This window comes from Nicotiana sylvestris, chromosome 11, assembly GCF_000393655.2.
Source record: "Nicotiana sylvestris chromosome 11, ASM39365v2, whole genome shotgun sequence".
Lineage (NCBI taxonomy): Eukaryota > Viridiplantae > Streptophyta > Magnoliopsida > Solanales > Solanaceae > Nicotiana > Nicotiana sylvestris.
The window spans coordinates 78803820-78875908 of record NC_091067.1 but is presented as its reverse complement, the minus strand read 5'-3'; the positions used below and the strand labels follow the sequence as shown (position 1 = coordinate 78875908).

The 72089-nt window shown below is 39.7% G+C and overlaps 4 protein-coding genes across 5 annotated transcripts; 2 read left to right on the top strand and 2 right to left on the bottom strand.

The window, feature by feature from the left end:
- The first annotated feature begins 27847 nt into the window (after positions 1 to 27847).
- Positions 27848 to 35583, top strand: LOC104241015 (transcription factor PIF3-like). 2 transcript variants are annotated; one of them, XR_714606.2, is made up of 9 exons: positions 27848 to 28403; positions 28761 to 28918; positions 30044 to 31217; positions 31568 to 31672; positions 31798 to 31863; positions 31995 to 32060; positions 32618 to 33117; positions 34888 to 35046; positions 35198 to 35583. XR_714606.2 is itself a non-coding variant. In XM_009795915.2 (8 exons), exons 2-7 carry the CDS (start codon positions 28830 to 28832, stop codon positions 33068 to 33070), a joined length of 1953 nt encoding a protein of 650 aa, XP_009794217.1. In that variant the 5' UTR covers positions 27848 to 28403; positions 28761 to 28829; the 3' UTR covers positions 33071 to 33117; positions 34888 to 35583. The 2 variants fall into 2 exon arrangements, 1 of the variants encoding a protein (XP_009794217.1); XM_009795915.2 differs by having other exon boundaries at positions 34888 to 35583.
- A 1366-nt stretch (positions 35584 to 36949) lies between these two features.
- On the bottom strand, positions 36950 to 40214 carry LOC104241014 (uncharacterized). The gene is made up of 2 exons (XM_009795913.2): positions 39788 to 40214; positions 36950 to 38593 (listed from the first exon to the last, which is right to left on the bottom strand). Exons 1-2 carry the CDS (start codon positions 39830 to 39832, stop codon positions 37283 to 37285), a joined length of 1356 nt encoding a protein of 451 aa, XP_009794215.1. The 5' UTR covers positions 39833 to 40214; the 3' UTR covers positions 36950 to 37282.
- A 9452-nt stretch (positions 40215 to 49666) lies between these two features.
- Positions 49667 to 50477, top strand: LOC138881211 (uncharacterized). Its single transcript, XM_070161420.1, has 3 exons — positions 49667 to 49966; positions 50063 to 50291; positions 50437 to 50477. Exons 1-3 carry the CDS (start codon positions 49667 to 49669, stop codon positions 50475 to 50477), a joined length of 570 nt encoding a protein of 189 aa, XP_070017521.1.
- A 14662-nt stretch (positions 50478 to 65139) lies between these two features.
- LOC138881210 (uncharacterized) lies at positions 65140 to 66435 on the bottom strand. Its single transcript, XM_070161419.1, has one exon. The coding sequence runs from the start codon at positions 66433 to 66435 to the stop codon at positions 65140 to 65142; it is 1296 nt and encodes a 431-aa protein (XP_070017520.1).
- Positions 66436 to 72089: the final 5654 nt, after the last annotated feature.

Genomic DNA, 72089 nt, shown 5'->3' with positions numbered 1-72089 from the left:
TATTACTTGGCTTACCTAGCGGGTTGGATTAGATGTCATTAGGACTAGATAAATTTTGGATCGTGACACAAACATTAGGTTATGTGAATGTCATTGAGCTTTGTGACGCCTGCGACAGAACTAATCTAAAAGAGGAAGCTAAAGAAGAGAGAGTAAATGAAAGAGAAGATCAATCATAGAGATAGAATGGGTTGCCTCGCACTGCTATATGGGAGGAGTAGTATAGGACATTGCAGGCATGCGCCATACTGGTCAAATCGGACCGAACGTCAATTAAGCTGGGACGCTAGGCCAGGCTCCTATAGTGCATGCCTACAATACGTGGAGTAGTTACTTTGGTTCCTTAAAAGGATTTTAAGCATTACTTTGGTTCCGAACTTTTTGCTTAGATCATCTCAAATCCTAACACTAAATTTCACACTAAAATGGTATAACATTAAATATACTCCAACCATTATATCATTTTTTACACTAAAAAATAATATTTCTTCTCTCTCTTCTATATTATATTATTATCTTCTATTTAAATTTTATTTTTTATTTCCTTCAAACAAATACTATCTTTTTTCTTTTTTCCATATTCATTATATATAATTCACATTCACCACTTATATAATCATTTATTACAAAATTACTTTAAAGGATAAATCAACTAAAAGTGAAATTATTGATAAAAGATAATTAAATAAATATTACATCATAGTCAAATTTAATTTAAGTACCACATAAATATTTAACTTTCGCCTCTATTCTCCCATAAATGCTCGATTAATGCATTACAAAGTGCGAAATGCGCATTTTTATCCTTAATGTTTTTGTGTCGAGCTAAAAATTGTTCAAATCGGTGACGAACATGAATTCCATTGACGATCCAAATCTTCGTGAATTTTTGCGATAAGAACAAAAACGAATAATCGATAAAAGAAGCCAACAATTTCAACAACCACAAGTACAACAATCTTCTACCCCGTTTTCTCAGTATTTTGGTATTTTTGGTGCTCCTGAAAATGACATAGAAGATTACTAAACTTATGTTTTATGTTTTTAATGTAATTTCAATTTTAATGTATCCTCCTTTGATGTACTTTAGTTATAATGTATTTTTATTTTATGCATTGTTAATTTTCTTTTTTAAATTTTAGTTTTCACTTTTCAATTTTAGCAACATTAGATATCTTACATTTGCATTTTTTGCTTTTAAATAATGGTTATATTTCTTTTTATACAATAATAATAATAATAATAATAATAATAATAATAATAATAATAATAATAATAAAATTAACTTATACTTTTATATAAATATAATATATACAAAAATTAATATATCAAAAAAATAGGATATAGAATTAAAATTATAAAGATCTTAATACAAAAATTAATTATATACACAATATATGATAAATTAAAAGTTCAAAAAATAAAAAGATGAATAAAATAATAATAAATCAAATTTGATGTGATGAATAGCGTGCAATACTATTCATGCTTTATAATTGTGCAAGATTTAGTGTTCCATTGGAGCAAAAAAACACCAAAGTTTGCACCAAAATTGAATTTGGTGCAAAATTTGGTGCAGCCTTGGAGATGGCCTTAGAGGCAATAGTTTTCGCTACATTTTGCGGGTCCTAGTAAAAATAAATATAAATGAAAACTATACTTTTTTTAGCAAACAGGAAATATATAAATATATATATATATTAATAACTAAGGAATGTTGGTACATGTTTATCATAAGATGTGTCATAAAGGACACACTGGTTACCTAGGCTTGCTAACAGTTTGCAAGCATCAAAAGATAGTAGTTTTTCATGCGTAGTAATTTCAAGTCTTTCACTATCTACAAAATCTATTATATCACTTGTAGGTCTAACAAAAACTTTTTTGCTGATCTTCTGGGCATTCTTCTTCCAGCTATTCCCAAAACTTGATTATCCATATCCAGGCATTTCTTTGCTAGTTGATGAGCAGTTCTATTCCCCTGTCGGAAGGTGTGCTGAAGGGTTACCTTCTGCTGGTGCATTAATCACCTGCAATCATTAACAACCTTGTTAAATAAATTGTTGCCTTCATGTATTGTTTGGATTACCTCTGAGCAGTCTGTCAAATGAAAACTATATGTATCTCGTTTTATGAGATGATTTAATAAAATTGAAACTTGTTAAAGAAATTTGCAACTAATATAAAGTAGACATTTAATATTAAAATAATATTAAATGAAAAATATATCAAATTTTATTGAAGAAAACAAAAGGAAGGGACATCATCTAAAATAGAGGTTGGCGTTATGCATTAAAGACATTCAAAAATATTTACAAGTAACTATTTTTTTAAATTCATAATTTATAATCCTAAAAGTAAATTAAATTACATGTCATAATAGATAAAAATATCCTGAAAAAACAAAATTTACATTGTATGTAATATGTATTAAACTATATAAGATAAGTCATTCAAGTTATATACGATGATACATGTTAGTTTGGTGCACTACTTGGATATATATATAAGAACTTGATTCTTATATATGCTCCTTTGTTAAATAACTGAAATAGTAAAGTGCAAAATTAAATACAAAGAAGATTTTACGTGGAAAACCTACTTGTTCAAGGGAGTAAAAACCACGACCCGCCTCTTAATTTCTCACAAAACTTCACTAAAACAATGAGCAGCTTCAAGTAACAAAACTCTTATAATCTAAGAGACTAAATACTAGCCACTTGACTACCTACAACCACTCTGAATATAGCAAAATGCCCAAGCTAACTCGAGCCTAAGACTTGAATTCACGTACAGAGAAAAAACATTTCGAAATGCGTCTTGCATAATCAAATAAAATTACAACTCAATAAGCGTAATACATTAAACTAGACTAGACACAATGAATTTGACATTGTATCAAGGAACATGTTGTCTAGTATGGTTCTTCTGCACGTTCCAACTAGAGCCGTCAAAATTGGCTTGACTCAGGAGGCTGTCACGACCTTAAAATCCAACCCGTCGTGATGGCGCCTATCATGGTACAAGGCAAGCCGATATTTTAAAAACAACTTCCAATATTTATTGGAAAAGAGTTAAGACATTTAAATTAACCAAAGTTTGCCATAAAACGGGATAAATCCAAAATATAAGTGCGAAAAAATAGCCCGACATCCGGGTGTCACTAAGTCATGAGGATCTAAATAACCAGTCTAAGAACAGAGTCTACAACAGTTTACGTCAAATGCTAATACTGAAAAGAAAAGATAACAAGAAAGGAGAGACAAGGACTGCGGACGCCGGCAACTACCTCGTAAGTCTCCGGAACTCAACCACGCACGAGATCAACGTCCATCGTGCCCAGAAACACCTGGATCTGCACACAAGATACATGGAGTAACGTGAGTACTTCCAACTCAGTAAGTAATAATAATAAATAAGGAACTAAAGAAAATGACGAGCTACACAATAATAATTTATCTTCATAAATTTCAGTAAAGAATAGACATACTTTCAATTCCAGAAATTTAAGTCAAATCAGTTTTATACAGTTTCACGTTCAAGTAACCAAATATAACATCTTCCAGAAATTTTACAACAATGACAGATAGCAACTAAATGAAAAGACAAATAAAAGCATATACAACCTCTCCGGGCTACTGTCACTCAACTCATCTCAATAGCTCAATCACTTGGCTCTCAACCCTCAGTACTCACACTCAATTGGTACCTGCGCTTACAGGGGTGTACAGACTCGGAAGGGCCTCTTTCATCCAAAGCACTATATCGCTGTGGCGTTCAGCCCGATCCATAATATATAATAGCCATAAGGCTCATTGCGGCACCCAACCCGATCCATATACATATACAGCTCTAGGGCTCGTTGCGACGTGCAACCCGATCCATATTCATACATCCCTCAGGCTTGTTGCAGCGTGCAACCCGATCTATATATACTCATAAAGCTCACAGCGGGGCACTCAGGCCCTATCTCAGTCACAAACCTTTCCAGTCTCTCGGGCTCTCAAGAAATCATATAAATCAGCCCAAACATAGATAATAACACATATCAACAAGGAACAAGAAGAGGTGGATGTATGATAAGCAAGTAAAGCCATGATTGAGCACAAGACAGCAAATAGTATCTATTTCAACAAGTACACGACCTCTGTGGATCCCAACAATGACATCATATAGCCCAAGCATGGTTTCTAACATGGATTTCAGTCCAATTTCTATAACACTGAGAGCAACATATAGCTAATAACAAGTTATTCCAATTTATGATTCCACGGGTAGGCCCAAGTCACAATTCCCACGATGTATGCCCACACGCCCGTCACTTAGCATGTGTGTCACCTCCAAAGTAATCACATAGCACAATGTCCGGGGTTTCATACCCTCATAACCACAAGCAGTACAATACAATCAATATAAGCTAAAGGAATCAATTCCATAGGAAAACTACTAAATTAGACCCGAAAATCCAAAATTGGCTCGAAATCCAACAAAAGTCACAAAACCCAAAAGTCCATTCACTCACGAGTCTAACCATACTAAATTTATTAAAATTTGACACCATTTGGTCATCCAAATCCGCAAAATTCACTCCCTAATTCTCAAGCCCTAAACTCTCAAATTTCACTTCAAAATCTCACTATTTAGGTGTAAAATCAATGGGAAAACACTATTATTGAAGATAAATAGGTACAAGGAACTTACCTCAGTAATAACTTCGAAATCCCTCTCAAAATCCCCAAAATTTGAGCTCAAAAATGATGAAAATTTTTGAAGTCTTCTATTTATAGGTTCTACCCAGGATTTTCGCACCTGCAACTCAATATACGCACCTGCGGAGCCGCTTTGGCATTAAAGTATCTGCATCTGCGAAAAATCACTTAAGCCACTGCCTTTGCTTCTGCGATCAAAATGCCGCATTTGCGCACATCTCAGGTGCGGAAATCACATCGCACCTGCAGACCACACTCGCACCTGCGCCTCACTACCCTCTTCGGCGACCATTGCATGTGCAGGAAAGTTTTCACACTTGCGACCTCTGCCCATATCATCCTTGGTCGCATTTGCAATCCTTGCCATGCTTCAGCGGGCTCGCATCTGCGGGGCCCACTCTACAGCTGCGGTTACACCAGTAGCAGCAGCACTTCAGCTGCTTTCCTCAACTCAAAATCAAGCCGTTAACCACCCAAAATCACCCTGAGGCCCTCGAAACCTCAACCAAACATACCAACTAGTATTATAACCTAATACGAACTTAGTCAAACCTTCAAATCACCTCAAATAACATCAAAAACATGAATTACACACGGATTCAAGCCTAATGAACTTTGAAATTTTCAAATTCTACAAACAATGTCAAAACATATCAAATCACGCTAATTGGCCTCAAATTTTGCACATAAGTCATATATGACACCACAAACCTAGTCCATCTTCCAGAAATCCAATCCGACTCCAATATCAAAATTTCCACAGCCGGTCAAATTCACCAAAATTTCAAATTTTGCCAATACAAGTCTAATTCTACTACGAACCACAAATCACATTCTGGATGCGCTCCTAAGTCCAAAATCACCTAACGAAACCCTCAAAATTCAAATCCGAGGTCGTTCACACATAAATCGACATCTAGTCGACTTTTCTAACTTCAGCTTCCAATTAAAAGACTAAGTGTCTCAATTCACTTCGGAATCAGTCTAGACTCGAGCAAACTAACCCGATAAGTCATAATACAGCTGTAGAACACAACAGAAGGAGAAAATGGGGAAACAGGGCTATAACTCTTGAAACGATCGATCGGGTCGTTATATCCTGCCCCTCTTAACGTTCGTCCTTGAACGTGTCAAGAAACATACTTGGAGCCTCAAATAGGTGTGGATATCTGCTCTGCATCTCCCACTCAATCTCCCAAATAGCCTCCTCCACGGGCTGACCTCTCCACTACACTTTTACTAAAACTATATCCTTTGACCTCAACTTTCGGACATGCCGCTCCAAAATAGCCACCGGCTCTACATCATAAGTCAAATTACCATCCAACTGAACTGTGCTGAAATCCAAAACATGAGACAAATCTCTGATATATTTCCGGAGTATAGAAATGAAATACTGGATGCACACTCTACAAGCTAGGTGGCAAGGCAAGCTTGTAAGATACCTCATCGATCCTCTGAAGTACCTCAAAAGGTCCAACGAACCGAGGGCTCAACTTGCCATTCTTTCCAAGCCTCATAACACCCTTCATGGGTGAAACCTTTAGCAGAACCTTCTCCCCAACCATGTAAGACATATCACGAACCTTCCTGTCGGCATAACTCTTTTGTCTTGACTGCGTCGTGCGAAGCAACTCCTGAATTAATTTAAACTTGTCCAAAGCATCCTGAACCAAGTTAGTACCCAATATCCTAGCATCTCCCGGCTAAAACCAACCCACTGGAGATCTACATCGTCTCCCATATAAAGACTCATATGGAGCCATCTGAATACCCAACTGATAATTGTTGTTGTAAGCAAACTCCGCAAGCGGCAGAAATCGATCTCATGAACCCCCAAAATCAATGACACAAGCGCGTAGCATGTCCTCCAATATTTAAATAGTAGGCTCGGACTGTCCGTCCTTCTAAGGATTAAATGTTATACTTAACTACACTTAAGTGTCCAACTCTCACTGAACGACTCTCCAAAAATGCAATGTAAATTGCGTGTCTCTCTCTGAAATGATGGAAACTGGCACACCATATGTTACATCTCGCTTTTTCGTACGTTAAAGTTTCGTCTTCCGTTAATTGACGTAGACTTGAGGATGAGATCATCTTGAAGTTAACGCATTTATGTTATTTATAACAAGCAATAAATAAGTGTCATGAAGGATATAGGGTACACGAATTAAAAAAAAAACGAGTTTCATTGAAAATGGCCAATTTGGGATAAAGTGAGGGTCGAGCGATACTACCCGATAATTATGGACTAGTACCATATGGTCGTAATAATATGATATATATATATATATATAAAGTATATTAAAAATAAGTAGCATTTTAAGTAATTTGAGATAATTTTTAAATTATGCGGGTAATTGGTTAATTACCGGGTAACGGGACATTACCCAGTTAACTATTAAGTGGGTAAAGATTAATAATCTTCACCCACCCTTCCACGTGGCATAAAGCCACAATGGCGAAACATAACTCATAAGTCATTAAATCCATGTGGCCATCTAAGGTAAAATGTAATTGTGATGACCCAAAAGGTCATCACTTGTTTTAAAAGTGAATTTTGCATTTCAAAGGCTTAAAAACCTCTTTTGGCATCACCTCGATTGGTGTGCACAGTCCGGACGCGCCGGAAAGCCATTTTGTGAAAATCTGTGAAAAATGATGAATTTTGCATTTAAAATGTGTTTAAGTTGACTTCGATCAATATTTTGGGTAAACAGACCCGGGCCCATAATAGGACAGTCCCGGAGGGTCCGTAGAAAAATATGGGACTTGGGCGTATGCTCAGAATCGAATTCCGAGGTCCCAAGCCCGAGAAATGAATTTTTAAAGAATATTATTTTCTGAAATTGTTTGTGAGTTTTGGAATGAATTGCGATTAAAACTTGATGGTATCGGGCCCGTATTTTGGTCCCGATACCCCGTACAGTTCTTATATATGATTTAAGATAATTCTGTGAAATTTTGTAAGAAAAGTTTTTGACATGATATGAATCGGACCTTATTTGAGAAATTTGACAAGTTTGAAGTTCTTAAGAAATTTCATGATTTTGATGCTAAATTCATAGTTGTTGATGTTATTTTAGTGATTTGAATGCACAAGCGAGTCCGTATGATGTTTTTAGTTTGGTGTGCATATTTGGTTTGGATCCCCGAGGGCTCGGGTGAGTTTTGGATAGGCCACAGAGTGGAATTTTGACTTAGGATGTTGCAGATTTTGAACTGATGTATTGCATGCCTGCAGGTTTCTCATTTGCGAAGCCTGGCTCGCAAATGTGAGATCGCATTTGCAAAGGCTATGTCGCAAATGCGAACTAACCCAGGCCAGCACAATCTTGCAAATGCGAGGTTCCCATCGCAAATGCGATTCCCCCCAGCTACTGCCTTAGTCGCAAATGCGACTCTTGTATCGCAAATGCGATTTCGCATTTGCGAGAGGTCTATCGCAAATGCGAAGAAGACCGAAAAATCTACTTGGTCGCACATGCGACATTTTGTTCGCAAATACGAACATAGGAGGTCGGGGTTCGCAATTGCGAACCCTGGTCGCAATTCCCATATCTGCAACCTGCAATTTTTATACTTAGCCAAAAAACTCCCATTTTTCACACTCTTGGGAAATTTTTCAAAGACAACTCTTCTTCCAAATCGATTGTAAGTCAATTTTAACCCGTTTTCTTCAATCATTAACATCTTTTAACATGATTTCAACTCAAAATCAATGATTTTCATGGGGGAAATTGGGTGTTTTGGATAGAACCTAGGTTTTTCAAAAAATGGGGATTTGGACTTTGATTTGAGGTTCGATTTCAAAACAAATTATATATTTGGGTTCATGAGGGAATGGGTAATCGGGTTTTGGTTCGAACCTCGGGTTTTGACCATGTGGGCCCGGGGGTAATTTTTGACTTTTTGGGTAAAACTTTAGAAAACTCATTTTCATGCATTAAAATTGATTCATTTAGCATGTATCGATGTAATTAAGTAACTTGTGACTAGATACGAGCGAATTGGTGGTGGAATCAAGAGGTAAAGCGATAGTAGAGACTTGAATTGTGTTCGTGGCATCGAGGTAAGTGTTTGGTCTAACCTTAACTTGAGGGATTAGGAGTCAAGTCCTATTTGCTATGTGGTATTTGTCGAGTACGACGTATAGGCATGGTGACGAGTATCTATACGTTGGTGTTCAGCATACCCATGAGTCTTATATTGTGATTATTATGGTTTCGTTGTATTATTCATGCTTTGATGATGATTTCTATTGTTGGGCAAAGTTTGTGGAAGTAATTGTGACATTTGAACATTGAGGAGCGTTGGCTCAAGTTGTGCAATGAAATGTGAAAGTATAAGTGGAAATTGAACCTTTTAGAGCATTGGCTCAAAGTTGTAATGTGAGTTGGGAAGTAAAAGTGAAAAAAAGAGAAGGGAATCATTATATTATCTCCCTTCCTTGGAATTTGTTGTTTTTAATGTTTTCTCCCTTGCCGGATGTTGATGCTACTTACGATGTTTTTCCCTTGCCGGGACTTGATTGTTGAACTATTGTTCCCTTGCCAGGATTCTTATTGTAGTTTCATTTATTCCCTTGCCCTATTTCTTGTGATTGTTGTTTGGGTGAGGAAGAGTGTTAAAGCACGAAGGGTGATGTCGTGTATGATTTGTGAGGAAAGAGTGTAAAGTACGAAGGGTGATGTTGTGCCGCACGATGTACCATTTCGTACCTATTATATTGATTTTATGGTGAGGATTGATGTCGTACCCTTGTCCTTGATTTTCTTGATTCTTGATGACAATTAAGTTATGTTGTCCTTTATGTTTACTTACTAATTTTCTATTGTTACTTGATTTTATTTCGATGTTATAGATTGCCTTACCCTATTTGCCTTGTGATTTGTTGCTTGGGTGAGGAAGAGTGTAAAGCACGAAGGGTGATGCCGTGTATTGTTTTGGTGAGAGAGTGCTAAAGCACGAAGGGTGATGCCGTGTATTGTTTTGGTGAGAGAGTGCTAAAACACGAAGGGTGATGTCGTGTATTGTTTTGGTGAGAGAGTGTTAAAGCACGAAGGGTGATACCGTGCACTTGTCTTTGATTTCCTTATTTTTATTGATAACTGAGTTACAGTTTCTCTACATTTAATTGTTGGTTTCCTGTTGATACTTGTTGTACCCTGCAGCATGATTTCCCCTTCCTATTTTCAATTGAACTGTGGTGATCCTCATATTTATTTGTTGTTCTTATATTATTATTCAATGTTTCCCCGCAACATGTTTCCCCCTCCCATACTTGACTGTATATTATTGTTCTTCTTTTCTGCCATATATAGTTAAACTGCATAGGTTTATTTTGTCCTAGCTTCGTCACTATTTCGACAAGGTTAGGCTACGCACTTACCAGCACATGGAGTCGGTTGTGATGATATTACACTTTGCACTCTTTTGTTCAGACCCAAGTGTTGTAGACTTCGGACTATAGTGAGATTGTTGTTTCTGGTTCATCAAGTGACCCGAGGTAGTCCTGCAGGCGTCCGCAGGCCTTAATGGCTCCTTCTATCTACTATTTCTGTTTCATTCATGTATTTCCAGAGACAATGTTGTATTTATTTATTTCAAACCTTATTTGTAGTACTCTTAGACCATCTGTGAAGCTGTGACTCCAGTTCTGGGTAGTCTTGTATAAATAGTTGTATTGGTTATACTCAGTAATTTTATTATTTTTCTTCCACTAGATATAAATTCCGTTGTCTTTAAGTTATTGCTCATAATTGCTTGTAAAGGATTAAAATGAAAAAAAAGGTAATTTGTTCAAATAGTCGGCTACCCTAGCTCATACTAATAGGTGCCATCACGACTCCCAAGGGTGGAAAATCCGGGACGTGACAGTAACTTTAGTGGGAATCTTATTTCATTTAGAATCAGAACAAGGATCTTGAATAATGTATTAACCTTAGTTCAAAAGAAGTGTTGAAGCAGAAGCAAATTTCATTTCAAACAAGCTTCATTAAGAAATGATTTCGTTCCAACTTTCAACGAATCCTAGGGGAAAACATTTTGTTCATAAGTTTTAAAGAAGTAGGAACAAATTGCGCAGAAGCTTAATCCGATTTATGGGTTCTAAGTTCAATCCATAAAGGTTTTCAACGGAATATTATACGGATTTTCCCCTACTTCAGGTATGTTAATGATCTCCCTTCTTTCTATTGGCATGGTCCAAATTATACTGAAGAAACGAGCAAACACACAGTTTTCATAAATTACTCTATTCATAGAAATAGTAAGGGTGTCTATATTCTTGATTCCCTATGAGAATTATTATTATCTTCTGTTCGTGGGTCTCAGAATAATACGCAGTTGAAAAAATTTATTCGGAAGGAATATTGAGATTATTACGTATTTTTCATGCGTTTCACTCATTTATACATGTTCATTGACCCATGACCATATGGCATTATTTACGCGTATATATGTAAATATATGTGTATGGGATATGGGAAAGGTTTACTGCGCTATATATGCACCACCACCCGATCAGCTGGTATATATTGATGATGTTGCCTATAGTGGCCGAGACGATATGATGGGATGCCCTCAGTGGCTTGATGATATTATGTACACCCATACCTATGCATGGCATGACATTAATACGCACGTGCATGACATTATAAACGTTTCAGAATTTACAAAGTTATTCAGATTTAAAGATGTGTTTTTGTATTCCATGTTTCATCTATGTCTTTTACGTACTAATTTTCATGCCTTACATACTCAGTACATTTTTCGTACTGACGCCCTATTTTACGGGCCCTTCGTTTCATGACCGCAAGTGCAGGTAGGAAAGCTAATGGTCCCCTTCTTAGGATCCCTGATCAGCGAGTTGGCGTGATCTACTTGATCCAGAGCTGCTTTTGAGTTTGGTACGACACTTTGGTGTATATATATATATATATATATATGTATATGGGTATGACGTGGCTCAGTCCCGTCTTTATACAGTTATGTTTCTATTAGAGGTTTATAGACAGTATGTCTAGTTGGGTTGTATGTGGCCTTGATAGCTTTCATTTATTAGATGTATAGTTGTCTATAGCAGCCTTGCCGGCTCGCCCACTGTATTCTGCACGTATACGTACATATGCCTTATTGGCAGGTTTCCTTCATGTATGTTATCTTCGTAATTCAATAGATTTTATACTGGTTCATGTCCTAGACGCATGCTTAAGGATGTTTGACAGGTAGGACTCAGGCACCCATCGCAGCCCATCGGTTTAGGTCGTGACAAAAGTGGTATCAGAGCAGTTCTGTCCTAGGGTTGTCAATAGACCGTGTCTAGTAAAGTCTTATTTATGGGTGTGTCATGCACCACACTTATAAATAGGAGGCTGCAGGACATATAGGATGTTATCCTCTCTTTTTATCTCAGATCGTGCGGTACAAGAATTCATTTTCCTAACAATATGTTATATTTTCAGCGATGCCTCCAAAGAGTACGGCCGCCCAGAAGGGAAAGTCCATGGCCGGTGAGACTACTAGTCGAGCGCAACGAGTTACTAGGGCTCGGGGAGAGTCTCATGGTGAGGTTCCATCTCAAACTTCACAGACCCCGCCTTTTCCAGAAGAGCTTCGAGGAACACCAGCTCCAGTGCCCGCCCCTGTAAATTCAGCACCTCAGCCGGATGCGTCGGGTTAGGAGATGCTAGATGCTATTCAGTTATTGACCCGATTAGTAGCCGTACAGGCTCGGCGTCAGGAAGTAGATATTGGTCACGCAGATAGGTCCGTGAGTGCGAGGGTTCGTGACTTCATTAATTTAGACCCCCCCTCCCTAGTATTTACTGGGGTAGATCCAAATAAAGACCCTCAGGTATTTATTGATAGGGTGTAGAGGACGTTAAAGGTAATGAAGGCCACCGCGATTGAGTCAGTTAAGTTAGCTTCCTATAGACTCCGAGATGTTACAGTTAATTGTTACGAGTCTTGGGAATTGTCCAGAGGTGAGGATGCCCCTCCAACAGTATGGCAGGAGTTTACAGAAGATTTTCTTCGTCATTTTCTGCCACCAGAGCTTAGGCAAGCCAAATTTGATAGGTTCTTGACCTTTCGATAGGGTAACATGAGTGTTCGAGAGTACAGTCTTCAATTTGTTTCGTTGGCTAGGTATGCTCCCACTATTGTATCTAAAATGGAGGATCGGGTTCACCGGTTCGTGATGGGATTAGAGCCTCACTTTCTTAATGATTGTATGTCGGTCTCACTTTAGCCAGACATGGATATTTCTCTTATTCAGGCATACACTCAGGGTGTAAAGGAGCGTAAATAGAAATAGAGGGCCGATTGTGAGCATGATAGGGCCCAGAATAACAGATTGAGGTCTTCGAGTCCTTCTGGTGAGTTTCGAGGTGGTCAGAGGCAGCAGTACCCGAGGTATCCAGCCCAGCCATCGGCTAGCGCACCCCTCAGTTTGGTGGTAAGAGATTCGATCGTTCCACATATTTACGGTCTGGTCATAATTTCAGGGCCTCAGGTTTTTAGTATAGGGGCGAGTCAAATCAGATGAGGCCGTCTTTGCCACGATGTGCTCAATGTGGTAAGCAGCATACCGGGAAGTGTCGTACGGGATTAGGTGTTTGTTATAATTGTGTTTATCCGGGCCACGTTATGAGGGATTATTCAATAAGAGGTGATGCAAGCATAGCTCAGCTAGCGAAATCTGTAGTTGGTTCGTCATCATCAGTATGCCCCCTGGGCACGGTCCACAAGCACCAATGAATCGTGGTAGAGGTAGAGGCGGAGCGTCTAGTTCGAGCAATCCTCAGAATCGTATTTATGCGTTAGTAGGGTGACAGGACCAGGAGTCATCGCTGATGTTATTATAGGTATATTATCAGTCTCCTCCTATGATGTATATGTACTGATTGACCCAGGTTCCACCTTATCATACGTTATTTCGTTGGTTGCTAGTAAGTTTGAAATAAAACCTGAATTGGTTAAACCTTTTGAGGTGTCTACACCTATTGAGGACTCAGTGATAGCTAAGAGAGTATGTAGGGGTTGTATAGTAGTAGTTCACGGTCGATCTACCGTAGCAGATCTAATCGAGTTCGATATGGTAGAATTTGATGTTATTATGGGTATGGATTGGTTGGCTTCTTGTCATGCCAACGTTGATTATAGAGCAAAGATAGTCCGATCTCAATTTCCAAGGGAGCCTGTTTTGGAGTGAAAAGGTAATACGGCATCACCGAGAGGAAGATTCATTACGTATCTCAAGGCAAGGAAGATGATCAGAAAGGATTGTATTTATCACTTAGTTCGGGTTCAGAATGTGGAAGTAGAGTCACCAACCATTCAGTCCATCCCTGTGGTTAATGAGTTTCCCGATGTTTTTCCCGATGAGCTTCTGGGTATCCCGCCAGAGCGAGAAATTGAGTTTTCTATTGACCTACTACTAGATACTCACCAAATATCTATTCCTCCCTACAGAGTGGTCCCCGTAGAGCTGAAGAATTGAAAGAACAATTAAAGGACTTACTTAAAAAAAGTTTTTATCAAACCTAGTACGTCACCGTGGGGAGCACCTGTGTTGTTTGTGAGAAAGAAAGATGGTTCCTTACAAATGTATATTGATTATAGGCAACTGAATAAGGTGACGATCAAGAATTAGTACCCGCTCCCAAGAATTAATGATTTATTTGATCAATTGCAAGGTGCCAAGTGTTTTTCAAAGATAGACTTGAGGTCCGGGTAACATCAGGTAAGGGTTAAGGATGAAGATATTTCGAAGACAGCATTCAGGACTAGATATGGGCACTTTGAGTTTTGGGTTATGTCGTTCGGTCTGAACAATGCCCCAGCAGTATTCATGGATTTGATGAACCGTGTGTTCAGACCTTTTTTTAGATATGTTCGTAATTGTATTTATCGATGATATATTGGTATATTCTCGTTCAGAGGATGAGCAAGCAGATCATCTGCGTACTGTGCTTAGAGTTCTACAAGAAGGGAAGCTATACGCAAAATTTTCTAAGTGTGAATTCTGGTTGAACGCTGTAGCTTTCCTTAGGCATGTTTTTTCGGGTGAAGGCATCCCGGTGGATACACAAGAGATTGAAGCAGTAAAGACTTGGCCTAGACCCATAACACCGACGGAGGTTCGTAGCTTTCTCGGTTTGGCAGGTTATTACAGGCGATTTGTGGGAGAATTTTCTTCCCTTTTAGCACCTTTGACAAAGTTGACTTAGAAGGGAGCAGAGTTTCAATGGACTGATGCTTGCAAATGAAGTTTCCAGGCATTAAAGGATAGATTAACGTCAACACCGGTTCTAACGCTTCCAGAAGGGACCGATGGTTATGTGATCTATTGTGACACTTTAGGCGTTGGATTAGATTGTGTGCTAATGCAACATGGTAAGGTTGTGGCTTATGCTTCTAGACAGCTAAGAAAGCACGAGAAGAATTACCTGACCAACGATTTAGAGTTAGCCGCGGTGATTAATGCACTAAAGATGTGGAGGCACTACTTGTATGACATTCATATTGATATCTATACGGATCATAAGAGCCTCCAGTACATCTTCAACCAAAAGGAATTGAATCTACGTCAAAGGAGATGGTTGGAGCTACTTAAAGAATATTACGTTGATATTTTATACCATTCGGGGAAGGCAAATGTAATAGCCGATGCCCTCAGCCGTAGATCCATAGGTAGCATGTCGTATTTACAGCCAGAAAAGAGGGGAATAGCCCATGAGGTTCATTAGCTATCTAGTCTTGGAGTTCGGTTACTGGACTCATGTGACATTGGAATATCCTCTTTAGTAACTGAAGTAAAGGAACGTCAGTACGAGGATCATGTGCTAGTTCATTAAAGAGATACCACTCTTCAGAAGGAGAAGACGCCATTTGAAATTACAAAAGACGAGGTCCTTAGATATCGAGGACCATTATATGTGCCTAATGTTGCAGGGATGCGTCGGTAGGTTATGGGAGAAACTCACTATTCTCGTTATTCTATCCATCCAGGAGCAACAAAGATGTATCATGATATCAGGGAAGTGTATTGGTGGGACGGAATGAAAAATGATATAGCAAAGTTTGTTGCTTAGTGTCCTAACTGTCAGCAGGTTAAAATTGAGCATCAGAAACCCGGTGGGTTATTGCAAGGTATGGGGATTCCGACTTGGAAATGGGAAGTAATCAATATGGACTTCATCATAGGATTACCTTGTACCCAGCGTAAGTTCGATTCGATATGGGTGATTGTTGATAGGCTTACAAAGTCAGCCCATTTTCTGCCCGTTAGAACTACATATTCCTCAGAGGATTATGTGAGGCTTTATATCAAGGAGATAGTACGACTGCATGGTATCCCTATATCTATTATCTTGGATAGAGGATCTCAATTTACAACTAACTTCTGGAGGTCCTTCCAAAAAGGAGTGGGGACTCAAGTAAGCCTTAGTACAACATTTTATACCCAGACAGACCGACAGGCTGAGCACACTATTCAAACACTGGAAGATATGTTACGAGCTTGTGTAATAGACTTCAAAGGTAGCTGGGATGATCATCTGCCGCTTATTGAGTTTGCATATAATAATAGCTACCATTCCAGTATTTGGATGGCTCCATACGAAGCTCTTTACGGACGGAAGTGTAGGTCACCTATAGGGTGGTTCGATGTTGGAGAATCTACATTACATAGGCCAGACCTGGTTCAACAAGCTCTAGAAAAAGTAAAGCTTATCTAGGATCGACTATTGACAGCTCAGAGGCATCAAAAGTCATATTCTGATGTGCGGCGACGAGATTTAGAGTTCGGGGTTGATGACTGGGTATTCTTAAAGGTGTCACCTATGAAGGGTGTGATGAGGTTTGGCAAGAAAGGCAAACTTAGTCCATGGTATATTGGTCCTTATAGGATCATTTGAAGGGTGGGCCAAGTTGCTTATGAGTTAGAATTTCCCTCCGAATTGGAGTCTGTCCATCTTGTTTTTCATGTATCTATGTTACGAAAGTGCATTGGCAATCCTACCCGAGTGGTGCCCACGAATGATGTACAGATACAGAAGACTTGTCATACGAGAAAATTCTGGTTGCCATTCTAGATCGACAAATTCGCGAGCTACGGAATAAGGAGGTAGCCTCTGTGAAAGTATTTTGGAGGAACAACAATGTGGAAGAAATGACTTGGGAGGCTGAGGAAGACATGAAGTCTAGATATCCCTACTTATTTCCTCCTCCAGAGAAGGGTCCGACTGAGACGTCATAACCTCAAGGTACGTGCACGGATTTTTACGTTAGTTATTGTCATTGGTCGTGTGAGACCATTGTCGTTATTCATAATTATGGTCATGTGTGGCGTTGGATTATTATGCTTCTATGGGGAGAGTTAGTAGTAGTGTTGTTACAAAGGCGACCCTACCAAAGTTATATAGGTTTCGGGGAGTTGAACATTCGAGGACGAATGTTTCTAAGGGGGGAAGGATGTTACATCTCGCGTTTTCGTATGTTAAAAGTTTCGTCTTCAGTTAATTAACGTATACTCGGGGATGAGATCATCTTGACGTTAATGCATTTATGTTATTTATAACAAGCAATAAATAAGTGTCATGAAGGATAAAGGGTACACGAATTAAATAAAACGAGTTTCGTCGAAAACGGCCAATTTGGGATAAAGCGCGGGTCGAGAATACTACCCGATAATTATGGACTAGTACCGTACAAGGTACCATATGGCCGTAATAATATGATATATATATATATATAAAGTATATTAAAAATAGGTAGAATTTTAGGTAATTTGAGATAAATTTTAATTTATGCGGGTAATAGGTTAATTACCGGATAACGGGACATTACCTAGTTAACTAATAAGTGGGTAAAGATTAATAATCTTCATACACCCTCTCACGTGGCATAAAGACATAATGGCTAAACATGACTCATAAGTCATTAAATCCATGTGGCCACCTAAGATAAAACGTAACTTTAGTAGGAATCTTATTTCATTTAGGATCAGAACATGGATCTTGAATAATGTATTAACCTTAGCTCAAAACGAAGTATTGAAGCAGAAGCAAATTTCATTTCAAACAAGCTTCATTCAGAAATGATTTCGTTTCAACTTTCAACGAATCCTAGGCAAAAAAATTTCGTTCATAAGTTTTAAAGAAGCAGGAACAAATTGTGCAGAAGCTTAATACGATTTTTGGGTTATAAGTTCAATCCACGAAGGTTTTCAGCAAAATATTATACACAGTTTTCCCTACTTCAGGTGTGTTAAGGCCTTCCCTTCTTTCTTTTGGAATGGTCCAAATTATACTGAAGAAACGAGCAAACACACAGTTTCACAAATTACTATATTTATAGAAATAGTAAGGGTGTCTATATTCTTGATTCCCTATGAGAATTATTATTATCTTCTGTTTATGGGTCTCAGAATAATACGCAGTTTGGAAAGTTTATCCGGAAGAAATATTGAGATTATTACGTATTTTCATGCATTTCACTCATTTATACATGTGCATTGACCCATGACCAGATGGCGTTATATACACGTATATATGTAAATATATGTATATGGGAAAAGGTTATGGTGTTATATATGCACCACCACCTGATCAGCTGGTATGTGTTGATGATGTTGCCCACAGTGGCCGAGACGATATGATGGGATGCCCTCAGTGGCTTGATGATATTAGGTACACCCATACCTATGCATGGCACGACATTAATACGCATGTGCATGACATTATAAACGTTTCAAGATTTACAAAGTTATTCAGATTTAAAGATATGTTTCTGTATTCCTTGTTTCATATATGTCTTTTACATACTAATTTTTATGCCTTACATACTAGTATATTTTTCGTACTGACTCCCTATTTCACGGGGCCTGCATTTCATGCTCGCAGGTACAGGTAGGTAAGCTAATGGTCCCCCTTCTTAGGATCCCTGATCAGCGAGAGTTTGCATTCTCCACTTGATCCGGAGCTGCTTTTGATTTTGGTACGATACGTTCGTCAGTCCCGTCTTTGTATAGTTATGTTTCTATTAGAGGTATGTAGACAGTATGTCTAGTTGGATTGTATGTGGCCTTGTCGGCTTTCAGTTATTGGATGTATAGTTGTCTATAGCAGCGTTGTCGGCTCGCCTACTATATTCTGCATATATATATATACATATGCCTGGTTGGCAGGTTTCCTTCATGTATGTTATCTTCGTAATTCAACAGATGTTATACAGGTTTATATCCTAGACGCATGCTTAGGGATGTTTGACAGGTAGGACTCAGGCACCCGTCGCAGCCCATCGGTTTGGGTCGTGACACCATACAGGCGAACAATCTCTCTGATGTAAATCTCAGCCAACCGGTCTGAAGAATAGGTTGTATCAACTGGAATGAAGTGCGCGGACTTGGTCAGCCAATCCAAAATCACCCAAATAGCATCGAACTTCCTCGAAGTCCGCGAGAGACCAACTACGAAATCTATGGTGATCCGCTCCCATTTCCACTCCGGGATCTCTAACCTCTGAAGCAAGCCACCCGATCTCTGATGCTCATACTTGACCTGCTGATAGTTGAGACACCGAGTTACAAACCCAACTATATCTTTCTTCATCCTCCTCCACCAGCAGTGCTGTCTCAAATCCTGATACATTTGTGCTGCACCCGAATGAATGGAATACCACGAGCTATGGGCCTCTTCAAGAATCAACTCCCATAAACCATCTACATTGGGCACACGTATCCGGCCCTGCATCCTCAACACCCTATCATATCCAATAGCCACATCTCTGGCATCATCGTGTTGAACCTTGTCCTTGAGGACAAGAAAATGAGGATTATCATACTGGTGCTCTCTGATGCGATCAAACAAGGAAGACCGAGAAACCACACAAGCTAGAACCCGACTGGGCTCCGAAATATCCAATCTTACGAGCTGGCCAAAGCCTGAACATCAACTACAAGAGGTCTTTCCCTAATAGGAATGAATGCAAGACTGCCCATGCTCATTGCCTTCCTACTCAAGGCATCGGCCACCACATTGTCCTGTCACGGATGGTACAGAATAGTAATATCGTAGTTCTTTAGCAGCTCCAACCATTTCCGTAGCCTCAAATTGAGATCCTTCTATTTGAACAAATGCTGGAGGCTACGATGACCAATAAATACCTCACAAAACACGCCATAGAGGTAGTGCCTCCAAATATTCAACGCGTGAACAATGGCAGCCGACTCCAAATCATGAACATGGTAGTTATTCTCATGGGGCTTCAACTAACATGAAGCATAAGCAATCACTCTACCCTCATGCATCAAAACACACCCGATACCGATCCAAGAAGCATTGCAGTATATTGTATAAGAACCAGAAGCTGATGGTAGAACTAGAACTGGAGTTGTGGTTAAGGCAGTCTTAAGCTTCTGAAAGCTCGCCTCACACTCATCCGACCACCTGAAAGGAGCACCCTTTTGGGTCAATTTAGTCAAGGACGATGCAATAGATGAGAAACCCTACATGAACCGACGGTAATAACCATCCAAACCAAGAAAGCTCTGAATCTCTGTAGCTGAGGATGGTCTATAACATCTCTGAACCGCCTCTATCTTCTTCGGATCTACCCGAATACCCTCACTAGATACCACGTGCCCCAAGAATGCCAGTGAACTGAGCCAAAACTCACACTTGGAAAACTTAGCATAAAGTTTCTCCTCCCTTAAGCACTACAATACAATCCTCAAATGTTGGGCGTGATCCTCCTGGGTACGAGAGTACACCAGGATATCATCAATGAATACTATGACAAACGAGTCGAGATAAGACTGAAATACATTGTTCATCAGATGCATGAACGATGTTGGGGCATTGTTCAGCCCAAAAAACATCACAAGGAACTCATAATGACTATAACGAGTCCTAAAAGTTGTCTTTAGAATGTCCGAGTCCCGAATCTTCAACTGGTGATACCCTAACCTCAAATCAATCTTGGAGAACACCCTCGCTCCCTGAAGTTGGTCAAATAGATCATCAATACGAGGCAAAGGATACTTGTTCTTGATTGTGACTTTGTTCAACTACCTGTAATCAATGCACATTCTCATGGTACCATCTTTTTTTTCACAAATAGAACTAGAGCACCCCAAGGGAACACACTAGGCCTAATAAACCCCTTCTCAAGGAGTTCCTGAAGATGCTCTTTCAACTCCTTCAACTCGCCCAGTGCCATACGGTACAGAGAAATAGAAATGAGCTAAGTGCCTGACATAAAATCAATACCAAAGTCAATATCCCTGTTCGGCGGCATGCTCGGCAGGTCTGCAAGAAACACATCCGGAAAATCTTGCACCACCAGAATAGAATCAATAGTAGGGGTTTCAGCACTAACATCCCTCACAAAAGCCAAATAAGATAAACAACCCTTCCCAACCATCTAATGGGCCTTAAGTATGAAATCACTCTACTAGGGACATAATCTAAAGAAACTCGCCACTAGATCCGAGGCAACCCCGACATCGCCAATGTTATGGTCTTAGCGTAACAGTCTTAAATAGCATGACATGGAGACAAACAATCCATACCCAATATCACATCAAAATCAACCATACTATACATCAAAAGGTCAACTCTAGTCTCCAATCCCCCAATAGTCACTACACACGACCAATACAAATGGTCCACAATAATAGTATCGCCTATCGGAGTAGATACATGAACAGATGAAGCTAAAGACTCACAGGACATATCCACATAATGAGCAAAATATGATGATACACAGGAATAGGTGGAACCAGGGTAAAATAATACAGAAGCATCTCTGTGACATACTGAGATAATACTTGTGATCACTGTATTTGAAGCAATATCATCTGGTCTAGCAGGTAGTGAATAGAAATGGGCCTGACGACCACCTGATCAGCCTCTCCCTATTGGGCGACCCCTAGCTAATTAAGCTCCACCTCGATCTTACTTGGCAGGTGGTGAAATAACTGGTGCTAAAGTCGTAGGTTGGCTCCTTGCTGAGCTGGACCTCCCACTAGGCGGGGACACTGTCTCCTGATATGAACAAACTCTCCACACTCATAGTAACTCCCCGGTACTGGCGGTGGGAACTTAAGGGAGCCTTAAGCACTGGTATAACTGGTAGAAGAACCTGGCATAGATGAGCCCTAAACCGATAGAGCACGGGACGACCTCTGAGCTGGAAAGGCACTAAGAAATGAGTGACCCTGTTGAGAACTGTGGAAACTATGGCTAGATGATGTACCACGGTGAACTAGATTAGCCGTATAAGCATGCATCTAGGGATGAACCCTACCGTGGTGGAACTGACGTCCAGAAGGAATACCACCAAAACTACCTGATCCACGATGCCTCTTGGCCTCTCTCTCAACTCGTTCCTGGCGGCGAACAGACTCTATCTCCTGAGCAATGTCAACAACCTCCTCAAAAGTAGCACCGGTCACCCTCTCTCTAGTCATAAGAACCTGCAGCTAAAATGTGAGGCCATCAACAAACCTCCTGATCCTCTCCCTATCAGTGGGAACCAAGCAAACAGCATGATGGGCTAACTCAGAAAATATCATCTCGTACTGCATCACCGTCATATCATCCTGACGCAACTGCTCGAACTATTTGTGCAGGTCATCTCTGTGAGACTATGGTATATACTTCTCCAAGAAGAGAACGGAGAACTCCTACCATGTAAGTGGCACTGCACCAATCGGCCTACGCCTCTCATAAGCCTCCTACCAGGTGAAGGCAGCTCTAGTGAACTAAAAAGTAGTGAACAAGATCCTACTGATCTCCAAAATACCTGTTGTATGGAGAATCCTCTAACATCTGTCCAAGAAACCCTAGGCGTCCTCAGACTCTGCCCCGCTGAAAGATGGAGGCTGAAGTCTACCTGACTTCTTTAGTCTTCGCTGCTCGTCATCAGTCATAACAGGAACCACATGGGCCTGAGCAGCTGCCACCGGCTGGGCTGGTACTGCCCCCAGTGTCTGGAGTCCTTGCATCACCTGCTCTAGTGTACGGGCAGCGGGAGTCTGAGTTCCTCCCTGGTCTGAGAAGTGGCTGCTGCGACTGGAACACAGACCGCCTGAGCAAGACTAGTGCACACAGTCAAAATCTAAGCTAAGGCCTCCTAAAGGCCTGGAATCACAATAGATACAGCTGGTGCCTGAGCTAGTTCCCCTGGTGCATCCACAACTGGGACCTCATCCTGAACTTGGGCAACTGGTGGATTTGTAGGTGCTGCCCTAGCTGCGGTGCGAGCTGCACCTCTGCTCTTACCACGGCCTCTATCGCGACCTCGGCCTCTCGCGGCCCTGACTGGTGGTACTAGTGGTTGTCTGTCCTGTACAGTAGCACGTATCCTCACCATTTGTGAAAGAATAGAATAACAGAAGTTTAGTTACTAGAATTAATAGATTCACACGACAAGAATTCAAAGATGTGAAGTTTCCTAAGGGTTCTACAGCCTCTCAAAGATAAGTACAAACGTCTCTGTACCAATCTGCAAGACTCTACTAAACCTGCTCATGACTCGTGAGACCTATGTAACCTAGCTCTGATGCCAACTTGTCATGACCTAAAACCCAATCCGTCGTGATGTCGCCTATCGTGGTACTAGGCAAGCCGATATTTCCAAAACAACTTCCAATATTTAACAAGAATGAGTTAAGACATTTAAATTAACCGAAGTTTGCCATAAAACGGGATAAACCCAAAACATAAGTGCAGAAAAATAGTCCGACAACGGGGTGTCACTAAGTCATGAGCATCTAAATAACTAGTCTAAAAATAGAGTCTACAATATTCTGATCAAATGCCAATACTGAAAAGAAAAGATAACAAGAAAGGAGAGACAAAGACTGCAGATGCCGGCAACTACCTCGTAAGTCTCCGGAACTCAACCACGCACGAGATCAATGTCCACCATGCCGAAACACCTGGATTTGCATACAAGGTGTAGGGAGTAACGTGAGTACTTCCAACTCAGTAAGTAACAGTAATAAATAAGGAGCTAAAGGAAATGACGAGCTACATAATTATAGTTTATCTTCAAATAATTTTAGTAAATAATAGACATGCTTTCAATTCCGGAAATTTAAGTCAAATCAGTTTTATACAGTTTCACGTTCAAGTAACCGAATATAACATCTTCCAAAAATTTCACAACAATGACAGATAGAAACTAAGTGCAACAACAAATAAAAGCAAGTAAATCCTCTCCAGGCTACTATCACTCAACTCAGCTCAACAACTCAATGACTCGGCTCTCAGCCCTCAGTACTCACACTCTATTGGTACTTGCGCTCACTATGGGCGTACAGACTCTGGATGGGCTCCTTCAGCCCATTTGCTGTGTCGTGCAGCCCAATCCATAATATATAAATAGCCATAAGGCTCGTTGCGGTGCGCAACCCAATCCATATACATATATACAGCCCTAAGTCTCATTGTGGCATGCACCCCGATCTATATACATACAGCCCTCATGCTCGTTGCAGCATGCAACCCGATCCAAATATACTCACATAGCTCACAACCCGACACTCAGACCCTATCTCAGTCAGAAACCTCTCCAGTATCTCGGGCTCTCATAAATCATATAAGTTAGCCCAAACACAGATAATAACATGTATCAACAAGGAACAAGAAGAGATGGAGGCATGATAAGCAAGTAAAGCCATGACTGAGTACAAGATAGCAAATAGCAGCTATTTCAACAAGTACACGACCTCTGCGGGTCCCAACAATGATATTATATAGCCTAAGCATGATTTCTAACATGGATTTCCGTCCAAATTCTGTAACACTGAGAGAAACATATAGCTAATAACAAGTTATTCCAATTTATGATTCCACGGGACGGACCAAGTCACAATTCTCACGGTGTACGCCCACACGCCCGCCATCTAGCATGTGCGTCACCTCCAAAGTAATCATATAGCACAATGTCCGGGGTTTCATACCCTCAAGAACAAATTTATAATTGTTACTTACCTCAATTCGAGCGAAACCCTACTCAAAAATGCCCTTGCCTCGCGAGTCGGCCTCCGAATGTCCCAAATCTAGCCACAAGCAGTACAATACAATCAATATAAGCTAAAGGAATCAATTCCACAAGAAAACTATTAAATTAGACCCAAAAATTTGAAATTGGCTCAACCCAGCCCCCGGGCCCACGTCTCGATATCTAACAAAAGTCACAAAATCTAAAAGTTCATTCACTCACGAGTCTAACCATACTAAATTTATCAAAATCTGATACCATTTGGTCATCCAAATCCCCAAAATTCACTCCCCAATTCTCAAGCCCTAAACTCCCAAATTTCACTTCAAAATCACTATTTAGGTGTAAAATCAGTGGGAAAACACCATTATTGAAGATAAATAGGCAAAAGAAACTTACCTTAGTAATCACTTCGAAATCCCTCTCAAAATCCCCAAAATCCGAGCTAAAAATGATTAAAAATCTTGACGTCTTCTATTTATAGGTTCTGCCCAGGTTTTTCGCACCTGCAACTCAATATGCGCACCTGCAGAGCCGCTTTTGCGTTAAAGTATCCGCATCTGCAGAAAATTACTTAAGCCACTACCTTCGCTTGTGCGATCAAAATACCGCATCTGCACACATTGCAGGTGCAGAAATCACATCGCACCTGCTAACTACACTCGCACCTGCGCCTCACTGCCCGCTTCTGTGACCATCGCAGGTGCGGGAAAGTCTTCACACCTGTAACCTCTGCCCATCTCATCCTTGGTTGCATCTGTGATCTTTACCACGCTTCTACGTGCTCGCACCTGCGGTGCCCATGCGGTTACACCAGTAGCAACAGCACTTCAGCTGCTTTCCTCAACTCAAAATCAAGCCGTTAACCACCTGAAATCACCCCGAGGCCCTCGGGACTTCAACCAAACATACCAAGTAGTCTTATCACCCGATACGAACTTAGTCGAATCCTTAAATCACCTCAAACAACATCAAAAATACGAATTACACACGGATTCAAGCCTAATGAACTTTGAAATTTCTAAATTCTACAAATGATGTCAAAACATACCAAATCACATCTTCTTGACCTCAAATTTCGCACACAAGTCATAAATGACACCACAGACGTAGTCCATCTTCCGAAAAGCCAATCCGACCTCGAATTCCAAATTTCCACTGCCGGTCAAATTCGCCAAAATCCAACTTTTACCAATTCAAGCCTAATTCTACTACGGACCTCAAAATCACATTCTGGACGCGCTCCTAAGTCCAAAATCACCTAACGGAACTAACGAAACCCTCAAAACTCAAATCCGAGGTCGTTTACATATAAATCGACATTCAGTTGACTTTTCCAACTTAAACTTCCAATTAAGAGACTAAGTGTCTCAATTCACTCCGGAATCACTCTGAACCTGAGCCAACTAACCCGATAAGTCAAATACAGCTGTAGAACACAACAGAAACAGAAAGGATACGGGGCTATAACTCTCCAAACGATCGACCGGGTCATTACAGTGGCTGGCCCAACCCAGCCTGCTACTTGGTAGGGTTGGGCTAGGATTTTTTGAGTCTATTTAAAACTGAGGCTTATAAGCCCAGCACAAGTCAGCCCGCTGACCCTTGAGGCTTGATCGAGATTGGGGCTGGGCTAGCCCGTAGGCCAAAAATTAATTAAATTTAAATTAATTAACTATTAAATATTTAATATTTAAAAAAATAAAAACTAAAAAACTATTAACTACAATCCCTATTCCCCAACCCTAGATTGCTCATTTACCCTTCCATATCTACTAAAATTTATATTTTTGGCATGCATGTAATATGATAAAATTAATTTTTCGTTTGCTTAATTAATAACAAACTAAAAAAGTTTTAGGTGGCCAATAATAATCTTTTTTCAACAGAAAATATTATTTTAAGTGGACAATGATCAGTTTGAATTACTTTAATATATTATTAATATTTAACGGCTCTTCAATATAGGAAAAAATTAATTTTAAATACACAAAAAATTGACCACTAGCAAATTTCACGAATTTTAAATATTTTATGGGCTATAATGATGAAATCGACAAATGATGTTAATCCTTATTTAAAAAAAACCTCCGCATATGAACTTATTGAAGCAATCCTTGAATCTGAGGAAAATGAAAGAAAAGTATTAAGAAAATATTCATGTAACTTTAAAAAAGAAGAGTTTGAGATATAAAGAATTTGCATTTCAATTACGAGATTCCTCGTCACACATCAAGCTTTTTGTATGCTCTAAGCAAACAGAAGTTCTTTACATGATTAAGTGACTACGTCACGAAAAACTATTTAAAGATTTAAAGAAAATTTTTTGAAGGGTCGGCCCGTCCGCGGCCCTCTTAGTGCTGGGTTGGGCTAGCTATTTTAAGGCTCATTCATATGGTGGGTCGGCCCGTCCTAGTCCATCAAATTTAAAAGTTCATGAGGCTTGGATTGGGCTGGGATGAGATGGTCCGTTTTGAGAGCTCTAGTTCCAGCCTTCAATATCCACTTTAGAATTTGAAGCTCGTTTTTCATAATTTTCTCTCAATTTACTTTGAAGAAATAATAGAAGTGCATGTCTGCAATAAAGTAATTTTGGACTATTTTTAAGCAGCATGTTAGTATCATAAAGAGTCCAAATCATAAAAGATAACAAATAATAAGAGACCTACTTCATAAAGAACTTACCATACATGACCATACATTTTTTTTGGTATTTGTTTTCGGCTGCAATTATATTTCTTTTACAACAAAATATCTATTTAATTTTTACCAATTTCGTGCAGAATATATCCCTTCAAGATCTCCTGACTTTAGATAAGTGAAGTATAAGAAAAATAAATTTCTTTCCTTAATAATACTCCAATTATTATTTTACTTCCTCACAAGCTTGGTCTCTAAACCAAGATTCTATATTATTTGGACAGCTGCTAGGTCATTTATCACGAAATAAAATGATATATGGTGCAAATTCAATTCTATTCCCGCTAGAATTAAGTGTCAGTACTCTCCAAGATCAATCTAGCACGACCATGTCCTTCACCAGGTCCTTCGACCAACCTAATATATATGTCAGTTAACCATCAAAATCAAAATTCACCAATTTCCAATTAGAGTTTAAATATATACACACTGTCAGGGCATAAAAAATATAATGCTAAAATAAAGGGGAGCGAAAAATTGGATAATAAACTGTACTTAAGTGTTTCTTTTGCTGGTTTAAGTATGGTTACGTTACATGCCAGAGGAATAGGAGGAAAGACACTGTTTTGAGAGCGAAAACTTCATTCAGCTGTGAATCCCTTCTTCCCTCCGCCTCCTCCAAATTCCCAAATAACCCTTTTGCCGCCATCTACCACTCCCCTATAATCCTCTTTCTTTCAACTTTCTCTTGCTTGTGATCATTACTATCTCTCTCTTTATATATATATAATTATTATTTTGAAAAGTACAGTTGCTTTTCTTGGAGCTCAAAAACTCATCAGCTTGGTAGTTGTGAAGGCTTGTACCTTTTTTGGAAAGCTATGTACCCCATGTGGAATACTATCAAATCTTGATGGTTGAATATTGGGATTTGCTTGCAGAAAGTTTACATTTTTAAGGAGGTGTAGCTACTGAAGTGAATTTGGAGCTTTTGAACTGAAGTTGAGGGTTGATTTTGGTGTAAATGAAGAAGTGAGTCTTAGTTGCTTTTTCTTAATACTTTGTTGGGGTTGTTGATTAATTTAGAAAATCTTGATGGGATTTATCCTCTAATCATTGAAACTTAATTTAAACAAATTGAACTTTTAAACTTAAAAATAAACTTGATTTGGTTGCTTTTATTATTTCTAAAAAGTATCTTATTTGACAACATTAAACAAATAGGTTTGGACTGATTATGCATTACTATATTCGTACTGCTGTTATGGGTCTTATACTATTTTACTGATTAAGACATTAGTTTATTAGACAAATTTTGGTTTTCAGTTTTCAGAGTTATGCTTGAGAATGGCTCTCTGAACTTCTGATATTTGTTGAAAATAAATGCAGAATACCCAGTAATTCTTGAATGCCCAAACTTTGAGCAATTGTGAGTAACAGTTGTTGCACTTCTTCATCATGCCTCTCTCTGAGTTCTTGAAAATGGCTAGAGGGAAGCTTGAATCTGGCCAGGAGAAAAGGTCATCCACAACTGATCCGTCCTCTAGGTAAGTTCAAGTATTATTTTTTTGAATCTCTTTGTGAGCAGTGGTGTAGCCAGGAATTCCGTCAAGGTGTTTATACTTTAAACAAGTCAATAATTTTTTTTGTTCAATGATGGTGTACCAAATTTTTTAGATCAAACTATGCAATATTCAACTAAACAATAAAAAAAATAATAGAACTATAATTTTATAAATCAGAATTAAGATAACAAAAAGACAACATTAGAAATTTTACTAATAAAAGTAAGCATAAAACAAAAGGAAAGAGAGAGTCGAGAGGATTTGTAGTTTGTAGAGAGCTTTTGTTGAAATTCTTTTGTAGAGCTTGACTTTCAATTATAAAATTTATTTAAGAAATAACTTTTAGTTAAAAAATTACTATTAAGATTACTTGTTTATTTTCACACAAATTTTTATTAGAAATTTTTTTAGATTAAAAAAGGATCATATAGACCACAGATGGTGGTTTCTATTTATTTTTGGCAAATAACATGGGCAGAGCTTTGAATCCGTGATCAACACGTTACTTTGACCATCCTGAACTGTTGGACTGTCTCACTCAACTGTGTTAAGGATGTTCAAATAAAATATATAACCATATAAAGTACTTCCTCCGTTCCAGGTTATGTGAACCTATTTCCTTTTTGGTCTGATCCAAAAAGAGTGACCCCTTTATAAATTTGGAAACAATTTAGCTTAAACTTACAATTCTACCCTTAATGAGAAGCTTTTATAACCACACAAATACTCTGGGCACCTTTTTGACTTGTTTAGGACCACAAATTTCAAAAGTCGTCATTTTTTCTTAAACTCCGTATCCAGTCAAACAGGTTCACATAAATTGGAACGGAGGGAGTAGTATTTAACTTATATACACAATATAATTTTTCCGCGAAGGGTGTGCGCTTGACCAGCCTTGGCATAGGGTGGCTATGCCGCCACTGTTTGTGAGTAATCAACTAGTTTAGGATTGAGACGTACTGTAGTAGTAGTTGTTGTAAGTCTTTTGGTGAGTACAAGTTTTATGATGCATTTCTTTTAATGGCCTTTTGTCATTGGAACTAACTTATTGATAGTTAGCTGGTTGATTGTTAGTATACTTAAAAAGTTTGTTTGGTGTTCATGCAGTCTTGAGGATGAATTGGTAGAGCTAGTATGGGAAAATGGTCAAATTGTGATGCAAAGTCGGTCCAGCAGAGCTAAGAAGAGCCCTACTTTTATTAATCTTCCATCAAGCTCTCTGAGAGTTAAAGACAAGTTCACTGGGAATTCCTCAACCACAAAGATCGGAAAATTTGGTGTAATGGACTCTATGTTTGATAATATGCCATTATCTGTGCCCAATGATGAAATGGAGTTGACTGAAGAGGATGAAATGGTGCCTTGGTTGAGTTATTCTGCAAATGATAGCCCACAACAAGATTATCATTCTCCACTGTTACCAGAAATATCTGGTCTGACGGTCAATGAACCATCTGGTAGGAGAGGATTTGCATCAATGGATAAGAGAGGTATTTCTAATCAGATGAATGGGGCTTCACATAGTGTTCCCATTCATAACATTGTGAACTCAGAACAAGGAAATGCATCAAAGCTCTCTCCTTCTACATTTAACCTGTTATGTTCAGGGGCACCAAAGAAATCTTCGGCACCAATTCTGCCCCTAGGATCACGAATCTCAGATATTATTAGCAGTAATACTAGCTGCAATATGCCAGTTTCCACTTTTGGATATTCAAATTCAAGTCAAGCTTCAGCTGGTGTTATCAAAAGCATGAAGATGCAAAAGCAAAACATACCTGGAAATAGCTCCAGTTTGTTGAACTTCGCGCATTTCTCAAGACCTATTACTGGGGGTTCAGCTGTTTCAGGCTCGTCTACCATAGGGGCAAGGGGAAATATAGAGAGAGAGAATGGGGGAAGTAGCAGAAATCGTGTTAGTGAGGTACCATTTGAATCATACTTCAGTTCAGAAAAGGAAAATGATGTCCATTCTCCACCTTATATGGCATCTTCCAAAGTCGAGTCAAAAGGATCTGTCGGCCTTCACGAGAGGGCATGTCCCATTGAACAGTCTGATAATTTATGCGGAGATAGTCCAAGTAATAATGACATGTCTCGTGATCAATTTACTGGTGCAAATGCAATCAAAGAATTTCCTGATGGTGAGAGAAATGTTGAACCTGTAGTTGTGTGTTCATCTGTATGCTCTGGCAGTAGCGCAGAGAGAGCATCAAGTGATCATCCTCGTACTTTGAAAAGGAAAACTCGTGACAACGAGGAGTCTGAATTCCAAAGTGAAGTAAGTTAATTTCTGAAAGCCATTATTTTCAGAACCTTTTTGTTGTCTGTTGCTTCTTTGTCAACAACAACAACAACCCAGTATAATCCCACAAGTGGGGTCTGGGGAGGGTAGTGTGTACGCAGACCTTACCCCTACCCTAGGGTAGAGAGGCTGTTTCCAATAGACACTCGGCATCCTTCCCTCCAAGAACTCCCCACCTTGCTCTTGGGGTGACTCGAACTCACAACCTCTTGGTTGGAAGTGGAGGGTGCTTACCACCAGAGCAACCCAACTTGCTTCTTTGTCAACATGAAAAGAAAATAATATTTTTCTGATCATTCATGACAAGGAAACAATCTTTTATTCAGGATGTTGAAGAAGAATCTGTTGGTATCAAAAGCGCTTATCCTGCTCGAGGAGGTGCAGGTTCAAAGAGAAGCAGAGCTGCAGAAGTGCATAATCTATCTGAGCGGGTGAAATAACAATCTTAGAAATGATTGCAACATAATCTAGTGCTACTTGCATCTTCCAATTCTAGATAATTTTGTAGTTGAGATAATTCAGATAATGCAGTCTAATTCATCTTCATTGCAAACAGAGGCGAAGGGATAGGATTAATGAGAAGATGAGTGCATTACAGGATCTCATACCAAACTGCAATAAGGTGAGTTATCTCTCTGATTAGTTGAGTCATCGGTGACAAGATTTCTCTGAACTGCCCATATGCATACTTTCTTTTCTGTAGTGTCTCTTTTTCAGTTGTACGGTTTAATGGTTTCCACCCTCGATTGCTAGGTGGATAAAGCCTCAATGCTCGATGAAGCTATTGAATACTTGAAGACACTTCAAGTTCAAGTACAGGTTAGATGAAGTTTCTCTTGTGTTTATGCATTATTTTTTTCCTTTATCTAGTCTCTTGGAATTATCTGTCCTTCCATTTCCTTACTTCTTCATCATGCTAGTGCGAGGGGGATGGTTTGGGGATTCTCTGCAGTGAAAAGAAAATGCATCAATTTCTCTAGTACTATCTATGTAGTCATAAATTTCAGCAACACAGAGTTTTTGTTTTGGAAGAGGTACAATATGGCAAAAGCTGTCTTCATGTTCAAATTCACGTTTTAAGACTTGCAATAGCCAATAAGCAGTATGATGTGTGATGATTATTGTGCTACTACAGTTCACTCCCTTAACCTTATACTTATTTGCATTCATTTTTTTTGCCGAGCCCAACTTGTTCGGGACGGAGGCTTAGTAGTAGTTGTTATCGTTTTGTAATCTCCAAGTATTGCTAGTCACCCTGCTTCACCTTGATGCTACTTTGGTTACACCTTTATAAATAGAAAACATGAGTGAATTTCTTTTTCCGTCTGTTATGTCGTAACTATAGTTGATTGCTTTCATGTTCTGATTTATTTCAGATGATGTCTATGGGAGCTGGGTTGTGTGCGCCACCAATGATGTTTCCTGCAGGAATTCAATACATGCATGCCGCCAATGTGCCACAATTTTCTCCGATGGGTTTAGGGATGGGAATGGGTTTTGGGATGGGTAAACTTGAGATGAATGGTGGATCCCCTGGCTGCTCTATTTATCCAATACCCACTATGCAAGGAGCACATCTTCACTCCCCACCAGTTTCTGGCTCCGCTACTTTTCCAGGAGTAGCTGGATGTAACCTTCACTCTTTTAGGCATCCTGGTCAAGGACTTCCAGTGTCGGTACCACCTGCATCTTTGGTTCCTTTGGCAGGGCAACCATCGACAAATGCAGCTGTGGGTTTAAATATCACAACTGCAGGAGTTCATACAGACGTACGGAATACTTCAACTTTAGACCCCGAAACCAAGGACGCACTAAGAACTCACATATAATGAATAATGCTGATCCGAGCTGCTAAATCAATCAGATTTCAAATCAGGTGTGTGTTTTCGCCGAGAACTCATTGCGTTCGATCTTTTACAGTCAATTAGAAAGTTCCATCTACATTGAATGTTGCTATAGTTTACGTATTGAGCTGGGAGACAGATCCCTTATAAGCTTATTCAATAAGACAGTTTCCAAAAAAGTAGATTTCAGAGCAGTATGTGTCGATTTCATGTTTTAATTACCATGAGATAAAATGCATCATGTGGTTGAGCAAAGCACACAATAAGAAACTAAATAGTGTTGGTGTGTGAAACAGAAATTGAAACCCTTTAGATTTTCGGAGAAAAAACAGAGAAGAACTCTAGTGATGTAAAATTGTTTCCGTGAACTTAAAAGTGAGTGGCCACAAACTATAGTCTCCTCAAGTGTAGGTATGATTTTGAATCTATGGACACGGACACATATGACTGTCTAGATTGAGGTTTGTGTTCATAGACAGCTAGTGGACGTGTAGGATTCACTATCATTGGCATAATTTTGAGCATAATTTTCTTGTACTTCTTTGTGTTTGAATGAAAGTAAACTAACCGATGTTAGAATTAACTGAGGCAATATGTAATGCAACTTAAAGCTGTCTTTTCTTTCGTATGATTTTGCATGAGAAAGCTTGTTGTCTAACACGAAACAGAGAAGTATTAAGGGGGACAATTATGTGTTCTTTTGTATGGAGTTAAATAGACCGGTTTGAAGTTATTCGGAGCAAAATGTGGAAAGTTCTTTTTGATAATTATTGTATAAAATGAACTAATAATTGCTAAAATTTTAAGGAGATATAAATGCTGCAGTTTTTTTTTATGCACATTCAGTCCTAGGCTTTGCAACTTCTGATTTGAAAAAGATATCAACTAGTCTGCTAATAACTTCATGACCTTGTTACCTTTGAAGAATCAATGATAAAATTGATTGATTTTGATAGCTGAGATTATCATCTTCTTGTCTTTTCGTTGTCCTTCCCCCTTCTCACAAATCAGTGATAAGGAAGCTTGCAAGAGAGAGTAATGATGTACCAAAAAAACATGCTATCATCCTTTAGTTTTGCTCTATTGAACTCTATATTGGCTAGCAATCTATTGTAAATTACCAAGCAATTTTATTCTTTTATTTTTGAATCTTTGCCAACAAGAGAAGGTGAGCTTTGTATTGTGGCTACTCTTCATATATAATTCCAGCTGAAAACCTTTAAGTACTGGATGTGGACTCCCTTTTCAGTTCTTCAAACAGAATACCTCTTAAAAACTTTGATTGAAGTTCACATTCCCTAAGCTGCTACAACATTTTTGTTACTTGATAAGGGACCATTAATTTTCACATAGCTTTCTTCTGAGGTGTTAGCTTGTTCAATCTTCCCATTTAAGGAAAGTAGTTGATCAACCTAGGCCACTGGCCGGAGAGGATGCTCAATTTCACCCGCAAGTCACAAGCACACACTGGTATCAGATTGATTGCAGTTACCATTTGAGTTGGCAAATTTTGAATTTCTTTTGGCATGCAATAGGAGAGTTTCTTTTCCTTGAGAATGTAGCATCATTTCCTTCCCCAATGAAGAGCCAGTTTTCTAGGATTGTCTGAAGCTCCTTGTTTATCATCGGTCTACTGTAAATTCACCCTAGATGTTATATTTGCTTGCAGTCGTCCAGAACAAATGTTTGTAGCCTTGTGTATCTTTGGTTTTAATTCGCGGAAGACACAGTTTTCCCTGGTGCACTTAAATTTACATCAATTGTGGACGTGCTTAAAAAGTTTTCCTTCCCATGAATGTCAGGTACAAGCAACGAATGAGTATCTTGGTAAATCAGCTTTGGTGCGGAAGAATGACCAGCTCCTAATAACTTGACCAGCCCAACAGATGTGCTTTGAAGTAAACGTGGTGATTTTGTATAAGGACCAGGGTCACTACTGGTGATTTACCGACTCCAATGTGGTGAGAAAGAACTTCATTAGTTATGCTAAGCCGTTAAAATGAAGTTATATCTTATAATATTGCTTCCATGGTCATCCCTATGTGTGCAAAGTATATGTAACCAGGAGAATGGCATGAAGTGCTTCTCTTAGCAATCCTATTATTTATACAGGTTCCAATTAGTGCCTGCAACTTAATGTTGATTGTGGATTCACTTTCATATTGCGGGCAAGGAAGGAAGCTCTTTTTACTTCCAACCAAAGCGAACTTCTGACTGTTCTTACTGGAAGGTAGTATTAGGAGTTCCAGAATGAAAGCTAATTTCTGTATCCACAGTGGGGATATAGCACCACAGTACACTGCGAACTGCAGGGACTCTGATATTTTAGAGAGAAACCGATACTTTATCCTTCAAATGTACATTCGAGATAACTCGAGAGCAGTTGGTCCCAGCACTTCCCTCTCCCAAGGTTGAAGTTCCTGGCCTTTCAAGTGTATTCATGTGTATTAGACATATAAACTGATTTTTCTAACATAATAAAAACACGAGCAGGTTCCTATAAACTTCTGCTTACCTGTGTTGCTTTCATTTACTAATGTTTCAGTCTTTCAGCTGATAAATTATCCTTTTTGCTGTTGTTTTCCACTAAAAAATTTTCTGAACCCTTCTCCCATTTTTAGGGAATATTAGACCTACCTTATCTTCCAGACGTTCCCTTGGTGCTATATGAGTGAGTCTGTATTAATGAGGAAAGGGGATTAATTAGCACCATCGTTTGCTTTACAGCTTGTTTGGATGGTTGTTACGCATCATTTCATAATGTATGGTGTTTGCCATCGTTTCATGATATCACGCATCAGTATTATGAAGAATAAACTTGCAATATTATAAAGAAAAATTATGATACAAGGTAAAATTACTATGTAAAAAGATAGGGTAAATGGTAAAATGAAATAATTTAATAATAATAAAGGGTGAGATTGAGAGAAAAAGACAAGGTAACGACGCGATCACATCAAATCGGTCGTTACATAAAGTGGCACATCTCGTCGTTATGTAACAACGGATTTAACGATACGATACAATAAAATTTAAGTAACAATCAAAACAAACATTGTACTTAAAGTAACAATACGATACAATGCGTAACAACCATCCAAACAAGCTGTTAGAGATCGACCCATAATTTAAGTAAATGGTTGGAGTCGTGCGAGTATCAGTGAGTCTGTATCACTGTACCTACTGAAACTTGCCAATATATATACTTTTGAAAGAATTGTTCAACAATATATATAGAGTTTAAGTTACACTTTTTGGCTGCTACAGGACCGAAGAAAATCACATGTCATGCGGAAGCTAGTAAAGTAAATCCTCAACGACGATAAATTAGATAACAAAAGAGAAATCTACAAAAAGAGACACAAAAATATAACGTGGTTCGGTCAACTGACCTAATATTGAGAGAACAACCTCACGAATAGGCAAACACAAGTGATACACTAACACTTGTCCCGTAAAGTTCTCACTAAGAGGCAAACACAAGTGATACACTAACACTTGTCCCGTAAAGTTCTCCCCCTAAACACAACTCTCAAATCCCATATGGCTACATTGTGAATGCTACTGAATGAGAAGGACGAATCTCCAATTTATAGAACTCCAAAGTTTTTCTACAAGAAAAGGGACTACCAAATATGAAAGAATTATATTTTCCTTCTAGGAAAAGAAAAACCCAATTATGGTAAATATGTTGTACTTTCCTTCCTGAGATAGGAAAACCAATTATGGTAAGAAAATCTGGACAAACACCTAACACACTCAATCTCATATTATCATCTATATAGTATGTTGTATTTATGGGATCCAAAACAACATCAAAACATCAAGATGCCCACAAAACCATAAAACAATAATAATGATTAATGACAAATAATAATAAAACTAATATTCATAAATGTGACAGTTCTTTATGTACATCACCATCCAATTAATTGAATAAGTTCTTCCACGATTAGACAAATCGAATGCAGAGATCAAATAAGAAGAAATCAAGAAAACCACCCTTTCTAGTTTGGAAGATTAAAAAAAGCACAACTATGGTATACCTAGGATAATAACTAAAACTTGCAGCAAACAGAAGTGGAAGTAGAAATATAGCAGGACCCCTGATGACAGAAAACAAGAATGAAAAATCACACAACAAATAAAGTTATGATGCTGTCTGTTTTTTCTTGGTTTCACTGCTGCTGATGTCTTTTATTTGGCTGTAACTTCATTTTTTGTTTCAGATTTGGAGCTTGGAGACTTTCCTATGATTGCTTTCTTAGCCTTCACAAGAGACTGCTTCATCTTGGAAATAAGGTTGTTTGATTGCTTTGTCTTGGGTGGAACTTCTTCTTTAAAAGCTTCTTCCAAAGTTTTCCTTTCTTCACCATCCTTAGCAGCATCTGTTTTTACCTTTTGCTCCAACTTTGGTTCAACTTCTCCAGCAGTTTCTTCTTCTACTTTTGTTTCTGTCTCAGGCTTCTGAGACTCTTCAACTGATTTTTCAGTAACAGTAGCAGTGGTCTCATTCACTTTCTTCTCAACTTCAGTAGCTTCATGGACTTCTGTGGTAAGATTTATCTCATCCTTCTTGTTTCGATTCTCAGAAATTAGTTCAATGCCTCTAGGAGCAATCTCAACTTCTGGGGCTTTTTCAGGAAGTTCACATGTTTCAACTTCCTTTGCTTCAGTTACAACACTTTTCTTCTCATCTTCTTGATTAGTTTTCACATCTTTTGTATCATTAATCTCTTCAACCTTTCCCACCTCCTCCTTCAATAGTACATCAGTTATAGCCTCTGTATTTTCAGGCTTAGTCTCAGCAGGTTCTTGCTCAATCTTCTCACTAACTTCTGGTTGTTCAGCCAGTTTGTCCTCTACATTAGCAACAATTCTTTCCTTATTTTGTTCTGCTTCTGAAACTTCTTCTTCTTCTTCTTTTGCCACAGCTTTCTGTGGTTCATTGGCCTGTAATTCTTCTATCGTTGGTTTGTCCTGCAGCTCTTTCTCAGATTCTTTCTGTGGAATTTCAACCTTTTCAGATTCTAATTCACCTTTGACAACATCAACTGCTTCTTCTGGAACACTATCAGCTTCAGGTTCAGGGGCGGATTCCTTGTTTAATACTACAACTTCTTCTCTTGTAACATCCGAAGCCGGAGTCTCAACATGCTTGTTAACTTCTTCAGTAGCAGTGATTGCTGGTGCTTGTTGTTCAGTTTTAGGCGTCTCGACCTCATCAGTTTTCTTTACCTCCTCTATTGTTGGCTTCTCATCCTCATCAGCTTTCTTTTTTATTTCTTCGATAACAGTTTGTGCTGGTTCTTCTACTTTCGGTTTCTCTTCCTCATCACTCTTCTTCTTTATCTCTTCAATTGCTGGAGTTACACTCTCTATATTTATGTTTTCTACTGATTCAGCAGAAGACAACACTTGACTTGGAGAGTCCTCTTTAGGTTTCACTTCATTGTCCTTCGGAGAGTCCATTGTCTTAACCTCTTCATGCACTTCCTTCTCAACTTGCTGTTGTAAACATGAGAGCAAGAATTAAACAGAACAAAGAGAAGTACCAACCAAGAAAAGTAGCAATCTTTTAAAAAGTTGAATCAACAGACTACAAGAGAAAAAGAAGGTAAAAAGATGAGAAAGTTCAAGCACACAAGGCTTTCACTTTAAAAGTGTGGCAGCTTGTTCTTTTGTGCCTTGGTAGTGTGGAACAAGATTTGATAAAACATAAAGCTATCGGAAAAGGAAAAGAGCAATTTAAAGGGATAGGCTATTTCCTAGTAAGCTATAACTAAGATTGTCACTCAGAGAAAGCACAGTAGGAAAAGATGCTCCATCCTCTTATTTGAACTCCCATATTTTTAGTGTGCACCTAGGTCATAAACGACAAAGCAAATCAAGTCTACACCTCGACTATTCTAACTCGTACCTATTTTCTTCTACCAACACAGGTATCGATCAAGTAACTATGTTTGCTGGGATGTAAACCCAGATACTACCATAATTTTTACTCACTTCATTTCCGCTAGGCCAAACCCATGGTGCCATCTCGTTAAAACTCTTTAGACTTCATTTTTCTTTTAATTCTGTTACGATACAGATGGCAATTTCATTATTTTCACAAAAGAATTCACTTTTCTGCTTGAGGATGCTTAGTACTCCCTCTGGAAAATAATTTTTTCTTTTTTACCATGATACCCATATTAATTGATGCATATTTTATTGGATTTGAGAAAATGATTTAAGATAAGTAATAAATACTGTAGGTATAACAAAAAAAATTTTTTGTCTGATATCGTAAAGTGACAGGTAAAAATCAAAATTTATTTTTAATATGCATGTCAACTATGGAGTGAAATGGAGGAAGTATAAGTTATATCCTTCCCAAGTAAGAATTCTTATTTTTCTTTGACACATTAGCTTCTGCTAATTAATATGTCACTGGTGAAAAAGTAAAAACAAGTACTCCGCGGTGCCCTAACAGTCCCCTCTCTGTTCCTTTATTTCATTTCCTATGACTAGCTTTTATGATGTCTACAGTTTGATTCTCTCTAATACAACTAAACACAGAGGACTAAATAGGAAAAAGGGAATAACATCAGAAGTTTCACAGAGCTTTAAACATATGCAATTATCAAATAACAAGACAAAGAAGAAAAACAAATATTCATCTGGAAAATTTAATAGAAGGAAGAGGGATTCACTGAATACCTCAAGGGCAGTAGGATGATCTGATGATACAGTCTCAGTAGCCATGGATGAAGATGATTGATCAAGCAAGAACTCAAAGGAAGAAGCAATTATTATGATACTTGTAAGTTAAGCTAAATAAACAGATTCAAAGAAGTAAAGAAAAAGGGTGGACAAGTAAGTAAAGGAATGATATGGTTGGAAACAACTCAAAAAGGGTCTCAAAACAAGCTGGAGAAAGTAAACCACACTCACAAAAATCTACCTTACAGCAACCCCATCTCACCTTTTCATGCATACAGAAAATAAAGAAAACAGGGTGGACTCATCAGCATTTGATGGATGATCTGTCAGCATTTGGTGGAATTACTAACTAATCCATCAAGATTCAATTTTTAAATACTATATATGGAAAGAGATTTTAACACTTGGAAAAGCCATTAGGCCCATTAAATCTGAATAAGATTATGAGAATATGAAAATGAAGTTAGTGTTGTCAAGTTAGGGACTGTCAATGCCACTGAGACAAAAATGATTGATGAGGACCATTCAAGAGGTTTATAACGGCGTAATATCATTTTTGCAAACTGTTGTCTACTTTGTCCGGTTGTGGATAGTTTCCCTACTGAAACATAAAGAATATATTTTCCAGGCCTAAGGTCGTTTTCAGTGCCATGCCATCTTCCATAAAAGAAGAAGAACAATTGCATTGGCGGTGACTATGTCTAGTTGCATTTTTTCGACAATCAACTGTGGCATAACAAGCCGTCAACCAGTCCATGTCCATAATAGCATCAAAATTCAACATCTCTAGCTCAACTAGGTCGGCTGAGGTCTAACGACCACAAACTGTCACAAACTGTCACTGTACAACCTTGGTAAACCCGTCTAGTAATAATTGATTCTCCGACCAGGATACCGCAAAAGGATCACTTAATATTTCAGGCACTATGCCCATCTTCCCCGCGACAAAGGGGTAATACACGACAAAGTAGATCATGGGTCTATCAAGGCATAAGCATCGTGAGTGCAAATGGTCAACATACCTGTCACATGGTCTGGTGAAGACTCTTGGTCATGTCGACCCGCTAAAGCATAACTACGATTCCGGTTACCACCTGAACTGGAACCTCTACTTCTGTCTCTACCTCTACCACCCGAAGACTGAGACTCGCGCCCTGAAGGATGCACAGACATAGATGATCCTGTTGCTGAATTCACTGGTTGTGCCATACCCCCAGAATTTCTATTTGGGCAATCTCGCATCATATGCCCCGGATGTCCACATTTATAACAGGCATTGGAACCAGCTCGGCATTGGCCCAAGTGTCCTCTACCACATATGTTACACCACGGAAGAAATGACCGTGTCTGCACTAAACCTCACTGTCGCTGCAAACCCGATGCCCATGAGCTCTTACCTGGTCTTGACTGAGTATATCGGCCATGCCTGTAACCCTTTAACTGAGGTGGTAGAGGCCTAGGTGGCCGTTCGAAGTACTGGGGCCTATAACTACCCTGAGACTGCTCCTGAGACCTGGAAAATCTCATCCTCTTATGCTGCCCGAATTTAGTCCTCTCAGTACCCTGCTGCCGATGCCTACCTCTTTCTATATTCTAGGTGAATGCCTGAATCTGGGAAATATCCATACTATCCTGCAATGCAGCGGCGGTACATGCCTTGGTCAACTCTGGGGCCAATCCTACTATAAACCTGTAGATCCTGTCCCGCATAGTAGCAACTATGGATGGAACATATCTAGCCAATGAGTCAAAATGGAGACTATACTCTCGAACACTCATATTGCCCTGCTTGAGGGCTAGAAACTGATCGACTCGAGCCTGTCGGATCTTCCGCAGTAAGTACTGGTCAAGGAAGGCATCTGAAAAATTCTTCCAAATAGCTGGAGGTGCATCACGTCCCCTGGACCTCTCTCATCCCTCGTACCAAAGGATGGCTATATCTCGAAGTTGAAAAGATGCTAACTCAACTGCCTATTTCTCCGTGGCATGCATAACTCGAAAGATCCTATGAAGCTGATTTATGAAAGTTGCGGGTCCTCCCTCTGATCTGTCCCCGTGAACTCTGGGGGACTCAAAGCAATAAAATCTCGGACCCTTGAAATCCCAAACCCCTTAGAAGATCCTGCACTAGCGGATGCCCTGGCCTGTTGCTGGGTAGATACCAATTGTGTCAACAAATGCACTGCACTTCTCAAGTCCTGATCTAATGGAAGCGGAGGGGAAAGTGGATGTGCGGGCTCCCTAGGAATCTCCTCAGGTGGTGGAGGCGCCTGTAATGGCTGAGTAGGGGTCTCTCCCTCGGCCTCAGATTGGGCCCCATCTACTGGGGGTACCTTGCTAGTCCCCTCACCTACTGATGTATCTCTCATTTGGCTAGCCGTAGTCTTCCTAGTCACCGTCATCTGTGCTTGCAAACGCCAACACGTAAGTTTAACTAAAATTTCCTATAACTCAGTTCTACAACACGATTTAGATTTGAAAGAAGGATAACCAACTCCTAAATGCCCTGTAGTCCCCAGCTTATATAATGTGGTGCACAACACATCTATAAACAAGACCCTACTAGACACGGCTTGTAGACTCCCTGGACAGAAATGCTCTGATACCACTTCTGTCATGCCCCGAACCTGGGGGAAGGGGGGTGCAAGATCGGAGCCCGGTGCCTCACCTATCCTTGCGTACCAACTTGCGACTAAGGGACTCTGAACATATAATGTCATACTTTGGCCATGGGGCCACATTGTAAGACAATTTGCGAAGTAAAATATAAAACTAAACGTAAACTAACGCTGACTAAACATCAATATAAAGCTGGGCCAACAACGCCATCATATCTACTACAGCTGACAAACCAACAAAATATACATACTAGGCCTACAAGCCCAACATACTTCACTAAATAACAAGATATGTCTACAAACCTTTACTGATGGATGTACTATGATCGGAATAGGGCCCCGACCTACACATAACCTATATACATATATACATAAAATGTACAAAACTCTAGACCCGGCAACTCTGAAGGACATGAAGCTTACCGATAAAGCTAAACTCGGGAAACACCTACTGAGGAGGTCTACCCGTCTGTCTATCTGAACCTGTACGCATGAAATGCAGTGTCCCCAGGAAAAGGGACGTTGTTACAAAATAATGTACCGAGTATGCAAGGCAATAAAATAACTGAAAGCTGAAACTGAACTGATAGTATAATAACTAAAAGTAACTGGGAGTCAAAGATGATCTGGAGATATACTTACCCGCTGATACTGACTCAACTCTCTTAATATAGTAAATCAAATAACTTTCCGGCCATATAAGGCTCGGTATATATAACTGCTCTACAATAGTAGGCTCACTCATAGGCACTGGACCATACTAGGCGTTGTATCTCGGACAACTGGGCTCGCTAATATAGGCGTTCGACCATAATAGGCTCGGTATATAACTTACCATCTGATCAAAGGTTGCCCAGTAGGGGCCTGCCCACCAATTATAGCTCAATGGTGGTGAAAATACTAACTCTGTGTGTGTGTGTGTGTGTGTGTGTGTGTGTGTGTATATACCCTCTGCTCTCTTGACTAGAAGAAAACAATACTCAATTGAATATAAAGTCCCGATAAGAGAGAATAGTGTAACTTATGAGACTAGGATAATGTATATAAATTCGGGAGTATGAACTTCTCTTTATGTCTTGTTATCAAACACATGTAGTTACGGGATCATGCCAAAATGAAGATAAGGTTTAGCCTTAACATACCTAGAGTAGGAAAAAATCCGTATGATATTCTTGAGAAGGATTGCATCGTACTCCCTTAGAATTGCAAAATCTCGTTGTTATTACGCAGTGCAATTTCGTATGAATTCCTTACTAATCAAAGAACTCCCGTTTCTATTGTAATATGGAGTCTCATATGAATTTCCAAATCTCCTCCAAATGAATTTTGATATCCATTCAAGACAAAATGTAGGGATGACTAATACAAACTCCCCTTTCTACGTGTTTGCAAGGGATGGCTAAGTGTAGTATCTGTGTGCCCTCTTAATTTGATTACCTAAATTTAAGAGTCACTTATTAAATCTTCCTCCACTTTCTGCCATGTGGGGGGCTTTGTCCTACCTAAAAATATCGACAAATCCTTAATTACATGGTTAATCTCCCATTAAACCAATAATTAACCAATTACCCACATAATTAAGAATTATCTTAAATTAATTAAAATACTAATCATTTTTAATATACTATATACATCATACTATCATGGTCATATGGTACCTTGTATGGCAATAGTCCATAAATACCGGATATTATAGCTCAGATCGTATTTTATCCTAAATCGACAACCTTCAATAAAACTCATTTTCTTTGATTCGTTCACCCTTTATATTTCACCGTAGTGATATATTGGATCGGCCTGCCCCCGTAGTGATATATTGGATCGGGCTGCGCGCCGCAACGATATAACACTTGGGCTGTAGGAGCCCCTCCGGAATCTGTACACCCCCAGTGAGCGTAGTCGACTATATATATATATTACGGATTGGGCTGCACGCCACAGAGATATTTATTATGATATATCTATTAAGCGGGAGTGCTGAGTGTGAGTACTGATTGATGAGAGTTGAGTCACGAGTGACTGAGAGGCTTGCCCGAGGGGCTATACTTATGAGTAATACTTTGCCCGAGGGGCTTGTTTATCAAATTTTCTATTTTCACTCCTTTTTATACTGAGCCTCTACTGAAAAATGTTGAATAAATGTTTTAAAGGATTTTCATTTAAACTGGAGTTTTTACGAGATAATTGGTTATTGAAATGCAGATTTTGACTTTGACATTTCTCTTGAGATTCTTGATAAAGTATGCATATGGTTTTTAAATGCTTTTCACTGTTCTTAAACTTTATTTACTTTGGTTACTTACTGAGTTGGGGTACTCACATTCTCCCTGCACCTTGTGTGCAGATCCAGGTGCTCGAGCATCAGAGTGAGAGCTTTCAGCAGCTTCTGTGTATTTCCGGAGTTAGCAAGGTAGCTGCGCGGCGTTCGCAGCCCTACCTTTCTCCTTCCTATCATAGTACTTTATATTTCAGGCTTATTTTGTATTAAGCAGATAGTGTTGAGTTGTACTTAGTGGCTCATGACTAGTGACACGAGATTTAGGTTGTGTTGATGTATTTACGTATTTGTTTCCGCGTATTTCTTTTGATATCTTAAAAATGAAAGATTTGAGACTTAATTTGTTTAGAAAAATGATTTTTTCAAAAGATTTTCATATTGTTCGTATTGTTTTGGCTGGCCTAGTAGTGTGATAGGTGCCATCACGACCAGGGTGTTTGGGGTCGTGACAAGTTGGTATCAGAGCCTAGGTTACATAGGTCTCACAGGTCATGAACTGGTTTAGTAGAGTCTCGCAGATCGGTACAGAGATGTTTGTACTTATCCTCGGGAGGCTGCAGAACCTTTAGGAAAAACTTCACATTCTTGAAATTCCTGTCGTGCGAATCTGTTGATTTTGGTACTAAACTTCTATTATTCTATTCTCTCACAGATGGTGAGGATACATGCTACCGGCCAGAACGGACGACCACCAGTGCCACCAGTTGGGGCCACGAAAGGCCGAGGTTGCAGTCGAGGCCATTGTAGGGGAGAGGGTATGGCCTGCATAGCATCTTGGGAAGCACTTGTAGATCCACCAGCCGCCCCAGTTCATGATCAGGTCCCAGTTGCGGACGCTCCAGCAGAACCAACTCAGGCACCGGCTATGCCGATTGTTATTCGAGGCCTTCATGAGTCCCTAGCCCAGATTCTATCAGTGTGCACTGGTCTGGCTCAAGCGATCTCAGTTACTATGGCCACAGCTACTTCTCAGGCCGGGAGAGGCACTTAGACTCTCGCTGCTCACACATCTGAGCAGGTTGTGCAGGGATTTCAGACACTGGGGGCACCTCCAGCCTAGCCGGTGCACCAGCCCAGGATTATGTTGTACCAGTTATGCCCGACAAAGAGTAGCGTCAATTGGAAAGGTTTGGTAAACTTCAGCCTATGACTTTCAGTGGTGCAGAGGGCGAGGATGCCTAGGGTTTCTTAGACAAATGTCAGAGGATGCTTCGGACCGCGAGTATTTTGGAAACCAGTAGTGTCTCGTTCACTACTTTCCAATTTTCAGGAGATGCCTTTACTTGGTGGGAGGCCTATGAGAGGCATAGGCCTGTTGATGCAGCACCCCTTACTTGGAAGTAGTTTTTCACTCTCCTTTTGGAGAAGTATGCGCCACAGTCTTATAGAGAGGAGTTGCGCAGGCAGTTCAAGCAATTGCGTCAGGATGATATGATTATGATGCAGTACAAGATGAGATTTTAAGAATTAGCTCATTATGCCATTTGGTTGGTTCCTACAGATAGAGAGAGGATCAGGAGTTTCATGGATGGCCTCACATATCAGCTTCAAATTCTCATGACTAGAGAGAGGGTGTCAGGTGCTACGTTTGAGTAGGTTGTTGATATTGCTCGAGAGATTGAGTCAGCTCGTCCCCAAGAGTGAGATGAGAGGGAGGCAAGAGGTCTCGAGGATCTGGTAGTTTTGGTGGTGCTCCATTGAGAGGCCAATTTCAGCACGGCAGAGGCCGCCCATTTAGACAAGCCTAGTTGGCTCGCCCAATTCATCATGGGGCATCATCGGGCCATGGTTCTCACAGTTCTTATCAGGTCCATTCATCACTTGGTGCCCTTCCAGCCCAAATTTCATCCCGTACTCCAGCAGTTCAGGGCTCTTCTGTATCAAGTTCTTCTACCAGTCATCCCGGTTCCAGGGATTCCCTTCAGTCCCCGTCTCCAGCACCAGGGAGTTGTTATGAGTGTGGAGAGTTTGGGCATGTGAGGAGGCAGTGTCCTCGTCTTCTTGGGGGTCCAGCTCAGCAGAGGAGTCAGCCCTCGACTTCAGCTCTAGTTACTTCACCACCCGCCCAGGCAGCTAGGGGCGGGGGTCGGTAAGCTAGGGGTCGCCCTAAAAGGGAAGGTCGATCCGGTGGTGGTCAGGACTATTTCTATGCACTCCCAGCTAGACCAGATGTTATTGCTTCAGATGCCGTGATTAGAGGTATTGTCTTAGTTTGCCACAAAGATGCCTCTATGTTATTTGATCCGGGTTCCACTTTTTCATATGTGTTATCATAATTTGCTTTTTATTTGGATACGCCACATGAGTCTCTTGTTTCATCTGTTCATGTATCTACCCCAGTGGGCGATACTATTGTTGTGGATCGTGTATACCGGTCATTTGTGGTGACTATTGGGGGTCTGGAGACACGAGTTGACCTTTTGTTGCTTTGTATGGTGGACTTTGATGTAATATTAGGCATGGATTGGCTATTTTCGTGCTATGCTATATTGGACTGTCATGCTAAGATAGTGATGTTGGCTATGCTGGGTGTGCCACGGATTGAGTGGTGAGGTTCGATTGATTTTGTCCCCAGTAGGGTGATTTCATTTCTGAAGGCCCAGCAGATGGTTAGGAAAGGTTGTCTCTCATACTTAGCTTTTGTGAGGGATGTCAGTGTAGAGACTCCTAGTATTGATTCTGTTCCAGTAGTGAGGGATTTTCCCAACGTGTTTCCTGCAGACCTGACGTGCATGCCACCAGACATGGATATTGACTTTGGTATTAATTTGGTGCCAGGCACTCAGCCTATTTAGATTCTACCATATCGTATGGCACCGATGGAGTTGAAAGAGCAGCTTCATGAACTCCTTGATAATGGGTTTATTCAGCCTAGTGTTTTGCCTTAGGGTGCGCCTATTCTATTTGTGAATAAGAAGGATGGCACGATGAGGATGTGCATTTATTACAGGAAGTTGAACAAAGTTACAATCAAGAACTAGTATCTTTTGCCTCGTATTTATAATCTATTTGACCAGCTTCAGGGAGCGAGAGTGTTCTCCAATTGATCTCCAGTCAGGGTATCACCAGTTGAAGATCAGGGACTCGGATATTCTTAAGACAGCCTTTAGGACCTGATATGGTCATTATGAGTTCCTTGTAATGTCTTTTAGGCTGACCAATGCCCCAACAACGTTCATGCATTTGATGAACAACATGTTTTAGCCTTATATCGACTCATTCGTTATTGTATTCATTGATGATATTCTGGTATACTCGCATAGTTAGGAGGAGCATGTGGAGCATTTGAGAGTTGTATTGCAGAGATTGAGGGAGAAGAAACTTTATGCAAAGTTCTCCAAGTGTGAGTTTTGGCTCAGTTCAGTGGCTTTCTTGGGGCATGTAGTGTCCAATGAGGGTATTAAGGTTGATCCGAAGAAGATAAAGGCGGTTTAGAGTTGGCCCAGACCATCCTCAACCATAAAGATTTGTAGCTTTCTTGGTTTGGCGGGCTATTAACGTCGTTTCGTTAAGCGATTTTCATCTATAGCATCACCCTTGGCCAAAACGACTCAAAAGGGTGCTCCATTCAGGTGGTTGGATGAGTGTGAGGCAAGCTTTCAGAAGCTCAAGACTACCTTGATCACAACTCCAGTGTTAGTTTTGCCATCAGCTTCAGTTCATATACAATGTATTGTGATACTTCGAGAGTTGGTATTGGGTGTGTGTTGATGCAGGAGGCTAGAGTGATTGCTTATACTTCTCGTCAGTTGAAGCCCCATGAGAAGAACTACCCCGTTCATGATCTAGAGTTGGCTGCCATTGTTCATGCATTGAAAATTTGGAGGCATTATCTGTATGGTGTGCCTTGTGAGGTTTTTACTAATCATCGTAGCCTCTAACACTTGTTCAAGCAGAAAGATTTCAATTTGAGGCAGCGGAGATAGTTGTAGCTGCTAAAGTATTATGATATCACTATCTTATACCATCCAGGGAAGGCCAATATAGTGGCCGATGCCTTGAGTAGGAAGGCGGTGAGTATGAGCAGTTTGGTATATATTCTTGTTGGGGAGAGACCTCTTGCAGTTGATGTTTAAGCCTTGGACAATCGGTTCGTGAGGTTGGATATTTCGGAGCTTAGTCGGGTATTAACTTGTGTAATTTCTCGGTCTTCCTTGTTTGATCGCATCAGAGAGCGCCATTATGATGATCCTCATTTGCTTGTCCTCAAGGACAGAGTTCAGAACGATGATGCTAGAGATGTGACTATTGATGGGGTATTGAGGATGCATGGCCGGATAGGTATTGAGGATGCAGGGCTGGATATATGTGCCCAATGTAGATGGGCTTTGAGAGTTGATTCTGGAGGAGGCCCATAGCTCATGGTATTCCATCCATCCAGGTGTCGCGAAGATGTATCAGGATTTGAGGCAACACTATTGGTGGAGGAGAATGAAGAAAGATATTGTGGGATTTTTAGCTCAGTGTCTCAATTGTCAGCAGGTGAACTATAAGCATCAGAGACCGGGTGGCTTGCTTTAGTGGTTAGATATTCCAGAGTGGAAGTGGGAGCAGATCACCATGAATTTCATAGTTGGGCTCCCACGGACTTTGATGAAGTTTGATGCCATTTGGGTGATTGTGGATCGACTGATCAAGTCCGCACACTTTATTCCTATGTGTACTACCTATTCATTGGAGCGGTTAGCAGAGATTTATATTCGAGAGATTGTTCGCTTGCATGGTGTCCCAGTTTCTATCATTTCAGATAGAGGTACTCAATTCACTTCGTAGTTCTGGAGGACCGTATAGAGAGAGTTGGGTACTCAGGTTGAGTTGAGCACAACTTTTCACCCTCAGACGAACGGGTAGTCCAAGCGCACTATTCAGATATTGGAGGACATGTTGCGCGCTTGTGTCATTGACTTTGGAGGGTCATAGGATTGGTTTCTACCGCTCGCGGAGTTTGCTTATAACAACATTTTTCAGTTGAGTATTCAAATGGCTCTATATGAGGGTTTATATGGGACACGGTGTAGATCTCCAGTTGGTTGGTTTGAGCTGGGTGAGGCTAGGCTTTTGGCTAAAGACTTAGTGCAAGATACTTTGGACAAGATGAAGGTGATTCAGGAGCAGCTTCGTAAAACGCAATTAAGACAAAAGAGTTATGCTGATAGGAAGGTCCTTGATGTGTCTTACATGGTTGGGGAGAAGGTTCTACTAAGGGTTTCACCCACGAAGGGTGTTATGAGATTTTGGAAGAAGGGTAAATTGAGTCCTTGGTTCATTGGGCCTTTCGAGGTACTTCGAAGGATTGCGGAGGTGGCTTATGAGCTTGCTTTGCCACCCAGCTTGTCGAGTGTACATCTGGTATTTCATGTTTCTATGCTCCGGAAGTATATTGGCAATCCGTCTCATGTCTTGGATTTCAGCACGGTTCAATTAGATGGTGATTTGACTTATGATGCGGAGCCTGTGGCTATTTTGGAGCGGCATGTCCGAAAGATGAGATCAAAGGATATAGCTTCAGTGAAAGTGCAGTGGAGAGGCCGGCCTATGGAGGAGGCTATCTGGGAGACCGAGGGGGAGATGCGGAGAAGGTATCCTCACCTATTTGAGGTTTCAGGTATGTTTCTTGACTCGTTCGAGGACGAACGTTTGTTTAAGAGGGGGAGGATGTAACGACCCGACCGGTCGTTTCATGAGATATCGCTCTGTTTCCCCAATTTTTGCTTCTTTGTGTCTTTTTCAACTGTATTATGTGGTATCAGGTTTGTTGGTTCGGTTTCAGAATAGTTTGGGAGAGGTATGAGACACTTAGTCTCTTTTAGTAAGCGTAAGATCGAAAAGTCAATCAGATGTTGACTTATATGAAAAGGTCTCGGATGTGAATTCCGATGGTTCGGATAGCTTCGTTAGGTGATTTGGGACTGAGGGGCGTGATCAGAATGTATTTTGGAGCTTCGTGGTAGATTTAGGCTTGAATTGGCGAAGTTGGCAATTTAGCATTTTCCGGGAGGCAGTTGAAATTTTGATATCGGGGTCGCAATGGAATTACGGAGATTGGAGTAGGTCCGTTGTGTCATTTGTAACGTGTGTGCAAAATTTCGGGTTATTCAAATGGGGTTTGAGAGACTTTTCGATCGTTGCGGAATTCGGAAGATTTGGAATCCTTAAGCTTAAATACGATGGTAATTTGATATTTTGATGTTGTTTGGAGCGTTTTAAAGTTTGGAACAAGTTTGAATGATGTTATGGTATATGTTGGCATGTTTGGTCGAGGTCCCGAGGGCCTCGCATGAGTTTCGAATGGTGAACAGATCATTTTTGGACTAGAAGAGATGGCAGATTTTTTGGTATTTTATTGCAGAGAAATCCTTCTTCGCGTTCGCGAAGGGATGTTGAGTAAGGCAGGTGAGTTGCTCTTCACCTTTGTGATGTAGGTCCCACGTTCGCGAAGGGTGAGGCAGAGTGTGTATCGCGAACATGTGAGTGGAGTCGCGTTTGCAAAGAAGAAAGTTGGTACAGCTAGGACCCCAGGAGTTTGTTCATCTCGTTCGCGTGGAAGGGGTCGCGTTCGCGAAAGCCTTTGCAGCTAAAGCTTCGCGTTCGCGAGAAGGAGCTTGTGTTTTCAAAAGAGGAAAATTGAGCAGTGGAATTTTTGTGCTTCGTGAACGTGAGGCTTTGACCGCGTTCGCGAAGAAGGGAACACCTGGGCAGAATGTATAAAAACCCATCTCCGCGATTGTTAGCCCATTTCTCACCGTTTTTGAATGGTTTTGAAGCTTTTTAGAGGGATTGAAGAGGGATTCAAAGGGAAACATGTTGAGGTAAGGTTTTTGATCTCAATACTCGATTCTATGGTGATTTCTAACTAATTAGACATAAAATTAGTGGGATTTAAAGCCTAAAATTGGAGAATTAGGGCTTGAAATTGGAGAGTGTAAATTGGGGATTTGAGGTACCATTTGAGGTCCGATATTGATGTTCTTGGTATGTATGGACTCGTGGGAGGATAAGGATTCCATTGATGTTATTTTTATCGGATTCCGAGATGTGGGCCCGGGGGTCGAGTTTGACCAATATCGAGATTTTTGATGTAACTTAATTATTTTCGCGTGGGCTTTGTTCCCTTAGTGTATATTGATGTTATGATTCTGATTTTGGATAGATTCGAGGCGAGTTGAGAGGAAAGGGAATTGCGGAGTAGGATTTCATCTGGTTTGAGATAAGTAACAATTGTAAATCTAGACCTGAGGGTATGAAACCCCGGAATTTCGTACTGTTTTGATAAATGAGGTGACACATATGCTAGGTGATGGGCGTGTACGCGTGCACCCGTAGGGATTGTGACTTGGTACGTCCCGTGGAGACTATATAGTTGCATATTTTGATGAACTTTATATGATATCCATGTGTTTTAGAAATAAATCTGTTAATTGGACTGAATGCCATGTTTGGGGCCTTGTGCCGAACTGTTTGGACCCTTAGGTGTATTTTACTACTTTTCTCACACTATTTTGAATTGAAAGCATATCCTCAGTTATGATATTACCTGGCTATTGTTGATTCAGTTTCATTACCCTACTTTCAAATATATGAAAATTGTTTGGGCTGAGTTCCCTAATTTTCACCGAAATGCCCGAGTGGCTGTGAGGTGGATGACTGAGAGAGAGGTCGAGGACTTTATGGTGAGGATTATATACATACATACATACACACACACACACACACACACACACACACACATATATATATATATATATAGATCGGGCTGCACGCCACAGTGATATTTATATATATGGATCGGGCTGCACGCCGCAACGATATATTGGATCGGGCTGCGCGCCACAACGATATAACGCTTGGGCTGTAGGAGCCCCTCCAGAGTCTGTACACCCCCAGTGAGCGTAGTCGACTATATATATTATGGATCGGGCTGCATGCCACAACATTATTTATTATGATATATCTATTGAGCGGGAGTGCTGAGTGTGAGTACTGATTGGCGAGAGTTGAGTCACGAGTGACTGAGAGGCTTGCCCGAGGGTCTATACTTTTGAGTGATACTTTGCCCGAGGGGCTTGTTATGAGATTTTCTGTTTTCACTCTTCTTTTATACTGAGCCTCTACTGAAAAATGTTGAATAAATGTTTTAAAGGATTTTTATTGAAACTCGAGTTTTTACGAGATAATTGGTTATTGAACTACAGATTTTGACTTTGATATTTCTTTTGAGATTCTTGATAAAGTATGCATATGGTTTTTAAATTCTAGTCACTGCTCTCAGACTTTATTTACTTTGTTTACTTACTGAGTTGACGTACTTACATTACTCCCTGCATCTTATGTGCAGATCTAGGCGACCGAGCATCAGAGTGAGAGCTTTCAGCACCTTCTGTGTATTTCCAGAGTTAGCAAGGTAGCTGCACGACATTCGCAGCCCTGCCTTTCTCCTTCCTATCCTAGTACTTTATATTTCAGACTTATTTTGTATTAAGCAGATAGTGTTGAGTTGTATTTAGTGGCTCATGACTAGTGATACCAGATTTGGGCTGTGTTGATGTATTTACATACTTTTTTCCACATATTTCTTTTGATATCTTAAAAATGAAAGATTTGAGACTTAATCTGTTTAGAAAAATGACTTTTTCAAAATATCTTCATATTGTTCGTGTTGTTTTGGCTGGCCTAGTACTGTGATAGACGCCATCTGTCGTGACCCTTTTTTCCTCGCGGAGTTCAGGTTTCGACATTTTGGGACAACTTCTTTCCGTTCGGAATCAGGTATGAGATTTGAAGAGTCACTACCTAACGATTTAAGATGCGTTAGGGCACCTAAAGCAAATAACTCATGAACTAGTTTACATTACCAGAGATTGGGTAAGGGCTCGAAATTACCTTGAGGGGAAGGTGTTAGGTATCCCTTGAGGTCCACAACGGTGGGTCCCGGCCAAACTCAATTTAAGCAAATTAGTCTTATAAGCAGATAAACAAACATATATTACTTTTAAAACGAGGAGTAAAAGGGGGTCCTAAGTTTTTTAGCCTATAGGATCACTTCTGTACAATACTTGGTAATTGTCTCCAAGTTGGGGCGCTACACAGAGCATTAGCGCACAGGTCATCTCTTCCTTTTACTACCCAATTACCCTCCCCTTTTTGATTTTTACCTAAGCGTTCTAATAACATCTAGTACGTACCTCTATGCGTACACTACCCGTCCCTTATCTCTGGCCCTGGAGGTGTTTAGGACCTCTGTTTAAGGCGGTTCTAGACTCACCTATGTCTTTTAAAAGGAGAAAACTAAGCGACAGACAAAACTCAAATAGGACTATCATATAAGGAAGCAATTAATTGGGCTCATGCTAACCTCCACAAATAGACAAACAAATGCACGATGTTCAAACAAATGATTTTAGGATCCTATAGCAGGATATCTAGTAAGCATAAATAAAATATACAACAGTTTTATTGATTTTGTTAACACTCTGAATCCGGGCATATTTCAAACAAGCAATCACAGTTTTAGACCCATAATTTTAGTTAACCAATAGGTTTTCCTAAGTGATAGTCGGGCAGAACCCTATAGATATGGCATCTCAGCTGTTAATTAACTACTAATTTTTAACAGGCGGATTTTATCTTTAAATCCTATAGGCATGCTTTCTAAGTGCTGAAACAGGTTTTGAAACCTTATAGGCATGATACCTAAATGCAAAAACTGATTTTTGAAATCCTATAGGCATGATATATAAATGGAGGAACTGATTTTGAAAACCTATAAGCATGGTTTCTACATGCAGAAACTGCTTTTTTAGACCTTATAGGCATGATTTCTATTAATCCCAGTTAGGCAGAATTCTTAAGCACATCGCCAGAAAAATTGGTTAATCAAACGGATAGAACCTTATGGGCATGGTCTATAGTGCACGCTGAGTTTAAAATACATATAGATCCTATAAGCAGAATTTCTAAGATGCAAAGTATGAAAATTAAGCATAATGAGGTAAACCCTATAACATGGTTTCTAATGCATATAAATACCATCACAATCACCTATGGGCATAGTTTCTACCCGAACCCCAACAAAGATATACAAATCCCTTCCTAATTTTTTACTAAGTAACCCCATATCTATTTTACAAAGATTGTTATTACAGGCCAATACAAATGAATTACATAATGAAAATTACTATACTATAGGGAGCCTTGGCAGGCCCAAAATCAACCTGGAAGCCAGGCCTTCAATCAGATCTGGAGTGCACCAATAGTCCATATTACCAAATGGGCTTCTGGTTTGTCAAAGTTTCCAAGGGCCTCAGGGACCCCGGGAAATGCTCACACCAGAACTTTTTCAAAGAAATAGTTTTTGTAAACAAGTTTGGAAAAGCTAGCCCCAACGTGTCAGAGTTCGGAAGAGTCTCATGGACTCCTAGGCAGTGCTCACACTGGAAGGGAAAGACCTTAGATATCTAAGAGGAGGAGTTGAAAATAGTATATAAAAATAGGAGGCAGTTTTAGGAAAAAAAATTGGATTTTTAGAAGTGAATAGAAACAGGTCACAAGATCGAAAACTACAAACAGAACCACATTTAACAGATTGAGTCCAGACATGAATTCCAGTAGTTACAATCACTAGGAACGCTGGAATTCTAGACAAAATAGAGTCACAATGAAGTCAAATAAGGCTTCACATGGTTGGAATTGACTTAGTCCATTAACTATAACTAGGTGAGCATATAGACATGTATTAAATAGAGAAATGTGCTGAAATCAAAATGACTAATCAAACTACTATACAGAACAGGGTGGAGCAGTGGGAATTATACATGCTAGTTTCAGAATAGGTAAACCAGTATCATGGGCAAAATTGGGACATGCTATCATATAGAACAGGACATGACTTAAGTCATGATGGTTAAGAGAAATATAGGGCATGACAGAAGCATGTTGGAACACTAACCACATAGACACACAGGACAAATAGGTAACAAGACTAAAGAATACTGGAAGCATATAATAAACATGGATATGTTGAGGTTCAGAGTGAACTAATCATATAAGTTATGGAGAATAGAAACTGAGGCATAGTAGTTGAGAAGGAGATGGCTAGGAGACAAGTATCAAAGCAGAAGTATGTCGCGCCATATAGCACATAGAAGAGATTATGATAACAGAAATAGGGGCATACCAGTTAAGATATAGCAAACAGGAAGGTGAAGGCAAGTTGAATCCAATAGTCTAGCCTTGGCTTTCAGCCGGCTAGACAATGCAACAAATGCAAGTAACAGAAAGAATTACAATGGAGAGTGTGTGTGAATAAAAGTTTGTGTGTGTGTTTTTGTATCTTTCTGAGTGTGTTCGCGTGTTTGGAAGAAATAAAAATGGAGTTTATATAGCGCTTAGCAGAGTAAAGCAATAAGGCAAAGAATAATAGAGTTCACAAATAAGGTATATAAATAAAATCAGCCAGTTGATTGGGGCTGCTAAACTCAATCAATTAACACAGAAGAATCCGGGAAAGACCCCATAAAATAGGGAGAATCAATTAATATCCCAGATTGGGGTTTAAATAAGGCAAGAAATAAGTCATAGACCATTTATAAGTCAGTTTGAATAACTCAAAACCTAGAAATCAGGCCAGTAAACTAATTAAGGCAAGTAGTACTAATTAGAAGTCACAAATAAGGAAAAAAAGTAAAAATCACAAAAAGTAACAATCTTAGCAGAATAATATAATTTCGAACCCTAAATAGTCAAATAACATCAATTAATCTATGCTAATTGACATACAGGGAATAACAGGCAAATACCAGAACAACGAAAGAAGTAGTCAGAAACGCTAGGGTTTAGAACATAGAAAGTCAAGCAAATGAAGAGTAACAGAATCAAACACTCAAACTTCTTTAGAAAAGTTTTGCAGAAACGCAAAGAAGTGAAACCCTAGTTTTAGAGAAACATTAAAATCAATTAATAATAAGGAAAAACATAAGGGTTTTTAAAGAAAATACCAGATAAACTTAAAATCATTTCAGATCTACAAGGATCTGAACAGACTCAAGTAGAAAGAGATGAGGGTTTTGAAGAATGGAACGAGGTAAGAAAAATTCAGTTAAGAACCAGAGTTTCAAGCCACAAACATAAAGATAACAATACTTACAAATATAGAGATGAACACGAGGCAGGTTCATCGAAAAAAATGAAGAGTCTAGGTCGAGTTTGAGTTGAATCTCTTTGAGATTCCTTCAAACCACGAAGAAATCGAACAACTAGTAAAGGTAAGAGGCCGGTTAGGGCCTAAAATCAAAGGGAAACCCCATGGAACAGAGGGGTTTCCTGTTACGGAGGCTAGATTTAGGGGAGCATCTGAGAGAGAAGAGAGGAGGGAAGGGATTTGGGGGCGGCGAAATTAGAGAAGTGACTAGGGTTAGGGGGTAGTTGGTGTTAATTAAAAAAGGAAATGATCCTGGATCGTTGATCTTTTGAGATCAACGGCCAGGATTTGATCTGAGGGGGGTTAGGCGGGTTAGGAATTGTGTCAGTATTTGGGCTAGGTCCGAAATTAAACAAAATTAAAAAGGCTATCTGTTAAATACCAAATTAATTGATAAAATAATTTATAAAAATAGTTAATTAAATGATAAAAATAATTTAAAATACTTACTTAATATTATAAAAATACAAAAGGTTATCTTTTTATGAAATAAGGTAATTATGCACACATGGGCCATTATTGTAAGGTTATTACAATTATAACCCTAACATGTAAATGTGGCTATTCATAAAATAATTAAAGCTTAGTATAAATATAAAAATATAAAATTTTCATAAAACTGTTTGTGTTGCAATTAGTAATTATTTGGATAATAAAATGCTAGAATAAATTAATTAAAATCCTTTTAAAATTACAGAAAATTTATGTAAAAATACTGGTTGATACTCATGCACTATTTTGTAAGTATATATGCCTTTTAAAATATATGAGGGAAAAATTGGGTATCAACAGCTTTCCCTCTTTATCCGGGAAGGATGAAAGAGTTTTCGGGTAAAGAAATGATGACCGATTTTCACCGAATGTGATGTTTTAAAAAATAGAGGCCTCCCCTGGTCTTTGAACTACCTACATATCCTTGGTTTTACAGGAATCAGGCCCTATATAGTTCTGGACCCAACGGTGAATCAAACCGATGGAATTGTTATATGAATAATATCAGATGGGTTTATGTTGGGTTATGAATATGAGTCTGAAGTGTAACGGATGAATCATAGGGCAAATATCTGAACGGTCACAGAGTAAAGATTGGTGATTGATGGGAATCGGTTAAGTGGCAGAGTGTAAGTGGTACGAGCAGAAATCGGAGCGAAGGTTGCTCCTGTTTGAAGAACGGTTACTTCTTGGGTTACCTGCAAAACTTTAAACACGATACTGCGAGTATATAGATTATTGCGAGAATTTAAACATTATGCAAATTCCCTTTGGACATAAAGGTTGACTTTGTACAGTGAAGATGACGTCCTTAGACCATGACGTCCCGGGCCATGAATCATGAGATAAGAGATTCGCATGCCATGAAATGATGTTCACGGGCCATGAAAATGGTGCCTCTGAACTATGAAGACTTTGAATAATGACGTGTAGTATTGAGAGATCCTCAGACCATGACATAGTGTCTTTAGACTATGAGGATGATGCCTTCGGACTATGACTCCTTTGGACAAATTGGCTATACATCAACCCATGAAATGCAGAGACATGATACCAAAGGTGAGAACAAGACAAAGCTTAGTCTTGTGCAGAGTTTTGGGGCAGAGCTTAGCCCCGAGAGAAGAAGATAATGCAAAGTCTAGAATAGGGCAATAATTATGCACAAGTAGACAAAGCTTAATCTCACGAGAAGGCAGCGCTTAGCCTTATGCAAATATGGAGGCAGGGCTTAGCCTCATGCAAGACTTGAGACAAGGCTTAGTCTCACGCAAAGAGAAGGCAGTGCTTAGCCTTATGCAAATAGGGAGGCAAGGCTTAGCCTCATGCAAGATTTGAGATAGGGCTTAGTCTCATGCAAAGAGAAGGAAATGCTTAGCCTTATGCAAATATAGAGGCAGGCTTAGCCTCATGTAAGATTTGAGACATGGCTTAGTCTCATGCAGAGATAAGGCAATGCTTAGCCTTATGCAAATAGGAAGGCAAGGCTTAGCCTCATACAAGATTTGAGACAGGGCATACTCTCATGCAGAGAAAAGGCAATGCTTAGCCTTATGCAAATGTGGAGGTAGGGCTTAGCCTTATGCAAGACTTGAGACAGGGCTTAGTCTCATGCAAAGAGAAGGCAATGCTTAGCCTTATGCAAATGTGGAGGCAGGGCTTAGCCTCATGCAAGAATTGAGATAGGGCTTAGACTCATGCAAAGAGAAGGCAATGCTTAGCATTATGCAAATATGGAGGCAGGACTTAGCCTCATGCAAGATTTGAGACAGGGCTTAGTCTCATGCAGAGAGAAGGCAATACTTAGCCTTATGCAAATTTGGAGGTAGGGCTTAGCCTCATGCAAGATTTGAGACAGGGCTTAGTATCATGCAGAGAAAAGGCAATGCTTAGCCTTATGCAGTGAACAAGCAGAAGATAGGAGTAGAATATTTCTTAGCTGGAGATATATTTGCATCTAATGGCCAGATTGTTAGTGATTTTGATACGTGTATATTTGCAGATACTCTTCTTATGTTCATTGTGCCTACATCCAAAGAAAAATCATGAGTTTTGTAGGGGGAGGGTGAGGTTGGTTCGTGCCTTTATCTGCTTTCTTTGCTTTGCTTTGCTCTGGAGGCCCTGTTCGAGTCGTCCTGGGTAACACCTCGCGGCCATAGAAATAAAGTTTTCAAAAATATGCACTTATTGATGAAATAGAGTTATTTAGAAACATAGTGGTATATAATATCAAGTAAATTAGATGAACTAATGACTCTAACAATTTTAGAGACATTACAGCTTCCTTGCTTTAGAATTTTGAGGGTCCGCCTCAAAATTCTGCCCCAGTTTGATCCTTTGGTCGTTCTATGTGCACGAAGTTTGTTGGATCTGCTCTGGAATTTTGAGAATCTTTCTCAAAATTCTACCCCAGTTACTTAACTAATTTCTGACTTTTTGGCATGTGATGGCATCAGCTGGACTTGATCCAGAATTTTGAGGGCCCTCCTCAAAATTCTGCCCCAGTTACTGGTTTTGTGGGAAATGAAGATTTTATTAGGATATGACCGAACCCACAGGGCTACCTACGTATCCCCTCTTAAACGGGAATTAGGTCAAGCGTAGTTCAGTTACATTAGATGAATGAATAAATAATCTAAACATAGTATCTCTTGACTGCATCTGAATTGATGTGTTTTGGCCAAACTTCTCCGTCCATTTCTACAAGTATGAGTGCTCCTCCTATTAGCACCCAGTGAACCACCATGTAAGGACCTTGCCAGTTGAGTTAAAATTTCCCTTTGGCTTTATCGTGATGTGGGAAGATCCGCTTCAGGACCAGCTGCCCCGGTGCAAATTATCTTGGTCTGACCCTTTTGTTGAAAGCTCTGGACATTTTGTTCTGATAAAGCAAACCGTGACAGACTGTGTTCATTCTTTTTCCATTTATGAGGGCAGTTGCTCATAGCGGCTCCTTATCCATTCTGCATCACTAAGTTTGACTTCCTGTATGATCCTTAAAGAAGGGATTTCTACCTCGACTGGAATGACAACTTTGGTACCATAAACCAGTAAATAGGGAGTTGCCCTAGTTGATGTGCGGACCGTAGTGCGGTATCCCAATAGGGCAAAGGGTAACTTCTCGTGCCATTGTTTGTGATTTTCTATCATCTTCCTCAGTATCTTCTTGATGTTCTTATTGGCAGCTTCCACGACTCCATTCATTTGAGGCATGTATGCTATAGAGTTCTTTTGCTTGATTTCGAAGGTTTCACACATGGATTTCATCAGGTCACTATTGAGGTTGGCGGTATTATCAGTGATAATGGACTCGGGAACCCCAAATTGGCAAACAATACGATCCTTGACAAAATCTGCGACGACTTTCTTGGTTACAACTTTGTAAGATGCAACCTCTACCCATTTTGTGAAATAGTCGATTGCCACTAAAATGAATCGGTGCCCGTTAGAAGCAGTAGGCTTGATTGGACTGATGACATCCATTCTCCAGGCAGCAAAAGGCCAAGGTGCACTTGTTGAATTGAGCTCGTTTGGTGGTACCCTTATCATGTCTGCATGTAGCTAGCATTGGTGGCATTTATGGACGTACCAAATGCAATCCATTTTCATGGTCATCCAAAAATATCTAGCTTTGAGTATCTTCTTGGCTAGAACAAATCCATTCATATGTAGTCCGTAAGTTCCGGCATGAATCTCCTCAAACAATCTGGAAACCTCCTTTGTGTCAACACACCTTAACAACCCCAGATAAGGAGTTCTTCTATATAGGGTCCCTCCGCTTTGGAAGAAGTTATTGGACAGCCTCCGCAGAGTGCGTTTCTGAGTATGGTTTGCCTATTTTGGATATTCTCCTCTTGCCAAATATTCTTTGATGTCGTGGAACCAAGGTTTTCTATCCATTTCTTCCTCAACATGAGCACAGTAAGCCGGTTGATTATGGATCCTCACCGGGATGGGATCGATGAAATTCTTATCTGGATGTTGTATCATTTATGACAAAGTGGGCTGTGCATTTGCAAACTCATTTTGAATTCTAGGCACATGTTTGAATTCTATCTTTGTGAATATCTTCATCAATTCCTGCACATGATACAAGTATGGTAGTATCTTGGTGTTCTTCGTAGCCCATTCTCCTTGAACCTGATGTACCAGAAGATTCGAATCACTAATTACCAGCAACTTTTGTATATTCATATCGATGGCTAAATTGAGCCCCATGATGCAAGCCTCGTATTCTGCCATATTGTTGGTGCATGGAAACCTAATCTTTGCGGATACCGGGTAATGTTGACCTGTTTATAATACCAAAACTGCTCCAATGCCTACTCCTTTGAAGTTTGCAGCCCCATCGAAGAACATTCTCCAATCGTCATAGGCTTCAACAATGTCCTCTCCTACGAATGATACTTCTTAATCAGGAAAATATGTTTTTAAGGGTTTGTATTCTCCTCCCATAGGATTTTCAGCAAGATGGTCTAACATTGCTTTTCCTTTGACCGCCTTCTGAGTTACATAGATGATATCAAACTCACATAACAATATTTTCCACTTGGCTAACTTCCCAATTGGCATGGGCTTCTGAAAGATGTACATCAAAGGGTCCATCCTGGATATGAGGTATGTGGTATAGGCACAGAAGTAATGCCTCAATTTCTGAGCTGTCCATGTCAAAGCACATCAATTGCGTTCCAACAGAAAGTATCGTGCCTCATAAGGTGTGAACTTCTTACTTAAGTAGTATATGGCTTGCTCCTTTCTTCCTGTCTCGTCATATTGTCTCAAAACACATCCGAAAGCTCCATCTAATATAGACATATAGAGTAGCAAAGGTTTCCCAGGTTTTGGCGGGACTAGAACTGGCGGTGTAGATAGGTATTCCTTGATTTTGTCAAAAGCCTTCTAACAGTCCTCGGTCCAACTAGTTTCAACATCTTTCCTCAACATTTTGAAGATGGGTTCACATATTACCGTGGACTGTGCTATGAAGCAGCTGATGTAGTTGAGGCATCCTAGGAAGCTCATCACGTCCTTTTTGCTCTTTGGTGGTGGTAATTCTTGTATAGCCTTAACTTTGGATGGGTCCAACTCGATTCCTCGGCGACTGATGATGAATCCCAATAGTTTTCCTGTGGGAACCCTGAATGCACATTTTGCGGGGTTTAGTTTTAGATTGTACCTCCTAACCCTATCAAAGAACTTTCTGAAGTCTGCTATGTGATTTGCGGACCTCTTGGATTTGATGATGACATCGTCAACATACACCTCTATTTCCTTGTGTATCATATCATGAAAGATGGTTGTCATGGCTCTCATGTAAGTAGCCCAGCATTCTTTAGACCGAATGGCATCATCTTGTAGTAGTACACTCCCCACGGTGTAATGAAAGTTGTTTTCTCTGCGTCTTCTTCGTCCATCCAGATCTGGTGATAACCCGTGAAACAATCTAGAAAGGATTGGAGTTCATGCTTCGCACAATTGTCGATCAGGATGTGTATATTTGGCAGTGGGAAATCATCCTTGGGACTTGCTCTATTTAAATCCCGGCAGTCAACACACACCCTGACTTTCCCATCTTTCTTTGGAACTGGTACGATATTGGCTAACCAGGTTGGGTACTCAACTACCCTGTGGACTTTGGCTTTGATCTTCTTAGTGACTTCCTCCTTAAATTTCAGGCTCATATCTGGTTTGAATTTTCTAAGTTTCTACTTCATCGTTGGACACATTGGATTAATAGGCAACTTATGATCCACTATAGATGTGCTCAGACCGGTCATGTCATCATATGACCATGCAAAAATATCCTCATACTCTTTTAAGAAATGAGTGTATTCTTCTTTCTGTGATGGTGATAAGTGAATGCTTATGTGAGTCTCCTTGACGGTTTCGGTATCTCCCAAATTGATTTCTTTGGTTTCGTCCAGGTTGGACTTAGGTTTGTTCTCAAATTTCTCAACTTCTCTAACAACCTCCTCATGTATTTCATCTTCTTCTTCTGAGTCACTATCCTTATATTGCATTGTCTCATTACATGTCACAGTCATCGGTTCATCACGAAAAGTAATAATAACGTTGTAGAAGAAAAATGTGAAAGATTTTAATGAATAATAAATACCAATGCATTAATTAAATTTGAAAATATCCAAAACAGGTACGGCTCGATGGCTCAAGTAATTTTTTCAAAATGAAATGCATCAATGAAACAAAATACTGAAAATATCTTAAACGCATAGAATGCCTATTAAAACAAATCAGGCTAATTGCCAAGCTACCCAGGAACTCAATGGGCCCAGGATGGTGTGGCAGTCCAATTCTTGAGAATGGCTCCCTTCTCCACAGTCTGAATGGTGAGGCCTTCTTCCTCCCCCTCCTCAATTATCACATTGCAATCCATATTCTCGTCGTCAAGGAACAAGTTTCTCAACCTAGTTAAAGATTCTTCCTCTGCAGATCCCTATATTGTATCAGCCTGGTGAAAAGTCTGACTCAGATGTGGCATTGGCTGCCCGAGAGGGTAATAAGGACCACGCCATGGAGGTGACCAATCATCATATTCTTGCCAGGTGTATAGATATCCCAGTCCGAAAGTTGTGCCATGACGTTTCAACTATATCGGTTTGGTAATGCCCTGGAGTTCCTTCCCAAGCCCTTTGCCGGGTTCATACCCAGACCATGCCAGTATGCTTTTTATTTTGTTACTCTACCACTTGTCCTTCTCAACTACGTTGACGTGTTCAATATGGTGATAAGTTTCTCCACCCAACCTTCTTCTATTCTCGATAACTGGGATAATTTTACTGGTGTATATAGGGTTACTTCAATCACCGTGAATGATTACCTCCTGATGGTTCCATTCGAACTTCAAGGCCCGGTGTAGCATGGAAGCCACGGCCTCAGTGGCATGTATCCAAGGTCGTCCTAATATAATATTGTATGTAGCTGCTATGTCTAGTACTTGAAACTCAACATTGAACCAAGTTGGTCCCATCTGCACACAAAGGTTAATCTCTCCAATCGTGGCCCTTTGAGATCCATCAAATGCTTTCATGTTCATACTCCTTGCCCGTATCTCATTGAAATCTTTGCCCAATCTTTTCAGAGTAGTCTATGGACAAATGTTGAGGCTTGAACTCCCATATTTTAGGACCTTGGCAATGAATTTCTCTTCAAACTGTACCGTGATATGCAGTGCCTTGTTGTGACTTAACCCTTCAGGCGGTAGTTCATCCTTGTGGAAGGTGATCTTGTGACTCTGCAGTACTTGCCCTATCATATTGGCCATCTCTCCACTGGTGATACTGTTGGGCACATAAACTTCATTCAACACCTTCATCAGAGCACTCTTATGTGCCTCTGAATTTTGCAATAGTGACATGTGGATATCTGGGTGGGGTTCTTGTTTAAATGATCGACAATAAAGTATTCTCTCGCCTGTACTTTCCTCCAAAGATCGTCCGGTCCAGTTTCAATGATAGGTTGTTTGGTAGCAGCCTCCTTGATTGATCCTCCCATATTTTCAGGTGTATAGATCCTTCCAGTTCTGGTCACCCCTTTTGTGGCACCAGATTCTTCCATCTTTGCTTTTCCATTTCGCCTAGCTTCGGCAACATAATCCCAAGGTATAGCATTGCCTTGAAAGGAGGTGTAGTTGCTACTGTCACTATGAAAGGTGTGGCCACTTCTACCTTAAATGGGACAAGTGTGGCTGCAGGTAGTGTTACTTCTAACTCAGATGGAATCGATGCGGTTCCTCAACCTCAACTGGAGGCTATACTTGGACCACAATAGGATTGATCGTGACTACGGGCTTCTTAGGATCGTCGCCCTCTTTGATAAGTCCAATTGATCCCTTAAGATCCCACTCCTCATTAGTTTCTATCACATTGATCCCTTCACCCCTATAATCTGGAAGAGGATTTTTGTGGACGTTAGGTGCAGCTTCCTTCGCATGTATGACCTTGTTATCAATTAATGACTGAATCTTATATTTCAATGTCTGACACTCATCAATGGTGTGCCCTTTCATACCAAATGATATGCTATGTTTTGTTCGGGTTGACCCATTGAGATGAATTCTCCAGGCCACAGCAGGAATAGGGATGACATAACCAACAACCTTCAATCTTTCGTACAACTGGTCCATGGGTTCAGCAATGGCGGTGTACTGTCTAGATGGTTTGCGATCAAAATTAGGTCGGGGTTTATGGTAATTTGGAAGAGTTGGAGGTGAATGATAGTAGGCTGGTTGGGTATTATAAGTGTTATAGGTGGTGGCGGGTTGAGAATATCTGAGAGGTGAGGCTTGGTATGTAGGTGGAAGTGTTTGGTATATGAGTGGAGATTTTGGGCTTTGGGCCACCATTGCTGCCCCTACTTCTTTGTTCTTTGATATGCCACCTGATTGTAGTACTTTCGTGGCCAGCAGTGCTATGAAATTTGTCACCATACCGCTTTTAATACCCTCTTCAATCCTTTCTTCGAGTTTGATGATATTGGAGAACTTATGATTCTCAATGACTATTAATCTTTCATAATACTGTGGGTCCTGTGCCCTGACAAAGAACTTGTTCATATGTTTCTCGTCTAATGCTGGTCTGACCTTGGCTGCTTCCGACCTCCACCGAGTAGCATACTCGCAGAGAGTCTCAGTTGGCTTCTTCTTTAGGTTTTGGATATAGAAGACATTCGATGTATTTTCCATATTAAACCTGAACTCCATAAAGTCTGATGCCATGCTCACCCAATTGGCCCACTTCTTAGGATTCTGGCTTATGTACCAGGATAGGGCTTCTCCGGTAAGACTTCTCATGAAGAGCTTCATTTGAATCCTTTCATCGTTTCCGACCCCCATAAGCTTGTCACAATAAGTTCTCGTATGAACCTTGGGATCACCCGTTCCGTCAAAAATTTCGAACTTGGGAGGTTTGTAACCCTCTGACAGTTTCACATCTGGTTGTATGCATAAATCCTCGAAGTTAAGACCTTCTATCCCTTTACCTCCTTCAACACCCTGAACTCGACTTGTCAACTTCTTGAGCTCCTCGACCATGTTCTTGATGCGCATGTCCTTCTCGGCGGATTCTGGTGTATAGTGTCACGCCTCTTTTTTCCTTGCGGAGTTCGGGTTTTGACATTAATAGGGAAACAACTCATTTCCTTTTGGGTATTTGAATTTGAAGAGTCGCTACTTAACAGATTTAAGGTGCGTTAGGGCACATAGATCAGATAACTCATGAAACTGGTTTACTTTACTAAAGAAATGGGTAAGGGCTCGAAAGAACCTTGAGGGGAAGGTGTTAGGTACCCCTCGCGGTCCACAACGGTATGTCCCAACTGAACTCAATTATATGAATTAGTCATTTAACAAATAGGCAGTCTAAGCACACATATAAGATAATGGAAACTTGATAGATAAGCAGTCTATGCACATATATGCAAATAAGATGAGGTAAGTCCTAGGTTTGTTAGCCTATAGGATCACATCTGTACAATACTCGGTAAGCCTTCCTCAAATAGGGGTTACACGTGGCATTAGCGCACAGGTCATCATATCCTTTACTACCCAATTACCATCCCCTTGGTCATAGCCTAAAGCGTTCTAGCAACCTTGCGATGTATCCTATGCGTACATTACCCGTCCCTTCCTTGTGGCCGTAGATGAATTTAGGACCTCTAATTTAGGCAGTTCTAGACTGTCCTAAGGTACTTAAAGGAGAAAAGTCTAGGCGATTACCAAAACAATTAAGACTGGACCAAAGACAAAGTAATTAAATGGCTCACATATTTACCTCCACGCATAGGGCAAGCAAGTGCATGTCTCAGACAATAGTGTTTTAGACATTTGAAAAGAGTCCTAATGATAGGATATCTAGGTGAACACAAATCAGAACATATGCAAAGCTTTATTAAAGCGGGAACCAATACCTAATCAGTTTGCCTACTAATTTTAGAGGGGCTGAATCTGGGCAGTTAACAGAACCACAGTTTTTGCAATTTACAAGATTTTTAATCGCCCTACAGACTTGCCTAGGGGTGCATCAATGACATCCTATGATATATAGTCGATATTCAGAAGTATAATGAAACAATAAACAATTTCAGGTAATTTAGGCACTATAAGCATGTTGTCTAGGTGCAATGACTGATTTTAAACAATGGAAACTAAATTCAATAATTTTAAAGCCGGATTGGCATGCAGACACTGATTTTCAAACCACAAACGTAGTGTCCAGAATGTAAGATTAATTTTACCATATAGGCATGGTTTCTAAATATTGAACATACCGAACCTATTTATCATGACTCCTAAGTGTAGAAATTGATTTAAGATCCTATATGCATGATATCTATAATGCATGCAAACAATCAAACAACACGATGATTTCTAATTGCAAAATTTTAGTTTGAACCCTATAGACATGATTTCTATAATGCACACAAGTGATGAACATTGAAATGTCTTATAGGCATGGTTTCTAGGAATCTAAACATTGTTTTTAAATCCTATAAGCAGGATATCTACCCATTCCCCAACAAAATGTGTATAATAATCCCTCCCAGTTTACTAATTTCCCTAATATTTGTTTAAAAAGTGAATAATATTACAAACCAAGTGTGAATAAATTACAGGAATGATAATAGTAAACTATAGGGAGCTCGGATAGGCCCAAAGCAAAACCTGGGGAACCAAGCCTTCAAACAGTCTCAATTGCCATATATCATAATGCTAGGGAGGGTATCTTAATGTGTCAAAGTTTCCAAGGGCCTCCAGGACCCAGGGCAATGCTCATACCAAAGCATCCTTTAAAGATCAACAACTTGTGCAGTGTGGAATAGCCAACCCCAGGGTGTCAAAGTTTAGAGGAGTCTCATGGACTCCAAAGCAATGCTCACACTGGAGGGGAAGGACCCTAGATGTTCCAAGAGTTGAAGTGATAGTGATTTGCAAGAATAGTTTTGAGAAAAACAGTTTTAGACATTCAGGAAAATCATAAGTAAACATAATCATTCTGTTCCTGGAACCTAGGCAAAGGTTCCAGCCAAACAAATAGCATTCAGAAATAAGGTTACTTAAGTTTATTAGCTGTTACTAAGTGACCAAACACAGAAGCAAGGTATGTTGAAGATCAAACAACCACATGTAAAGGGTAATAGAAATTGGGGAGCAAGGTAGCCAAATAGGAGATCCTGCTAGTAGGGAAGTAGACAAGAAATAGATCCAATTTTAGACATAAGAAAACATGCAAACTTGCTGAAAGCAGAACACCTAGTTTTAATTAAAAACAGAAGTCAACATGCTATAGTAGTAAACATATGTATTAGATAGGAGTAAACATAAACACATAGATTGAACATTAATTGACATGCTAGGAAACACATAGTTAGACATGTTATTGACTACTTAGTTTTGAGCAGAAGTAGCCACATAGACTGGACAGAAGTAGTCATGCTAACAAACACATGGATTGAACAGAAGTAAGTATGCTGGTAAACACACAAATTTAAACAGAAGTAACATGCTGATAAACACACAAATTTAAGCAGAAGTAGTTTGCCGATAAACACACATTTCAATTGAATGAAAATGGTAGAGGCATACCAGTTAAGGGAGCAAAAATAGAAGGTAAAGTAAGCAGGATTCAACAGCCTAGCCTTGGCTTTCAGCCGGCTAGTCCAGCAATGATCATAAATAGCAGAGAGATGAGAGGAACATTTTGTGTGTGTGAGAACTATTGTTCGTGTCTAAGGTAGAATGAGAGTGCACTCTCTCTCTCTCTCTCTCTATATATATATATATATATATATATATATATATATATATATATATAGTGTAGGTAAATAAGGCAAGAAAAATTGACATTGCAAAAATAATGTAAGGAAGTAATCAAATAATCAATCAAGCTTGATTGGGGACAGGAAATTAGGGAATTATACCATAAATAACTCTAATTGAATTTCAAATAAGGCAAGAAGTAGGCTCATCAGTCAATTAGGGTTAGAACCCTTAAATCAATTAATCAGTTTCACAAATAAGGCAACACAGGTAATCAGAGACCAATCAAAGGGTCAATCAAACCATAGATAGACAAGAGATGTCAATTAAGAATCTTAGGATTAAGGAAGACAATCAGAGACCAGTAAATTAGTTTAGTAAACAAATGAAACCCTAGATAATTAGCTAATCATTCAATTATTCAAACAATAACGGACAAGAGGTTGAAATCACACACTGAATAGTTAAACAATTGGACCAGAAGCATAACCATGCGAGAAAGATCAAACGAAACATAAAATTTCAGAAAACCTTTTGCAAGAAACGGAAGTGGAAACCCCAGATAATTAGAAAAATACTTAGGGTTAATTAGTAGCAGGAAGATTAGGAGAACATTAAATAAATAGCCATGGAAACAGAAAGTACTTCAAACATATAGAGATTCGAACAAGAGAAAGCAAAAAACCTAAAGTAGCGTAGTGCTAAAAATTGGTTAATGGTAGAAAAGTAAAAGAACCTTAAAGAAGAACCATGGGAAATTGAAAACACTTCAAATATGCAGAGGATCAAATAGCAGATAATAAAGAAATCAAACCTAAGATAAAATGGTGCAAGAAATCGACTAATAGTGAAGAAACAAGAAACTCTTTAAAGAAAAATCGACGACGAACTCAGAAACCTTCCCAATCTACAAAGATCTGGATGGATTCATGTTTGAAATGAGGGTTTTGAAGAAAGAATGAAAGGGTAAAGAGAATCCAGTCTAAACAAGAGATTTGAACTGCAAAAGCATTGAAATAGTAACACTCACAACCATAGACGGACTCTCAGAGACTCTTGAACCAGATCTGGTTAGATCTCTTTGAAATCTTTCTAGGAAATCATAAGAACAAGCAACCAGGAGACGGAGAAGATTAGTAGGAGCCTCAAACGACCATGGAAATCCATGGGCCGAGTGAAAATTGGAGGGAATATGATTAGTTTTGGGTGGCGGCGGCTAGGGTTAGGTTTAGGTCTTAGAGAGACGGAGAGGATTAGGGATTCTAGGGCGACCGTTTTGTGGATAATGGCTAGGATTTAGGGGGGGTCGTTTGGTTAAAAATGGTAAGAAGTGATGGTGGCCGTTGATCTCTATGATCAACGACCAGGATTTAGAGGGTTTGGGGCCGGGTAGGATTTAACTGGGCTAGGGGTAGTTGGTTTTGGCCTGGTCTTAGTGGATTAGGGATTTGGGCTGTTTAATTTAGGCTAAGTCCAAAAATAAAAGGGGTCATTTGTTAAATAACAATTTCATTGCTAAAATAATTTTTTTTAAAAAGTTAGTAAATTATAAAAAATGACTTTCATTCCTAGAAATGTTTTAAAATAATTACTTTATATTTTAAAAATATAAAAGGTTATTTTCTAGTAAAATAGTGTAATAATGCATGAATGAGCTATAATTGCAAAGTAATTGCAATTATAACACCAAAAACTACAAATGTGGATATTTCTAAAATAATTAAAACTTAGTACAAATGCAAATGATAAAATTAAGCTGAAAAATTATTATAAGACTATTTGTCATGCAATTAGTGATTTTTTATATAAATAAAAATATTGGAATAAATTAATTAAAATCTTTTAAAAATGCAGAAATTATGAAAAAAAATATCAGTTGATGCTAATGCATAGTTTTAAAGGCATACAGGTATTTGAAAAATATTATAGGGAAAAATTGAGTATCAACAGTTGCCCCTCTTTACCCGGGAAGGATGAAAGAGTTTTCGGGTAAAAAAATGATGGCCAATTTTGACCGATTGGGATGCTTTGAATAGAGGCCGAGCCCTAGTTTTTAAGCTGTGTACATATCCCTGACTTTACAGGAATCATGCCATGTGTAGTTCTGGACCCATCGGTGAATGAAGCTGATGGAGTTATTATAGGAATGGTAGCTAGTTTCATCAAAAGGTCTTTTTTGTGAAGGGTGATTTTCGATAGAGTTATGGTTGCGAACCCGGAATGCATCAGATGTATTATAGGGCAGATAGCTGGATATCACGGAGTAGGTTGGGTAACTGATGAGAATTTGTTATGAATGACAAAGTGAAAAATGGTACGAGCAGAAACCAGAGTGAAGGCTGCTCCTGTTTAAAGAATGGTTACCTCCGGGATCACCTGCAAACTCAAAATATGATGCATGCAAGTGTATAACTTACTGTGAGAATTTAAACATGATGCAAATTCCCTTTGGACCATGAAAGATTGTCTTTGGACATTTGAGGATGCAGACCTTAGACCATGACGTCCTAGGCCATTAATTGCGTAGTAAGGGATTCGCAAGCCATGAAATGATGTTCTCGGGCTATGCCAATGGTGCCTCCGAACCATGACGCCTTTGAATAATGCTATGTAAGTTTTGAGAGATCCTCAGGCCATAGCATGGTGTCTTCAGGCTATGAGGATGAGCCTTTGGACTATGACACCTTTGGAAAATTGGCTATATTTCAGCCATGAGATGCAATAATATGATACTGAAATCAACAAGACAAGGCTTAGTTTTGTGAGGTTGAGGGCACAGCTTAGCTCGAAAGAGGAGCAAATAGATAGTGTCGGAATAGAGCAACTTTTATGCATGGAGGGATAATGTTTAGTTCCATGAGAAGGCAGTGCTTAGCCTTATGCCGATATGAAGGCAGGGCTTAGCCTCATGGAGATGGAGACAGGGCTTAGTCTCATGCAAAGAG

Bases quoted from the DNA above. Each gene is read 5' to 3' on its own strand.
- LOC104241015 (XM_009795915.2), top strand. From the start codon at position 28,830: ATGCCTCTCTCTGAGTTCTTGAAAATGGCTAGAGGGAAGCTTGAATCT. The intron at 28,919-30,043 runs GTAAGTTCAAGT...GTGTTCATGCAG, and splicing joins ACAACTGATCCGTCCTCTAG to TCTTGAGGATGAATTGGTAG. The intron at 32,061-32,617 runs GTTAGATGAAGT...GATTTATTTCAG, and splicing joins CACTTCAAGTTCAAGTACAG to ATGATGTCTATGGGAGCTGG.
- LOC104241014 (XM_009795913.2), bottom strand. From the start codon at position 39,832: ATGGCTACTGAGACTGTATCATCAGATCATCCTACTGCCCTTGAG. The intron at 38,594-39,787 runs GTATTCAGTGAA...TGTTTACAACAG, and splicing joins ATCATCCTACTGCCCTTGAG to CAAGTTGAGAAGGAAGTGCA.
- LOC138881211 (XM_070161420.1), top strand. From the start codon at position 49,667: ATGGCTCTATATGAGGGTTTATATGGGACACGGTGTAGATCTCCAGTT. The intron at 49,967-50,062 runs GTACTTCGAAGG...ATGCTCCGGAAG, and splicing joins GGTTCATTGGGCCTTTCGAG to TATATTGGCAATCCGTCTCA. The intron at 50,292-50,436 runs GTATGTTTCTTG...ATGTGGTATCAG, and splicing joins TCACCTATTTGAGGTTTCAG to GTTTGTTGGTTCGGTTTCAG.
- LOC138881210 (XM_070161419.1), bottom strand. From the start codon at position 66,435: ATGCGCATCAAGAACATGGTCGAGGAGCTCAAGAAGTTGACAAGTCGA.